Genomic DNA, 72,089 nt, shown 5'->3' with positions numbered 1-72,089 from the left:
TGATAGTTACTTGAATATTGAAATAAATGGTTCTTTGAAATATTATTCAGATCATAAAATATGTAGTTATATCTAAAAAATAAAGCTTAAAAATTCAGAGGACAGCCACACCCAGACATAATCCATAATTCTAACTAGCCTACTATCCTTGAATCTCACCACTTCAGCCCTTGCCCTTTTTTAACTTCTTTTATTTCTCTTTATTCTTTTCTTCCTTTGTGAGCTTTTATCTAGAATAATTTCCCTTTTGGACCAATAATGCCCCCTTTTTCCTCCTTATTGCTATTCTGCTGGTGACACATTCTATTAGGGATTTTCTTTTGAAAATGTGTTTATCTCACTCACAGTTACGTGGTTTTATTTTTTTGTTTTTGTTCAACACAGATCCCAGGGAGTCCTAGAAAAGGAATTAATTTCTGCAAAGCTCCATGCAAACTGGCCAGAACCCAGTGTGAGGGCATCAGTCTTTGTCACACTCAGTCTTAGACCCAAGCCTCATTGACATGTGAGGACTGCTAAACCCACCATGAGTGCTAATGTGACTCCTCATGCTCTTAGGTCACCTGGCGCTTCATAAAGCTTGCAAACCGGGGAGCAGCTGACGGTAGCCAGGGAGGGGCTTGGGGTTAGTTCCACAATAACAATGGAGCTGCTAAATCAAAGCTGTAGTCAAGGCTGGGCTATAACTTGCTCCTGTGGAATCCTGACAAGGGAGAGGCCAGCATTTTCTTTACCACACAACCCAAAGCCCCAAGCCCAAGTGTTGGATGACTAAGACTCAGACATCTGCTGTGTTAGCTGTGTCTTTCCCCAAGGGAACAAGGCAACAAGAAACCTGCCATCAGTTCTTCCCTGAATTATTTCTTGGAGAGTGTGCTTTAGTTGTTGTCATGCATGTTTTGTGTGGGTGGTTGCCCTTGTTTTCATGATATTTGTCTTCATTTTAAAGAGTATTTTTTTTTTTTTTCTGCATATAGGATTCTGAGCTCATAGTCACTTTCTTTTTGTAATGTAAAGTATCATTCCATTCCTGGAGTTCCCTTGTGGCTTAGCTGGTTAAGGATCTAGGGTTGTCAATGCTGTGGCTTGGGTTGCTGCTATGGCACAGGTTCGATCTCTGGCCCAGGAACTTCTACAGCTGTGGGCATGGCCAAATAGAATAGAATAGAATAAATAAAGCATGATTCCATTTTTTCATTTTTATTGAAATTGTTAATTTACAATGTGTTAGTTTCAAGTGTACAGCAGAGTGATTTAGATATATTTAACTACATAACTATATATATATATATATATATATATATATATGTTCTTTTTCAGATTCTTTCCATTATAAGTTATCACAAGATATTGAGTATAGTTCTATGTGGTATACAGTAGGTCCTTGTGTTTATACTATTTTATATATAGTAGCATGTCTATGTTAATCCCAATTGCTAATTTATACCCTCCTCTGCTATCTGCTTTGGTAATAGTACGTTTGTTTTCCATGTTTACAGTAACATGGATAGATGTAGAGATAATCATATTAAGTAAAGTCAGACAAAGATACGTATCATATGATATCACTTATATGTGGAATCAAAAAAAATTGATTCAGGAGTTCCTGCCCTGACACAATGGGATTGGCAGCATCTCTGGAACACTGGAGGTTTGATCCCTGGCCTGGCACAGTGGGTTAAGTCTCTGGTGTTACCACAGCTGTGGCATAGGTTGCAACTTTGGCTTGGATCTGATCCCTGGTCTGAGAACTCCATATGCTGCAGGATAGCCAGAAAGGAAAAAAAAAAAAATGATACAAATGAACTTATTCACAAAGTAGAAATAGACTCACAGAAGCTCCATTGTTTCCTGACATCCATTGTTTCTCTTGGCATATGTGCTCAAAGGTACTGTTGCTCCCTTAAAGTTAAATTCTTTTCATCCTTGGCTAGCATTTATGATTTTCTTTTGGTTACTTTGTTTCTTTTAATCAGTTTTCCTGAGATATACTTAATTTTCCTCTTCTTAGTTTGTAGATTTAAGATGGTTTTGTTTTGTTCATAACTTTTGGAAAATAACCGTTTGCTCTTCAGACACTACACTGACTTTGCTTCTGTCATGGCTGGTCTGTTTCAAGTAATCTCTTAACCCTAAGGCTTAACCATTTGGGGTCCTAAATAAAAGTTAGGGTTGCTAGAGAATATTGCTAAATACATAGTGTCATGATATCCAGGTTCTCCTTCATGTTCTGGGTGTGAATTATCCCTGTCACTTCTCATCTTCCCAGCATCTTTTCTTTTTTTTTTTTCCCCTATTTAAAAAGTGCATGCAAAGGCTAGCTTCTCCCTGAGTTTCCTTCCTTTTCAGGTTGTGTACCATTTTATTATTCTCATACTATTATTTTTTTCAGCATTTTATTTGCTTTCATCACTGATATGATTCAAATTAACTAGTATCTTAGTGTGGGAATGATACACTCTCTCGGCTTTAAGAATTTATTGTTTATTTCAAGCCAATCTTATATTCATATAAATTTAATAAAGAGGTTTTTTTTTTAACCACAAATGTATTTTTTCTTTTATTCAACAAAAGCATGACAAACTAGTCTATGTCTAGTACTGTGTGATTATAGTAATTTATCCATAATAGACTATGGAAGTTAATAATCTTTGATATTCAGTATTATACACAATACATGAGCATTCTATTCTTCCCTTTAATGTTTTTTCATTTTTATTCTATAAATTGTTCCATTTGCCTTAGATTCTTGAAATTTTGCAATAATAGGCTGATGAGTATGCCATTTTTTCATTAATCTTCTCCAAATCTTCAGATTCAGGTATTTCTTCAGCAAGGGAAATAGTCTCCCATGATTTATTTAATTTATTTAATTATTAACAGTCTTATATCTGTTCCCTTTTCTCCTTCTGGAATTCCCACTATTTTCACCTTAGGTCTTCTGGATATATCCTTCGCCTCCCTTATCTTTTCCCTGATGGTTTTCTTCTGACATATTTCTTCCATTTTTTCTTCCAAACCACTGATTTCAGTCTCAGCTTTGAACTTATGCTTCATTTATTGACTAAATTATTTATTTAGGAAATCATATTTCATTTAGGTTCTAGAAATAATTTTGTGCTGATCTTGAACTCTTTGTGTTGTTGAATTTCTGTTCATTATTCTCCTTTGCACTTGTTTTGACTGATCAATGATTTTTCCCCTTTTTTGGATGCCAACTGTTTAGATGTGATTTTGTTTTTCTTTCACTGGGACATAGGTCCACTTTTGAAGATACACATATATACAAACACAAACCTTGGGTCACACCATTTCCAAAATACTGTACCTTACTTTTATTCAGGTCTTTGTGATAATAACATCAAGATTATCTTTCATCTCATGTTTCAAATAATCATAATTATATAATAGTCACAATTTATAGTGCTAGTCACTTTGATCAAGTTATCCATTATATTTTAGTTGAAGCTTCTATAGCTAATGACTGGAAATACTGCACATTTGTAAGTATGAGAAAATAGGTGGCATATTGCAGATCACTACTTCAGAAAAGCAGCAGCTTGGAAAGACATTGATGCCAAATGATATTGCCAACATTAAATAATTTGTCATGTTTCACTCTTATCTCAGGTCTAAATCCAAATTTGACTCAAAATTTACATGGCAAACTTGATCCACTGTGGAGTTTCTCCAGTATTCTCTTGTGGGTCCAGTGAATTCTTCAGTAGTTGATTGACTGTAAGTATTCTTAATTTGACTAATAAGGATGGTTGGGATAAATATAATTGGATATTACAAAAACAGAAAATAAATCATGGCAAACATGTATAGAGCATGCCCAATGTTCCAGGCACTGTTTTGTGTTTATAAATATTAACATATGCTACAAATCATTACTCTCTATGCTTTGTACATATGATATCCCTAGATAAAAAAAGTTATTTACTTATTCATAAATACAAGAACTTTTCTATGTCTGTAAAAATTAGCATTACTAAGCATCAATTACTTGCAAAAATTTGCATATAATTTAACTACACTAATCTATCTGGAGGAGTTTTGATTCTAGTTATGAAGATTTTTTTTAAAAATCATGTTTATTAGAATACAGTATAATTCAATGAATACAAAGTTCTAGGTGATCACTTAAGATGATGTTACTGATAGTTTAGGCTTAAACTTTCATAAATCCTTTGTCTACTGAGTCATCAAACCATTCAATGGTACTGTTACTCTGGAAGCATATGCATACTTCAAAATAATCTAGTTCAGTTTAAAACTTTGAGTCCTTAATATAGAAAAAGAACTTATTGCCCCCAGTAAATAAATAGCTCATACATTGTGTGCTTTATGATCTAGTTTTAAAGATAAATTAATGTATGGGGAAGCATTTGAGAAAGAATATAATTAAAACCTGGGAATTTAGAGCAAAAAAAAGAGTTTGCTGGTGTTCAGAACAGAGCAGTGAGAATGACTATAGGGAGAACAGACAAAGGTATTACATCTTAAAACAGTAGAATTAACTTTTTGTAACTTAAGCCCAGTTCATCTAGTCTACTAAAATTTAAAATGGAGAAAGCAATTTAATCATTTTTTAATTTCATTTTCATTAGTGATAATCAAAACCCCATAAGTGATCATGAATTTTATCCTCTAGTAAGTGACCGTTCCTTTAATGTGGTAAATAATAACTGAAATCTCTGAGTTTCCTGATTGTGGGGTATAGCCAATTAGATACTTGAACGCCCCCTTGAAATTTTTATTCCTCATCCCCTTTTACTAAAGTATAAGGGATACAACACAAACATATTTTTATGCTTACAACAGAGCTCATAAAAATGAGAGAAATTCCAAGGATCCAAAAATAGAGAACTAAACCTACAACTTAAACCCTTTGTCACATATGAGTTTGATTTATAATCTTGGTCATGTAGAAGCTGTGAGTCTCCTTGGGGGATTTTTTTGGATGCAAACTGTTATGTTTGGAATGAATGGGCAATGGGGTCCTACTGTACAGCACAGGGAAATGCGTGTTATTGGCTCACTTTGCTGTGCAACGGAACTTGAAAAAACATTGTAAATTAACTATACTTTAATAAAAAAAAAGAAGCTGTGGGTCTAATGCATATATGAGATATGAAGATTGAAGGTAGCACTAGGCTGATTTGAAAATGTGACCCATTTATTAAGAACAGATGGTTATGGATTTAATTGTATCCCCCAGAATTCATATGTTCAGGTCCTTATCTCCAATATCTCCTATGTGACCTTATTCAGAGACCTGGTTTCTATAGAGGCACCAAAATTAAAATCAGGTAATTAGGATTGGACCTAATCTAATCTGACTGGTTTCTTATAAGAAGAGGAAATTTGGACCCAGATACATATATAGGGAGACCCATTAATGTACATATCACACTTAGCTGTAGATACGAATTTGAGAAAATAAAGAGTTAACTTAAAGAAAATATATTGGAATTCACCCATATGCAATGAAGTAAGATTAATAGATGATGTTACGAAAGACAAATTAAAAGATGTGTAGATAAGTGAGAAATCCAGTATATCACACTGGAAATCCCAGAGAAGAAAAAAGAGAGCGAATGGGGAAGTTAATATTAAAAAAAAATAGTAATAAGAGTTTTCAAAATTGATACGAATTTTCAGATTTAGGAAATAGGCAATCTTGAGTATAAAAAATACTTTTTAATCCATAGACTAGGAAAATTTCAGAACACCAGAGACAAAGGTTAGGTCATAAAAAGGACCTTAAAAATACAGATTATATAGGAATAAAAATTATACATTTTAACAGGGACAAAAGTAAATATAAAGCAGTGGAAAAATATCTTTAATGTGATGTGAGAAAACAACAGGGAACTTTGAATTCTCTACTGAAATAAGCTTCTGAAATATCTGACAGTTTTTTACAAAAGACATTTTCAGATAGAAACCATTGCTAACATACTACTGTGTGAAAAACTACTGAATTATATATTCAAAATGGGAGAAATCAAAAGCAACACAGATGGTGAAATGAAAGGGAAACAGTAGCAAAAAACTGTTAAACATCTAAATAAATCTAAAAATGCATTGATTATATAATGCCAGGAAATGAACTATAATGTCTGATTTGGAGGGATATTAAATAAAGTGGAACTAAGATACTAGGCAAAAATAGCATGCAAGTGTAATGCAAGAGGGAAGAAAATCAATTAGATTTTAAAACATTTTCTTCTATTTTTATATTTTATTGCTTGAGGAAGATATTTAATAAAAAATATATGCATATATATTATATATTCTTTCAATAAATGTATATCAATGTATTCTCCCAAATTGATATCGCCTGTGTAACCAGCTCCCCAGGTCAAGAAGTAGAATATTGCCAGCACCAAAAAGGCTTCCTTCATGCTTCTTTGTAGTCATTCTTTCCCCAGGGAAAACCACCATTTAGATTTCTCACAACTTAGATTTTCTATGCTTGTCCTACATTTGAAAGGAATTACATTGTTTTCCTTTTTTGGTTTACGTTGTTCAAAATTATATTTTGTAGCATTCATTTATGCTGTTGTACAGCATTTTAGATTGTTCACATCATGGCTGTTCAGTGTTATTTTGTGTCATTGCATGATATTTTATCCATTCCTCTGTTGAGGACATTTGTATAGTGTCTAGTTTGGAGCCATTACAAATAATGCTGCTAAGAACAGTTTTTGTAATCATATGGACATATTTCTTTTGGATTTGCATCTAGCAATGACATTGCTTGGTAACAGGGTAAGTGTATTTTTTACTTGATGGTGCTGACAAGCAATTTTTAAAAATATCAGTTTATACTCCCACCAGCAATTTATGAGTGTGGTTGCTCAATAACATCCTCCCTGGTACTAGGTATTTTCCGATGCTTTTATTTCAGTAAATCTGATAAATGTATATTGCATTGTGGTTTTAACTTGCATTTTCCTGATGGTCAATGAAGCTGAGGATAACTGAATATAGTTATTAGACATTTCAGTGTTTTTTTTGTTTTTTTGTTTTTTGTGAAATGCTTGTATAAGTCTCACCATTTCAGCGTGGGGTTGAGGTCTTTTTCATTTTTTTCAAAGTTCTTTATATATCATGGAGCCTGGGATAATTTGGTGGGCTTGTGTTTTGCAAACATCTTCCACAGTGTTGATGATGTGGTCTCTTTTAATGCCTAGCAAAGGACACTAAACCTTGAGTTAAAAAAATAAAAATCGTCAGTTTAGGTGGGTGGTCCATCTGGTTTGAGGCAGGCTCCAGTGATCTTGGCTGGGCCCATGCATGTGTCAGTGGTCAGCTTGGGCTCACTGACTATTGGTTTGTTACCTCAGTTCTTCACATGGCCTCTTATTTTCCAGCTGACTCAGCCCCTCCCTATGGCAGTCACAGGGTTCCAAGTAAGTAAATAAGGGCCCCAATTTCAGGAATGGCTGTTCAGTTCTCTCTTGCTTCATGTTTTCTAGTGTCCTATTTGGTCAAATGAAATCACATGGGCAACCCGAATTCAAGGGCAAGGAAACCAGTTGTGCTTATTGATGAGAGAAATCTGCAATGTCACATGAAAAGAGAAAGAATATATCCGATTTTTTTGCAAGCTACCACTGTCTCTGGTTGCAGATATTTACATTACAGACTTGTGCAAAATATGTTCACCTTTATCCATGATGCCAAAATTCTCATCAAATTTTGGCATAGCTCAATTTCCAGAATTTCACAATCTGAGTTAAACTGGACTGCAATTCCTCAGATACGGCTGCTGTTGATCTAAGGAATGTGAACTACTTAACAAGCTATCTGACCCCATCATAACACTATGTAATGGTAATAAAGCAACCAGACGACTCTAATAGATGCTTCCATTCCAAATCAGGAGGAAGAGGAAGTACACAGCAGTGCTGAAATTCCACAGAGTAGAAGTTGGCAAGCAAGGCCCCATCTCTGGGGGCTAGAAACACTTCTTGATTAGACTATCCTTCTTCTGGAAATAGGAGCAGGATACAATAGTAAAATAAGAGCCAAAGTCAAAAACAAACAAACAAACAAAAACAACAAAATAATTTGAATGGAAAAAGTAAGTAGGCTCATATTTGCAGATAAGTGGATTTTTCTGCTTGCTTTCAGCTTCCAGAAATGGGGGTTTGGAGGTCTTTTTGTAAGATAAATTTTGTTCCTTTTTGGTTCAAGTTGGTGGTCCATTTGATTGACAAGTCTTTTTAAGTCATATTTCAGGACTTCAGCTTTTGGGGAAGAAGGAGTTGATATAAATTTATTTTTTCCTCTTTCTACATATAACCCTGGACATCATATGTAAGAAAAAATGAGACTCTAAAAGATGGAGGAAAGCAAACTGGCTATGGACATTGGGACTTCAAGGTGATAGGGCTTATATTTCCCTGGACTTTCTCTTAGTCTTGTACAGTCTGAACAAAGAGCTTAAGAAGTCAGTAACCCTGAAATAGCAAAAGGTTCAGACTCAAAAATCTCCCCAAAGGACTTCTCTTACCATAGAACCAGTAAAGAGGCAGGAAAGATGGTAAACTTTTAAAAAATAACTACTATCTTTAAGCAGTCTTCCGAATACTAAACACTGACCACATCCACTTGAACAAAGGCACAGGGACCACCTAACTTCTACCCTCTCCAGACAGTAGTAAGCTGTGGGAAAACTCCTGCCAAGGGGGTGTCAAAAAAGGCCAAATAAAGAACCACAGCTTACTGAGCTTATGGTCAGCTTTGTTTTATTATTTAGCCTAAATCTTAACATATTCACTATTTAATAAGAAACTAGTCTTCATTAACATTTATTGTGCTTATTATTATGCTAAGTCTTCCTTGTCATCTTCTTATGGTTTATCAGTAGTATATTTTCTTTTTTTTTTAAATTTTAATGTACTTTTCTTCCATTTTGTGGAATGGTTGTTTTATGTTGTTATGTGTTTTATCTCAATGGTATGCATGCAACAGATTATTGTTAATTTACTTTTTGTAAAGGTTTACCAAGATTAATGAAACTTTCCTCTAAATTTTAAGGATCGCATAGAATTCTACATGTATGGACACAATCACAAATGTAGATAGTGTGTTTGTGCATATTTTTGTGTTTATGAGGCGGTGAGAGGGAACTATCATAAGATTGGGAAATAGAAATTCAGTTTGCTCATATTTGCTGATTATAATACTTGCCAAAAAATTTTCTTTAATGAGGGGGATTCATCAATTTTTAGTGCATTTGAACATTAATAACAATATATCCTGATAAATTATGCATGACATGCATGATTGATATCAATGGTTCACAAATATAGAAGATCATCTATATGCAGATTTAGTGGATAATATGAAATCCTGATACAATTTACCAAGAAAAATTCTTTGTAAACATCAGGAATTTATAAATGCATTTTTTGTATTATTTTATTTTTAAAGAGTATACATAACCTAATTCAGTCCTTTAGTCATAGCAATTATACTTAAACTTCTTAATTATAATCAGGAGAGTACAACTCATAAATAAAATTATGCTTGAATTTTAAATAAAATTGAGAAAATATGATTTTATAAAGTATAAGTATGTATCCACTTTAAATAAATAATTTATATTAATGTACTCAGAGAAAATAGTGTTTTAAATGGATTATGGAAAATACATGCTTTACCACACAGTAAAATTATGAACATGTAAGCATAATTAATACCCTCAAGAATACAACCTTGAAGAAAATATAGCATAATAAGATTTCCTAAAGAACATAGGCAATGATAATCTGTTGGTTTCTCCCTGTTATTTCTAAATGTTTTTAAAAGGTCAGTTTTTCAGGGTCTCCATGAAATTTCATGGAACCTGATGTTTCACAGATTTGGTAGCATTTTTTCTTATTGAGTATAGCTGTATGAAATCTAAATTGTCCTTAGGTATTTTGCTTTGAATGAAGTCATTGCAAATACTTTTCTATTTTTTGACATCTCTCTGCCTGACAGAAAAATCCACTCTACAGAAGTAATAGGGAAAAGCATTGCTTCAAGAAAAATAATTATAAGCCGTGGTTTATTTATTTGTTTATTTATTTTGCTTTTTAGGGCTGCACCCACAGCATGTGGAGGTTCCCAGACTAGGGGTCCAATCGGAGCTACTGCTGCTGACCTATGCCACAGCCATAGCAACACCAGATCTGAGCCGCATCTGTGACCTACACCACAGCTCATGGCAATGCTGGATCCTTAACCCACTGAGCGAGGCCAGGGATTGACCTGCAACCTACTGGTTCCTAGTAGGATTCATTCCTGCTGCGCCACCATGGGAACTCCATAAGCCGTGGTTTAAATATTAAGCGCTAGGTTGCATTTAAAAAAAGAAATATATATCTGAAGTTGATCTTTAAGGTGCAAAACTTTCTATTCTAACTAAAGCAGTATAGTACTACAACCTACATTTATTGATAATAGTCATTCCATAAAATAAAAACATCCCTCCAATTTACCCAGTTCCTTTTGGAGTTGAAGAAATTATATATTGATTTTAGAGTGAAAATATTAGTGATAGGCAAAGCAAAACTTTAATGATTAAGTGATAAATTTGGATAATTTACATAAGTAACACTGTCAAACCAAAAAGCATTAAAAAATTACTGTAGTTATAGCTTTTTAACATGTTTCCTCAGTGAATGCAAAACCATGACTTTACATCAAAGTCACATTTAGATTCATATAAGTTCTTGTATTAGGAGTTTAGTCATTCTCTTGAAACTGATGGAAAAGAAGTTTGTAACATTTTTCTATTGTTTTCTTGAGCACCTCTGCCCTTCAAGCTGGGAAGTGCTGCCAGAGCACAATCTCTCTCTTTTTAGCAGGTCATTTGCCTCAATTTTGTGGCTTAGAATAAGAACCCAGTTATTATGTTACTTGAATGTGGTTTATTTCCTCTTGAATCGTCTTTACTTCCCCTTGAAATCAGAACCACAGAAACTCCAGAGCCCTGGGGAGAAAGGGTCAGTGGATGTGGCAAAGATCAACTCATTAAAAAAAAAAAAAAAAAAATGTCCCTTTGTCCTTTAGAAAGGTTTGCTTTAAAGTACTGTGGAAAGTGTTAAGAAGTATATTCTAACTTCTTTTCAATAGAGGACATGGGACAGTGATCAGCATCTTTCTTTCCTTTGTTTCTGCGTTTTCAAGCACTAGCAGAGAGGGTGTTTCTGGGTCACTGGATGCACTGGTTACCCCCCAGTGTATCCATCCTCCAGCCTCATGCATGACTGGACCTGACCCCATCACAGATCTGGCCAGAGCAGGGGAGCGCTCCATTCCTGCCCTCACCACTCCAAAGTGTCCTACAGACCCCTCTCATTCTCCATAGTTACCATAAGGCCTCTTTCACAGAACAGCTTACAAACCTTTCATTATCCTTAACAACACCACCTACCTGTATGTGTGAATGAGGGGAAGGGGAGAAATGGTAATGACCCAGAGATTAAGAAAGGAGTATTAAACTAACTCTGTAGCTCAAGATGATTCAATGCTCTGTTGATAACATGTAGATGCTAGAAACACATTTATCATATTCACCAACATGGCATTAAGAAAAACAGGCATAGGGAAAAAGTTTTAAAAATTCTCTGCATTATGCAACTCAATTTTTTTGATACTTCTGCTTTCATTCTGCAACATCTACTAAATGTTCCATCAATATATTCTATAATCACTGTCTTCCCTCTACACTCCACCTCCAGGGCACCCCACAGACACTTCTGGCTACCAAGACACTTAAGGCTTTCCTGACTTTTCACTTTTCTTCTTTTTTTGCAGGGAGCAGTTAATTGCAATGTACCCAGTCTTACTTGAAAAACATGTTTACTCCATCTGATTTCTTCCACAATTCTGTAATTCCAGTCTCCTTCCTATCAGACTCTTCCTATCAACTCTCTTATTGTGTTGAATTAGTCACCAATTCCTAATTATAAAATTACTTTAAATCTTTATCCTTTGTTATGTATTTTCCTTCAGTTGTTATTCCCTCTCAAAGAACATTAGCACTATGATTTTAAATTTTTCAGCTCTCCCTAAATAAATATGCAAACTATTTCTCTAAAGTACAGTTTTGTTATGATGTTTAGCCACGTTTAAATGGGATCTCCATCAAGGATAGTGTTGTTATTTTTTAATCTAGGTGGTGGCTTGATGAAGAATGTGGTAGAAAAGAACATGTTAGGATCACCTATGAAATTTTGAAGGCAAATTGGAAATGAGTAAAAAGAAGTCACAGGCATTTTTGTGACTCTTCATGACCCCATCACTCAGGTTATCCCAAATATTCAAAGAAGTACAAATGAATTTTTTAGAAGAACAGAGAGATTTAAGGTATCCCTATAGTGAATCTCATTAAATGCATTAACACCACCTGCTAAAAGTACTATTTCTCATTTGAGAACAGTCCTCAAAATGAAACTCTTCTTTTATAGTTTTTCCTTTTTTTCTCAAAAATGCACTTCCTATAAACCTTTAGACTATGATCTATATTGCTAACCAAGAATATGACCCTTCTAAATTATTCACACATTTCCATAAAAGTCTCACATCATTACCTAGCTAACCAACCATTTATTTTTACTGAATAAAGACTTCCCCTTATCACAGGCATTTGATTTCAGTATCGGTCAACTCAAGAATTTTCCCATACATGTCAGAATCTTGGAAATCATGTGTACATATAAATTAAATTTTCATTTGTTTTTCACTTTGTTGTTTTGCTTTTCATTAAGTATGATTATAATTAGACCTCATAAAGCATGTACCTTACATGGAAGCTGTCTCCTTTACTTTTTTCAATGTTTCAAAGTATTTTCATTCTTACTTTTGTAATTACATGGCTTAAAATCCCCCAACACCAGCATTCCTGAAAGCTGTGGACTGATTACTCTTACCTGAAAATGTGAAATCATTTTCCATCCCCTTAGGTGAATATAAATCAAACAGTGCTCCGATTTTAAACTTCTCTTGACTTTTTTCTTTCTCCCTTTTATGCTGCTGCCTCTTTGGAGGTCACCTTCTGAAATCAGATATTTCACTTTCTGGAAATGCATTCCTTGCTATTCAGATACTGACACATTTTTCATTCTTTTAATCTTTCACTCTGATTCTTCCTTACTGAGTATTTCTCTAGGTAACATTGTGATTCTCAACATTAGCTTCTAAACCTGGAAATTAGCTTCCAAACTTGGAATTACCTAGGAATTTTTAAAAATATAGATTCCTGGACCATATCTTAGGATTGGATTGAAACACAACAATCTGTGTGTTTAAAAAGCTCTGCAAGTGACAACAAAGGAGACAGTCATGGTTCCAGGAACTTGGATTTAGAAATTAAAACCAGAGAATAAAGTGAGTTTTTCAGAGTATTATTGATTTGGAAAGAAATACAAAATAAATAAGATGCAATATTCAATAATCACCTATAGTGAAAACTAGTATATTTAGAACAATGCCCTTTCTTATGTCCTCAGCCTCTGCTTCTGTATCAACTATTGCTAGGCCCATAACTGGCATCTCTACATGGTCAGCTCTGTCCCAGGTACAAGACCTGTGCAGGTGTCAGGCAGGTGACAACCACCTCTGGTAACTTCTTCACTCTTCACTCTGACCTTGACTTGGAGGGCTCCTCAGATGCTTGGTAAGTTGCTCTGTTGAATTGCTGTAAGATTCTGAATTCTAGTGCTGACCTGGAGATTTTATGTTAGTTTCCCAATTTTCAGTTCACTCTCCTCAAAATTCTCTTATATTCCAATCATGAAAACCTCACCACCTGAATTTAATCTGGAAAGCCTTAGTTCAAACCCAGGTGTTTCAGTTTGAAAATTTTCTATTTCAGCTCTGGTCTGTATTCAGAGCTTCTTATCAAATATATATCTTTGATTTGCTCTTGCCATTTTCCATCCTCAGTCCTTATTTCCAATGATAGCCTGTCCCTATTATTGGTTACTACATTTTTGTCTGTAAATGGTATCTACCCAGGCTTTGAAACTTTTTTCCTTGAGTTTCCATCATTTTCAGTATTTCTTTGAGACATCATGTGCTTTGTATTGGACCACAATGAGCAGTGCCTAAACTGTTCTTAGTTTAGGTAAACTCTTAGGCATCTACCTTGACTATTCAGGATAACTTCTGTTCTAAGTTAATCTTTGTCAGGAAATCCTGTCCTTGGCCAGAAAGTGAGAGTAATGCTATTTCTCACTGTCTTTCCATGAGAGTAAACTAGGATGAATCCCTGAAAACCATGACTATATTAAAAAAAAATTAATGCAATATATATTATTTACCCTGCCCTTTGTCATGGCCTTATCAAGATTATGTCCCTATGTACTCCAAGTTAAGTAGTTATTTAAATCTAGATTATGAAATCAATTAGGGAATGTAAAATGAGTGATCGGGTCAATGGTAATACAGAGGAATCAGTTATATACCTCCAGGAGACAGAAAAAACACAGTCCAAAAATAGTTTAGTTACAGATGTAAATGGCAACCATTTGTTGCCTCATGAAATTACTGATAAAGATTTTGCTTAGTGATCATGTACACATCCTCATTTTTAGTGGGAAAAGTCTGCAACAGATACATACTATGATAATGGAAGGTTTAAGCTCTGAATATCTTTTTAAGAGGTTGTATGACTGCTCAGTATCTTGATCACAGTGTACTTCACAGGCACACATTCAATTTTTTACTGGAGTTTAAAATGACACTGAGTTTAAGCAATTACATCCCCCTTGAAATAATTTCAAATGCTTTTTTTTTTTTTTTTTTGTAAAGTCATGAAGGCAAATTGGCTTGCTGCTCAGCAACAAAGATTTAATACTTAATGAAATAACAGATGGCAGGCGATCATCTCAAAGGGGAAGGTCATGATTAAGAGCATAAAGATGCTCAATTGCATAGATCTGAGGCTCTGACACTGTCATGACAAGCACTGATCATTCTGGAATTTTTATTAAATAGATTTTCTGTTCAGGTTCTATGTTGTGGTATAAAGCTAATGGGTATGGAGCAAGTAAACAAAACATATAGGAGTAAGACACTTCTCAAACCATGGTTCAGATTTACAGTGAAATGTAGAGCAAGGATGTCTGCAACATTAGCTGAGCAAGATTTTCGTATATGAATATAGATAAACATTTGAGCAATTACGTCACTATTCTCAGGTAAGGATGTCCTGACCCCAATGTGATAGGTAATAGTCCTTGATATATGACAGAGAGGAATATGAACAAAGGATGACACTTTTGCTCGGTATCTCCAAGAATCTATACTTTGTACTCCCTACACTGGCCTCTTGGAGAGCTGAAAAAAAGTGACAGGACTGCAAAATGTGCTGTCATCTCCTGCTGTCTTAAATAGAGTGCCACAATGGAGCTCCCTTCCAGTTCTAGCCAGCGCACCTGAACATATAAAAGGTACATACAGCAGGTATATATTTTTGTTAGAGGAAGCCTTTCCTGTATCCAAGTAACTGGAAAAAGTATGGATCAGACAATCATGTATCCTGCTGAACTGCAGAAGCTAAATCACATCCTAAAGGCAGCATACTGATTAGCAAAATATAGGACCCTAGATATTAGAATCAGATATTAAAATACTGAATACCAGGGGTTCAAGAGACGTCTAGGAATCCTAACACAACCTCCAAAGCAACAAACTTAGTGTAATGAAAGGGCTCTAATATATTGAAGATGAAAGAAAAATGATTTTTCAGTACCCTGGCTGAATTTATCAATTGTTTTCTTAATGTCGTGGAATGAAATGTTGGTGCAATTCTAGTTTAAGAGTAAAGCTAGATCTAATTTCTTGCATTAGTACATATCCAAAAAGTTCCTCAAAATGAAACTGGCAGCCAGTTGACTCAGTTTGAAGTGAAAAATATTGCCAAGGAAGCTCAAACCAGGGGCAAATGAAATGAGGTGTTTTAATGGTTATGGCCTTGATTGAGCCCAAGTGTTTGGCCTAATATAAAGTAGGAGGTAATGAAGGTGAAGGATGAAATCTAAATATTGCCTTTAAAGTTTCTGTCAAAAGCAATTAAATAGAAATGCTTTATTGAAATAGGGCTCTTCAGGCTATTTACGCTATTCAGCTCACACAATCCCTGGACTTATTCTCCATGTTAGTATTTTCAGACACCAGTGACCTTCCTTCCAAAACTCCTCTTTTTTCATCTATTGCTCCATACCGATTATTATGCTCGAGTGGGTTTCCCATCCTTTTCATCAAGCAGCTTGATGTTAAAACATTTATGAGGACTTAGGCTAAAAAATTAATTATTCCTTGAAATTGAAAATAGCTTTAAATCACAAAGACCCTTTCATTTCATTAACAGTGACTAAAACAGGAAAATCTTGCTAACCAGGAGTTGTTCTAGTTGGTTCCATTTTGTCAATTCATAACCTCAACCTGTGTTCATTTATAGGGCTATTTGCTCAGTTTCAATGATTAAATTTTAATTGTCCCTTTACAAATAATTGAGAAAGTAAATTTCTATTGTTTTTTTAAATCAATGAATGAGCACAAATATAATGACATTAATCATGAAGAGCATTCAGAAAAGCTTCTCTACAATTTATTCTGTCTGTGCATTTCAGTGTTAATAACCCTGGGTCAGTTTGGATCTTCCCGTTTCATTCCTTTTAGAATTCAATGAGTTTCTTTTCTAAATCTAATTCTAAGTGACAAATGGGTAAGTGTTCAGTGTATTCTTTCGGCATCTTTCTGGCTCTCTTTATGCAGGACACCGTATTTAATGAGAGATCAATATTTCCAGGGTACATTTTCTTTTATTTCCATCGCTAAGGAGTCTGGGTAGCTACCAAGTCATTGACATCATCATTACAATTGCCATCATCACTCAGCCAACTAGAATCTCATGAGAACCTGTTTCATGCTCAGTACTGTGAAAAATACTTAAAAAAACACACAGATAAAAACTGGAAATGCTGTTATATCCTTGGGAAGAGAGTGATTGACATGGCAAATAACATTAGTGTGTAGAGTGATTGGTGATTGATTCAGGGGATTTTTGAATTTTTGATCTGCCTCCAATAAACTGGTTACTCAAACTCTCCAACTATTAGCTTGCTGCTCAGCACTAAAGACTTAAATTCTAGAATGCATTTAGTACATAGGGTAGTGCTTAATATATTTTATGTACTTGCTATGGTCAGACAATAATCAATGTTAATGAAAATGTATAATGTAAAGATCTTTGAATGGAGAGAAAAACATGGCTGCTGCTTCTTTTTTTTTTTTTTTTTTTCCTGTGCCCATGGAATCTGAAGTTCCTGAGCAAGGGATCAAACCAGGACCACAGCAGAAACCCAGGCCACTGCAGTGGCAATGCTGGATCCGTAACCTGTTTTACCACTGAGAACTCAAAAACATTTCTTCTCTTACCACTGATAAGTTTTTTATTGTGATTATGGACTGGTCCACCCAGTTTCTTGGATTCCTAATATTGCCATCTCTAAGTGAATACTCATCTTCCTTCCAGTTTTGTTTTTTTTTAATTAGGGACCACACCTATTTTTTTTTTATTCATAATCATTCATTTTTGACAATGGAAAATGGTGTTTTGATATTCTCTTCCTAAAGTGTTCCTTGGATATATATTCTGGACTCATGTAATGTAAATATCTTTTTTCTTGTTTAATTAGTTGCTTACTTACTACTACTACTAAAACCATTATTAATAATGAGCATTTATTAATGCATACAAAGCTCAAGGGTAAGCATTTTATTTTGTGTTCTCTCATTTAATTTTCACAACATCCCTGTAGGTCATGTACTATTATTATCTCACTTTGTAGTCTTGTTCAATGAGATAGAGAAGGGTTAGACCACCAGAAAAGATCATAAAGTAGCAAGAGCTGAGTCAATATTGAATCCACCTCTGTCTTCCAAAATTCCCTGCTCTTAATTGCCACATACAGTCATATGCAACCAAGAGATTGGGACAGAGCAGCAGAAATTGTAAAACAACATTGTAAATCAACTGTACTTTAATAAAAAAATGAAAAAAAAATTTAAAAAAGTAAAAAATTTGAAAAAAAGAAGAGAGAATGGGATAGAGAATAGCAGAGCAATTGTTTGCATACACTTGAACTCCAGGTGCCATTTTCTTTACTTTTTTATTTTTTGAGCTTTATATTGACTTTATGCAGAAAATAAAAATTTTAAATGACATTTTAACTGACTTTTATACAATTTTAGGGTTTCAGCTAGTAATTTTTTCCCTCTAAATAAAAATCAAATTCCTTTTGGGAAAAACAAAACATAAATCATCAAGAAATGAGCATTAAAATAAAATAGGTTTGATGAAAAGAGATGACTATCCATCAACATATCCAATCTTCATTTGTGTTTATTTCCCTTTTGGTATATGTTCAAGGTTAGATTTCTTTGTTTTCACAATCAAATTTGAATTACACATTTTGCTTAGACTAACCAGTTATTGAGTGTAGGGATGTTTGCAGATCAATTACCAATAGGCTATAGGCTATACAGTAGAAAATAAAAAATGCTCTATTCATCTGATGAGATGTTTCTGGTGATATTTTCCACCAGCTAATCTAAAAGTGTGTCCTGTAAATAGAAATAATTTCTTGTAAACAAACATGTAGACTGAATAGATTCAAAAGAGAAAAACCTAATAAATCTATACAAAATAAATTGATTCAGTGGACTGATAAGCATATCATCAGAGATGCATCTCAGAGTAGTTAATATTCTTCTTTCCTTTAGAACACCAGCTTTATTAGAAATTAATACGAAAACATGAGGCAGGTATTGCTGCCAACAACAATAAAGCTGGTATGACTTTCAGTTAAACATCTATGATTTGCTTCATTAAACATACTTCATTTTACTCTCAGGTTTTTAAATCTGTCTCCAAGCACATCTCATGATTTTGAAAGGTATTACAAACTAATTTCCTTCATAGAAAGCATAATTTCAAGGCATATTAAGAATGATGATGCATTTTCAGTAACTATGTGTACTGATCAAGAGCTTCCTTATAATGGGAATCTCCCTTTCCCCAAATCAGTCTGGCGTATGCTCTAAGGATGAAAATTTGAAGTCAGCTTTCCAACATTCACTTTCAGTGAAAAGCCTCTTAACTGCATAAATAGATGAGCAGTCTTTGGATATTATAAGAACAGCTGTTGAACTTTGTGGGGGAAATTAAAAAAAAAAAAAAACTTCCTACCTCAATGTACCTATAAGAAAAGAACGATTATATGAAATTTGATAATAAAATTTTAAAGATTTTAAAAAATCCTTTAACTGTTAAAAAGAAAAAGTCACACATGTTCTAGAAAGATGAGAGAGAGAAAACATTCCAGATGTCTTACTGAGGATTATATTTGGCTACAATCACACTGTTCATATCAGATTTACTGATTGAATTTATATATTCTTGGGAGGATTCTACCCAAAAATCAGAACATATACTTTTAATTAAACATTTTACTTTCTTATGCATTTCACCCATAGTTCTTCAAGCCAAGTACATTTATAGGAGGAAGGAATAGTAGGATTAAAGACCTGTTCAGGAAATGTTGGTAAGCCAGTCAGAACTGTTGCTAACTACTCCTTCCTGGTTACTATTAGTTAGGAACTTGGAGAGCAATTGTGTTTTTTTATTTTCTCTTCCTAAATCCAGAGGAGGTTTGAGAAAACAAAATTAAACCACTAAAGTCTTTAGAGTCGCAACGGTAATATGGAAAATCAAATAAAGTCAATTTCAATTGTGATTTAAGCACTTTCAAATGATTCCCCTCTCCCTCAACTGGTTTTGTTTGTTTGCCCAACAAATATGATTATTATCTGTCTCATAGTCAGTAATAGTGAATTCACTGATAGAGCCTCGGAGCCATCATCTAGTGAGAGTGTGAAAAAGTCATCTGAGGAAAGAGTAAGACTGTGCGACCCTAGCTCCAGAACCATAGTGAGTGAACCGAATTAGACCACTCATTCATCCAGCATCTACCTTTTGCAACATAATCTCTGAGTTTTGTAATAAAATATAAGTAAATGAGCCATTCTCACACTATTACAAAGCAAAACAGACATGCAAACAAAGAAACAAAAATTGAAGTCACTCTGAAATCTCGAAAACATTTTTTATGACATTTTTTAGGACAAGATGGAGGCTATTTTGTGAACTTAGGCTATGGAATGAGAGTTGCTTAAAAAATTATTCCTCCATTTTCAATGGGCTTGCTTTAAAATCAATGATTTCTTTTTTGCACTTTGACAAAGGCAATTGCTGTAAAACTCTTTTTAAAAACAAAACAACAATTTTATAATGATAATTAGTTATTTTTACTCAAAAAATTAAGTCAATTTAATTGTTTACGAGACAGTTTTTATGTTTAATTTCAGTCATTTAAATATAATTTTAAAAAGAAAGTAAGCAAAAACATTGAAGTAGTCCTGCTTGGGAAGAAATGAATGGTGATTTTAACTCTGGAAACAAATCCCCAGGAAATCAGTATCCGCATACTGTTATTTTTGACCTATACAATAGTTAGCAGATTTTTGTTTTCTTATTGTTATATGTACAGGTTTCTAAAGTAGCTTTTCACATTTCAAATATGTAGGTAATACAATTCATTATTTACCATAGATTTTTATAGAGCAACAGATTTTATTCCTAGATTTCCCTAAGGGCTAGTCCAATAAGCTCTGAGCTCATTTGTTAAATTATGCAGGGAACTGGCAGGTAAAAATCTTAAAATTGTCATGGCAATGGCTGTCCTCAGTCTTTGAAGGTTCATGTTTCCTAAAGGAAGCAAATACCAAGAATGACATGAATGTGGCTTTCAGATCTCTTCACTTAGTGAAGAAGACTGGTTTACATTGTTTGATCAGATCATATTTATGTTCACCAGGATAAAGGCTTGAAAAGGGGGTAGGTATTCTAGAACACCATAAAACTGGGTTTGAATGAATGCTATCCTTCAATAGATTTACTTCAGGAAGTAAGCACACACCCACCATGCAGAGGGCTTTCAAAATGCCCCCAGCTCTGCTCTGCGGAAGGATTAGGAAGTCCAGGTTCTAGCCATGGTTGTGAGTGACCATGGGCCAGCACAGTCTCCATGTGCTTTAGTTTCTCATTAGTAAAAGCAGCAGAGAGAAAGATATCTTTAAGTCACTCAGGTTCATTTAGAGACTTTAGCTGGAAAAGTTTGAAAATCAGAAAAGTCTTTGTTATTCACAAGTTTGTGTTGAGTTGAATGGGATAAAGAAAACCATGAAGGTTTTATGTCAAAGAGGGGTACAGTGCCATCTCCTTTGCTGTGATGTTGTTGGTTGGCTGTTAGGGAAGCAATAGCACCTCAGGGTTATAACCACCAATTGATCCTTGATTCCTTGATGACTATCTCTGTGAGTCGATGCCCACAGAGTTGATGCAAAAATTAGTCATGGTGTAATATTCAGAGGCAAATACGGATGTTAGAAGGTATAAATACACTGAGCATTGGTAGAGGGATATATACATAACATTCTATTACCTGTATACATTCAAATTAATTCATTTGTAGTAGTTGAGAGAAATAAAAAAGAAGAAGGATTTAGGCCTGGGGTAAAAATGTATTTCATTTTACAATAAGCCCCTAAATTCAAGATGAATCTTTCATGTAATTATTTACATGTGATAGCAATCAAACTGAACAAAAGTCTTTGTAATTTCCAAAATTCATTTTGGAGAAGTCTAAACTCTACCTATGAGTATTAATATGTCTAAATTTTAAAGTGAAATATGTGGAGGAAGAAAATGCATTACTATTTTACTTGCAGACAGAAAAGCAGGCTAAAAAGTCCAGGGTGACTCTGAAGGCAGGAATAAGAGAAAGATGAATGTGTTCAGACACTGAAAGAGTGAAAGAAATGGGAAGGAGAGACAGGAGGGTGAGAAGTAATGAATGTTAGTAAATTACAAAAAGTGCTAAAGGCAAAGTAAATAATCGAGCTATGACCTACTCATAAGAACCTATTAGTTAAATATTTCCTTCCTCTCTGAAGTGAATTTCCTGCAGGGTCAATTTATTATGTATTTTATTTTCTCAGTTTTTAATCTAGTCATTAGTTGTTCTAATTATGAATGAAGTTTTAGGTCTCTCCTCACCACTTCAATAAACATTCAAGGAATAAAGGCATTACATCCTCAACCAAATGTTGTTCAGCTATTTCACTGATTAATCTAAATACAAATTTAGAATATATATTATGGTTGTCAATTTTACATTCTACAAAAAGAAAAATGTATGAAACCATGAAACTCAGTAAACATGCAATAAATGTTTGAGTGAATGATTTGATGAATAAAGAATATCTGCATGACATCAGTAAATATAACAAAATGAACAATAAGTATCTTCAGATTAACTGTTCACACTTTACTATGATTTTGTATAAACATATTATTAAGGAATGATAAATAAAATACCAGTATTTATCACCTGTTCATGATTCTTTGGTCTAACTCAGGGTTTGGCAAACAGCTTGTTGGCTAAATATAGCCTCCTATCTATTTTTATAAATAAAGTTTTATTGGAATATAGCCATGCTTACTTGTTTACTCATTGTCTGTGTGCCCTTCCACATTACTCTAGCAGGATTCAGTGGTTGAGACTACATTTATCCCCTGCAAAGCCAAACAGATTTAGAGACATATATCTGAGATATTGTGGTTTGGTTGCAGACAATGGCGGTAAAGGGAATATTGCAATAAATCGAGTCACGCAAATTTTCAGGTTTCCCAGAGCTTATACAAGTTATGTGTATACTATAAAACATGCAATAGCACTATGCCTAAAGAAACTATGTTCACACATTATATCTAAAAAACATTTTTGCTAAAAATGTTAACCATCATCAGAACCTTCAGGGAATCACAGTAGTAATATCAAAGATCACTGACCACACATCTCCGTAATGATAACAATAATAATAATAAAAGTTTGATGTGTTGTGAGAATTATCAAAATGTGATACAGAGACATGATGTATGCCAATGCTGTTGGAAAAGTGGAGCTGAAAGACTCGCTTGAGGCAAGGTTACCACATGCCTTCAATTTGAAGCCACAGGCAATCTAAGAAATACAATAAAGTGAAGCAAAATTAAATGAGGTATGACTGTCCTATCTGGTCCTTCCCAGAAAAGGTTTGCTGATCACTGACAGCTATTAAGGGCCAGGAGTGACGTCTCTGTCCTGTTGGCTGCTCTGACTGGTCATCATGTTCAGGGTTCATTCAGGCCAGAAAATATGTCAAGGAGTTTGGCAGAGGCATTTTTACTAATTAACAACAACAACATTTATTGATAGTTTATTGCGGGCCAGAGTCATCTAAGCAGTGTACATACACGATAACATTTAATCCTTGTAATAATGAGATAAATATTATCACAAGGACCAGATTATGGATGGGGCAACTGAAGAGAGTTTGTTGCTTACCTCTGATTACATCAGTGTGTTGAAGCCAGTAATTAACCCTAAGTAACTGGAAGCTGAACTTCTAAAAATTAACAGATATTTGAACAAAAGATGTTTCCTCTAGTCTTCCTTATTTTGCTATCTTATGAAACTTCCAGCTTGAATTAGGCAACACAGAGAATACAGACCAGGGTCTTCGTGCACAAGGAGTACATAGCAGAAGACTAGGCAACCAAGCAAGAGGTTCATGACTTTCCTTCTAATGGTCCCAAGGAGAGTGGGACAGGGTGGTATATGGCTCTTCTCCAAATGGAGAAGAGAAAGAATCCAAACTCCTCCCATCCTTCACTTCGCCATATCCTGAGCTGAATGTCAGGCCTGCCCCTTTTTCAGTTTGCAAATTTTGAAGAGGAGCACACAATCTGCTGTCCCAGGGCTTGTGTCTAAAAGTGGTGCATGTGACTTCTGTGCACAGACACTCAGGGGAACTTAGTGACTTGGTGTCAACCTATCTGCAAAGAAGTTTGGAATATTTAGGCTTCAGCTGAACAGCCAAGTGACCAGCTCTAACACTATTTCTAAGGGAGACAAATGGAATTTTGGTTGACAACTGGAGATCTTCATCAGAGCAAGAAGTAAAAATTTTATCCTTTTTTTTGGCTGTGGCCATGGCACGCAGAAGTTCCAGGGTGTGGAATCACACCCACACCATAGCAGCAACACGAGCCACAGCAGTAATGACGCCTGATCATTAATGTGCTAGGCTACTACAGAACTCCAAAAATAGTATCCTTTTAATAAAAGGTTTTTTCAGTGGGATAACTGGTACATCTGACGTTTGATTCAGTTCTTTTTTTTTTTTTTTTTTTTTTTTTTTTTTGTCTTTTTGCTATTTCTTGGGCCACTCCAGCGGCATATGGAGATTCCTAGGCTAGGGGTCTAATCGGCGCTGTAGCCACCAGCCTACACCAGAGCCACAGCAAAGCGGGATCCGAGCCGCATCTGCAACCTACACCACAGCTCACCGCAATGCCAGATCGTTAACCCACTGAGCAAGGGCAGGGACCGAACCCACAACCTCATGGTTCCTAGTCGAATTCGTTAACCACTGCGCCATGACGGGAACTCCTGATTCAGTTCTTGAGCAGGAAAACAGCTATGATAGTTAATAAAGGGGAGAAAAGCAAATGGACTTCCTGAGTTTTAGCTGAAAGAGGATCAAAATGTGGAGATGTTCCCTGAGTCATCTCCATAAGATCAGCCTTGGATTATCCATCCACTGTTCCACTTTGATTTTCGAAGCTCTATGATTCTAACCTTTTTTTCCATGTCATCATGATCTTGATTTTTTTCTAAAATACTTAATATTTATTAGATGATAGTAATATGAAATATACAAATATGTATTTTAGCTAGTATCTAGCAATGTATTTATAGCCCTCCTAATTTGTTTATAGTATCATATTAAATGATATTTATAACAAATTTGTAACATGTCAGGCATTTTTAGGACAATGAATGGTGACTTTTCTTCATATTTTGGATCTAATTCTTACCATTGTACAGTATTTTAATTCTTTCTCTCTTTTTTTTTTTTTGTCTTTTTGCCATTTCTTGGGCCGCTCCCGAGGCATATGGAGGTTCCCAGACTAGGGGTTTAATCAGAGCTCTAGCCACCAGCCTACGCCAGAGCCACAGCAACGCGGGATCAGAGCCACGTCTGTGACCTACACCACAGCTCACGGCAACGCCGGATCGTTAACCCACTGAGCAAGGCCAGGGATTGAACTCACAAGCTTCTGGTTCCTAGTCGGATTCGTTAACCACTGTGCCATGATGGGAACTCCCAAGTATTCTAATTCTTACTGAGTTAGCAAAATAGGTTATTAGAACTCTAGGTATTGGAGGATGGAAAAGTGTGAAAAATCTTATAGAGATCAAAACAGAAATGAGTTGAATCTTGAGGGGAAAAGAAAACCAGCAACTAAATATATTTGCAATATACACAAACACACACATTTTCTAAAGGAAATTAAAAAGTTCTATAGTAATGAATATTACAGAGTACAAGTCTTTGCATCTGAATTTCATTTTCTTCTGATTAAAGTGACATTTTCCTTTGCCTAAATATGCCTAATCTGAAACCGTCTACATGAAATCATCTAACTATAGATCTCTCCTTCAAAACAGTTGAAGCTGCTTGATTAGTTTCGTTCTTCAAACACTGCACCTCTCCCATTCACTTCTGTAGCTCTTGGAGGATTCAATGAAAATTCATGTGTGTGAGTTGATACCCTTTCTTTCCTCCTTTGATGTGTATAGAGAGATACTCACACTGCAGCAACCCCCAGTTTTTTGAAAGAAAGACGTGCAGTGGAAAAACTCCAATGTATGATCCTTGCAAAGCAAGCTTTGCTTTTGTTTCTTTCTTTGTTTTCTAACAGTTGAAAGGCAGCTGAACATTTGTGGAGTGTTTGGATCTCTATGATGTCTGGGAATGATTTCCTGAGCCAGGGTCAGACATAGCAAAGTCCTGCAACAGCGAAAGAGTCTTGCAGGTGCACAGCAAAGAAGCTGCTAGCCCAGGGATGCTGGGAGCACCAATGAGGGGAATCGGTGGAGTTCAGCTCCTCATTCCTGGATTCCTCCCTGGTCAGGTGGGAGGCAAGCAGCCTGGGCAAGCAGCTTCTTGGCTGTGCACCTGCAAGACTGCAGGGTACAAAATCATAGAATTATCCTAAGGATTCAGTGAAATGAACCATGCAAAGTGCTGAGTGTTTGGCCCTGATTAAGCACTGTGTATATTCGTCATTATAGAATTCAGTTGTTTTTCCTGCTCCAGGTCTTAACACTTGGAGTCAATTTCTAACTTATATTTTCGTAAAACAACAACAATCATACATATGTCATAGGTCACTTATAAGGCTTAAAGGTTTTTTTTTTGTTTGTTTGTTTGTTTTTTGGCTATACCTGTGGTGTATGGAAGTTTCCTGGACAGGGATCAAATCCGAGCTGCAGCTGCAACCTACACCACAGCAGCAGCAAAACACCAGATCCTTAACCCAGAGTGTCATGGCGGGAACTCCAAGTATTATTATAAATACAAAGTGTCTCACCCTTGACAGATTACAAGCACTCTTATTCTCACCAGTCCCCACTGGTTTTTTAACTCAATGAATTTTATTACATTTATAGTTGTACAATGATCATCAAAACCCAGTTTTATAGCATTTCCATCCCAAACCCCAAGCCCATCCCACCCACCCACCAACATGTCTCCTTTGGTAACCATAAGTTTTTTAAAATCTATGAGCCAGTTTCTACTCTGCAAAGAAGTTCACTGTATCCTTTTCTTAGATTTCCACATATAAAAATGATAGCATATGACATTGGTATCTCACTATCTGACTAACTTCACTTAGCATGATAATTTCTAGGTCCATCCATGTTGCTGCAAATGCAGTTATTTCTTTCCTGTTAATGGCTGAATAGTACTCCACTGTGTATATGTGCTGCATCTTCTTTATCCACTCTTCTATTGATGGACATTTAGGTTGCTTCCATATCTTGGCTATTGCATATAGTGCTGCACTGAACATTGGAGTACATGTATCTTTTCAAGTCATGCTTTTTTTGAGTTATGGATAGATGCCCAGGAGTGGGATTTCTGGATCAAATGATAATTCCATTTTTAGTTTTTTGAGAAATATCCATACTGTTTTCCATAGTAGTCGCACCAATTTATATTCCCACCGACAGTGTAATAGGGTCCCCTTTTCTTCACACCCTCTCCAGCACTGATTGTTTGTAGACTTTTTGATGATGGCCATTCTGGCTGGTGTAACCTCATAGTGGTTTTGATTTGCATTTCCCTCATAATGAGTGATGTTGAACATCTTTTCCTGTGTTTTTCGGCTATCTGTATGTATTCTTTGGAGAATTGTCTGTTGAGATCTTCTGCCCATTTTTTGATGGGTTGTTTGTTTTTTAGTATTGAGCTGCAGAAGGTGTTTATAAATTTTGGAGATTAATCCCTTGTCAGTGGATTCACTTGCAAAGATTTTCTCCCATTCTGTGGGTTGTCTTTTCATTTTGTTTAGGGTTTCCTTTGCTGTGCAGAATCTTTTAAGTTTAATTAAGTCCCATTTGTTAATTTTTGTTTTATTATTATTACTCTAGGAGGTGGGTCTGAGAAGATACTGCTGTGGTTTATTTTAGAGAGTTTTTGACCTATGTTTTCTTCTAAGAGTTTTATAGTATCTGGTCTTATTTAGGTCTTTAATCCATTTTGAGTTTATTTTGTGTATAGTGTTAGAAAGTGTTCTAATTTCATTCTTTTACATGTAGCTGTCCAGTTTTTCCAACATTACTTATTGAAGGGACTGTCTTTTCTCCATTGTATATTCTTGCCTCCTTTGTCATAGATTAGTTGACTGTAGGTGTGTCAGTTTAGTTCTGGGCTTTCTATCCTGTTCCACTGATCTATATTTCGGTCTTTGTGCCAGTACCATATGGTCTTGATGACTATAGCTTTGTAGTTAGTCTGCAGTTAGGGAGCCTGATTCCTCCAGCTCCATTTTTCTTTCTCAGGACGTCTTTGGCTAGTCTGGGTCTTTTGTGCTTCCAAACAAACTTTAAAATATTTTGTTCTAGTTCTGTGAAAAATGTCCTTGGTAATTTGATAGGGATTGCATTGAATATGTAGATTGCCTTGGGTAGTATAGTCATTTTGATAATATTGATTTTCCAATCCACGAGCATGGTATGTTTTTCCATCTGTTTGTGTTATCTTTGATTCCTTACATCAGCGTCTTATAGTTTTTAGAGTACAGGTCTTTTGTCTCTTTAGATAAGTTTATTCCTAAGTATTTTATTCTTTTTGATGTGATGGTAAATAGGATTGTTTCCCTAATTTCTCTTTCTGCTCTTTCATTGTTAGTATATAGAAATGTAGTTGATTTCTGTGTATTAATTTTGTATCCTGCAACTGCCATATTCATTGATGAGCTCTAATAGTTTTCCGGTAGCATCTTTAGGATTTTCAAGGGATAGTGTCATGTCATCTGCAAACAGTGATAGTTTTACTTTTCCACCATTTTAGTATTTTGTTCTAGATTTTTTTCAGGTGCCTTTGATTTCTATAAAAATCACATGTTTCTGGTTTTGCATTCCTGACTTCTGGTTAATATTTCTATTAGTGTGTCCTTCTCATCATCTGTGGGAATATTTCAACCCATCAGAATCTTTGTTGTAGTTTTTTCCCTGCCACCTAGTAATGCTGGGTTGGAATATGTGATATTACTTATTAAATATCCACTCTCTTACTCTCCTAAAAAAATCCTTTAGATTTTTTTTTAGTATGTCCTCTTTTTAGATAATGTATCATAGAGTCTCTTGGGAAAGTTTCCTTTTACTAACTCAGAATTTGTGACATTACTCATGAAAGATTTTGTCATTTCACTCTCAAAAATGAATTTTAACTCAGATTTCTGACTCCCAAATTTTCAATTGCTTTATTTTGAAAATATTTTTTTGTATCTTAATAGAAAAGATACAAGAGGTAATTTTCAAAATGTATTATTTGGATTCTCAAGTCTTACATTCTTAGATTAAACCCATTATTCTAGAGTTTCCTGAAATGTTCATACAAGTTCTTTGAAGAACTCACCTCTATGATTTTGTGAAATAGTTTTCATTGCCTTTTTTTTTTGGTCTTTTGTTTTTTTAGGGCCGCACCTGTGGCACATGGAGATTCACAGGCTAGGGGGTCTAATCAGAGCTACAGCTGCTGGCCTACACCACAGCCACAGCAATGCCCAATATGAGCCACGTCTGCGAACTACACCACAGCTCACAGCAACGCCAGATCCTTAACCCACTGAGTGAGGCCAGGGATCAAACCTGCAACCTCATGGTTCCTGGTTGGATTCGTTTCCACTGTGCCATGACAGGAACTCCTTCACTGCTTTTTGATGCCTGTTGCTTTAGAAATTACTTAAACATAATACGAGATTTTACATTTATTATAATATACAATTCAACTGAATGTTTGAATAAATACTTCCCATGCAATTTATTTAGAACTGTAAAAATATACTATAGCCAAGGTCCTCCCTCATTAATCACTTTTTTTTTTACAGCCTCACTTGAGGCATATGCAGGTTCCCAGGCAGCAGTTGAATCAGAGCCATAGCTGCAACCTACACAGCAGTTTGTGGCAACTCTGGATTCTTAACCCACTGAGCAAGGTCAAGGATTGAACATGCATCCTCACAGAGAAAATGTCAGGTCCTTAACCTGCTGAGTCACAATGGGAACTCCTCATTAATCACAATTGATTGTGATATTTTTCAAGGAAGTAATTTTGTAATACAATGATGTGTAATATCTTTGATGTAGTACTGGTTTTAAGTAGTGATTATTTAAACTACTTTTAATATCCTTACTTTCTAAGTATCCCAAGTGTTTTACTACATGTATAAAATATTGAAGTATTTTTTGATATTTAATTATTTTTTCTTTCCTTTCCACTTGATTAACTATCTTTACCTCTCAACCAAAGTCAAAACTTGGCCCATGTTTCTTCCCTTTATCTTAACTGCTTGTCTATTAATGGTAACAATAATAATATAAATCTCAAATGTTTATTTCAGTATTAAAACTAATGCATATAAATTGCATAGCAGAGTGACTTGTATAACCAGGCAGTTTGCAATGATTTTGGTGTAGAAAGTACACTCAATTCTATCTTAGTTCATTCAGATTACTATGACAAAATATTACAGACTGTGTGGCTTATAAATAGCAGAAATTTATTTCTCATAGTTATGGAGGCTAGAAAGTCCAAGATTGAGGAGGAAGAAGGCCTTCTTCCTGGTTCATAGTTAATGCTTAATTGCTTTTCCTCACATAGTGGAAGTGGCAAGTGAACTCATGGCATCTCTTTTATAAGAGCATGATTTTCATCCATGAGGGGTATAGAGTCATGACATAAGCAAAGTTCTCATTTTCTAAATACCATCATGGGGGGGGGGCATAGGATTCCAACATATAAATTTGAGAGGATGCAAACATTCAGACCATAGCAAATTCTTTACTCTATTGTTGGAAATATGAAGTCATAGTTGTATCAATGTGCTGAAAAACACTTAAATCAATTCTTTTCTAAATATCTATGCTTTATAGGTTTTGACCTTTGCTTCCTTGATGTTTGTGGTTTTGGTCATTTATAAAGTGTAGAGTTACTACCTGAAGTTTTATTTTGCTTTGTACTTTTTTTCATAGAAAATAGCAAAGAACTATTGGAATGCAACACAAATTTAATAATAAACTTTTTCTAGATATTCTCAAACTAGTGAAGTAAGTCAGAGAAAGACACATATCGTATGATATCGCTTATTTGTGGAATCTAATTTTAAAATGATACAAATGAACTTATTTACAGAACAGAAACTAACTCAGATCTGGAAGTCAAACTTAGAGTTGCCAAAGGGGAAACATGGGGGAAGGGATAAATTGGGAGTTTGGGATTGACATACACACTGCTGTATATTGAATAGATAACTAACAAGGACCTACTGTATAGCACAAGGAACCCTGCTCAATATTCTGTAATAATCCAGACAGGAAAATAATTTGAAAAAGTATGGAAATGTAAGGTGATTCACTTTGATGTACACCTGAAACTAATACAACATTATAAATCAACTATACTCCAATAAAATTTTTAAAAAATGTTCCTAAAAGTTAAATGGAGAAAACTATCAGCATGTAGGCCTTGAGAGTAGTTGGGTATTTCAAATATATATATTTATTTATTTTATTTTTGGCCAGGGGAAGCAGTAATGTTAACAGAGAATCCATATGGTTAATGATAAAACACATAGAAAATGGAATCACCTTGAAGGATTCAAACCTCTGCTCTACCACTACTTACATATTTTTTTTTTTTTGTCTTTTGTTTCTTCAATCATAAAATAGTGCTTGCAATATTATCTTTCAAAAATTCTTGTGCAAATTAAATAAATTGATATAAAAAAGGTGTTTTGCATCTAGCACATAATAAGCATTCAGCAATGTTACATACTTTATATCATACTGGAAATAAACTATAATATAAAATTTGATAATTCTACTTGGACCTTTTTTTAAAAGGAAAATTAACCATTATCTGAAAGTAATCTATAAAATGACAGAAATAAAATATGATATTTATTGGAATTATTTTGCTTTTATAAACACAGCATTTTATGTCTCTCATTCCTTGCTTGAATAAGAAAATCAGTTAATTTTCAGCTTAGTTCTCTTCTCTCCATAAATAAGTATATTTGTTACTCTTAATTTAGGTGAAATTAAGTTATGAAAAAATAAATAAAATTCCAGTGGAGACTGATATTGAACTTGTTTCTCTAAACAAACAAACAAACAAACAAAAAAAAAACAAAGAAATACATACAGGTAATTACTCTCTAGGTAAATATTGAAACACTCTGCTCTGGTTATTAAAATTGGGAAGTAAAAATTCTACCTTGGTTCAATACACAGCATTTTGTTAGCACTATTTTGTCTTCAGAACACATAAGTGAACTATCCAACTCTACAGAATGAAAAAGAGAAATACATACTGTGAGCAGAAATATGGCATAAAAGGTTAAACTGGTTGATCATGTGTTAGTACTGAGAACAAGTGAGTTGTAACAGCCTCCAGTCTTGGAGTGTGAGCACTTAAGGGAAATTAGAGTGGAACTTGGAGTATGAGCACTTAAGGGAAATTAGAGTGGAACATGCAGGAAGGCAAAGGACAAAGGTTAAGGGTTCCCATTACTAGGTGACAATAGGAGGGATTCTAAAAGACGCTTACAATTCTGTTCAATTTGGTTTTGTTTTCTTCCATTATGTATTCATTTTGGATACACAAGATGTTTATTCTGAGAGAATATGGAAAACCAAAAATATAAATGAATATCTGTGTCCATTACGTAAAAAAAACTTGATCATTTGCCAAGGCGATAGTTCTTTCTTTGTGAAAGAACTAAAAAATACACTAAACTATTAATAAAAATCATTTTTCTTTGGCTTAAGTTCTCAGCTTTTTACCTAGAAAATACCAAATTGATATTGAAAGATTTAACATAATAAAACACATCATTTGAATGAACCTCTAGCTTATTGCTACATAGCATTTAAAAAAATAAGAAAGCTTAATGCTAAGATATAGTCACTCCAGTGAAATGAAAGAAAAATACATTTTGTATGTATGATGAACTACATTTACTTAATAAAATTCTAGAATGGAATAGATATGAAAACATAAGAAAGGCCATTGAAGAGAATAAGTTTTGAATACAGAAAGTATATTGAATATAGACCTATTCAGCATATATGTAGATTTTCTTGAAAGATTGACACATAAAACTGTATGCATGTGTGTATGTTAACTATATCACTGATTTACAGTTTTTTTAATAACTAGGAAAAAATCACATTTCCCCTCATTTCCTAAATTTGTCTCATGTCTTTTCTGCTCCATCTTTTTTATGTATCAGATAATACAAACTGTACTGCATTGTTGTAGATGAGAGAAATAAAATGGGAATAATAAAAACTTAATCTCAGTAAGTATCACTAAAACACATTTTAGCACTTTTCTGACAATCCTAAAAGAATCTCTTCCTCATTTGAAGCATTTACCATAATTACCTACTAATTTAATACTAAATGAATTTAGTAGCTATTTTTCAGAGCAGAGCACCTTTGCACAGTATCATGTAAGAATTGGATTCCTTTAAAATGAATAACAAAATAGTATTTTAAAGGTAGACGGTGGATGCAAATATCTATTAAAACAAAGAAATAAGTATATAAGGCAGTTATATTGCCTTATCCTTATACTCCTAATGGGTTGAATCATGACCAGAGTGAAGTTGGTCACAAGAGGAGAGGGAAGAAGGCTGTTGGTGCTCAGAGGACAGGAAATGTGAGCAAGAGGGAGTTGGAATAGGAAGGAGCTAGAGCACAGAAGGAGGTAATTCTTCCTCAGCACTAAAGGCTCAGGCCCTGGATGGCTGTGAATTTTCTTCTGAAGCCAGACACAAAGCCACAGAACAATGACAAAAGACAGTCAAAGTAACTACTGCCCTGAATTCATTTTGCTCAAAATTATGCAAATGTTGAAAACATGAGACTACTTGATATTGAAAACTCTGTATTTTATAACAACTTTCCCCAATTTTTATCGACTCTTTTAAATATACAGAAAAATAGGATGATAAGATGAATGCCCTATTACTTCTATTTGATAGTTGTAAACATGTTACCGTATTTATCTTTTCTTCTTGGGTGATTTCATCTGAAATCAAAACAGCCTTACTTTTCAACTTTTCCTTCTCTATGTATTTAATACATGTTCATTGCTCACTTATCACACAATCATTGACTAATAACTTTAACACAGGTTTTATGACTCAAAAGCCAAAAGGAGCTGTAAATATAACCATAAAAGCTTTGGGATTTTTAGAGTGATTTTCCAGTGAAAATGTTAGTATCATATAAATAGAATCTCCATCTACTGCGGTATTTGCCTCTCTTTGAATGTTTTATGACCTTGGACTTTTTATTTTCTTCTTCCAAAAATGTTCATTCACAGGAAGAATTAGATCTTCATGGATTGCTATATCTCAGCACACCATCATTTGCCTATTTATTTCAACTATATGCACTTATTTGGCCTGTTAGACTCAATTTTTTCACAAGCTTTTTCCTCTCTCTTAAAAGATATCCTGACCCCCTTGCTGTACAGTGGGAAAAAAAAAAAAAAAAAGATATTTGTGTTGTTTTCAATATTTTTCTACTACAGATAGGGCTGCAATTGTTAATCTTGTTCATGTATAATTTTATTCTTATTCAAGTATCTCTTTGTAATTGATTTGCAAAAATGTGTTGACTGAGTCCAAAGCTAAATGTACTATAATTTGTAAGGTATTGACAAAATTTCCTCCTGAGAGTTGTACCATTTGCCTGTTTCCTCAAACCTTGCCAACAGAAAGAGAAATGTTATCTAAAATAAATACTAGCTTTAATTAGCATTTTATTCTCATTTATTTTTTCATGAGAGGAGTTTGGGAAGAGTTTTGGTCCAAAGATGTCAATAATACCATGGTATTAGGAGGTGAAATGTCTACTCACAAATTATTTCCATAATAGACCAACACTAGAAAGATCTCCAGGAGCATCCTCTGCTATCAGAAGAGCTGTGTTTTACTATTGTTACATTTAGGATTTATATTTATTGTTTATTAAATGATTATGATTTTTGGTAGACACTTTATCAAATTATTTTTCTAAATTATTTTTCTAATCTATTTCTAATTATTTTATAATAATAATTAAATTATTAAATTAAAATTTTCTCATTAAGGTGGTTTCATGACTTGACAGTCATGTAATAGGCACTCTTCAATATTCCCTCATGGATCTTGTCATTTTCAAAGTCATTCACCATATAAAGTTTTGTTATAACTTTCTGTCTGAAATCATTGTTAGCCCATCTTTTCATTGAAAATTCCCAGGTTAGGAGTTGAATTGGAGCTTCCATTGCTGCCTACACCAAAGTCACAGCAACACAGGATCTGAGCCGTGAACTATACCACAGCTCACCACACCAGATACTTAACCCACTGAGTGAGGCCCACATCCTCATGGGAACTAGTCAGGTTCATTACCAATGAGCCACAATGGGAACGCCTGTTAGTCCATTTTTGGAAACATTATAGCAAAAGATTTCTCACCTTTCATCCTGGAGTTTCTCAGGCATTAAAAAAAAAAAATCAAGCATGTTCTTTATGCTAAAGTCACTTATCCTTTCATGTATTTCAAGTCACTATCATTTGCCCCAATTTCTACTCCTAATACAAACGCTTTTCTAGGCTTGTGAGACTCACATTTTCTTCACAAGCTCTTTCATAGATGAGATTTTCACTGAGTATTGTAGGGAAATGATGGTGATTATGCATAACGGTTTCAAGAATGCAATGCAGTTCAGAGTACAGCTGATTTTCTATTTGGATGATGAATTCTTAGTAAAATTGATGTTGCCGTTGTAACAAATAATAACTATAAAATTCAGAGAGTAAAGAAAATCTTTTTCATCTCATTAATACTGACTAAAATTTCATTGTTTTAAATTAAGTTTTTAACACTTTATTTGATTTTGAAATTGCCTAGAATATATTTACTGCATGACAAACTACCCCACAACTTAGCAGCTTAAAAAATAATTTTATTTTATTAATGTTTTTGTGTATTAGGTATTTGAAAATTACTAGCTGGGCAAGTCTGCTTAGGGTGTCTTATACAGGTGTAATCAGCTGTCTTGGACAGCAGTGATCTGAAAGTTTGGTTTGGTTAGTTGTTCAAGAATCATCATTCAAATGCTGGCAGTCAATGCCGGCTGTCTCCTGGAAGCCCAGATGCACTGTTGACTAGATCACTTGCTCATCTGCACCTGGCCTGTCCAACAGGGCAGTAGGTGAAGATATTGTTTCAACCATCTTTGGAAAGGATAGTCTGCCATGCTAAGTTTCTATTGGTATGTATTTAATATTATCACATTAAACCAATTCCTAATTGTTTAACATTGAAAGATATACACACACAGAAACACACACACACACACACACACACACACACACACACACATATATATATATGCTGCCTCTCCTGACAGCTGAAGTTATTAGTTTACTTTTAACATGACTAAGTTTTTTTTTTTTTTTTTTTTTTTTCCGGTTACACCCAGTGGCATGTGGAAGTTCTCTGGCCAGGGATCTAATCCAAACCACAGCAGTCACAATCCTAGACCCTTAACCCACTGAGCCACCAGGGAACTCCAATATGACTGACTTTTTCCCCACATATCTGATGACTTGGACTGCTATTCTATCTTCCTATCCCTTCCTGGAGCTTGAATCTAACAGGTAGGTAAATATATGTAACTGTTGATATAAATGTAGATGAGTTTTCCTTTAAAATAATGGCTTACTCTCAATTTTGCAAGGATATCAATTTTGCAATTAATTCAGATAAGTGATTGCATCTAGAGTAGTTTTAGGATAAGAGTGGATAGGGCAAGATATTATCCAATCTCTTTGTATTGTATATTGTTTTTATTTAAAAAGAATACAAATTATGACAAAATATCAACCATTGGAAATTCTGGGTTATGAGAACACATTTTAGTTTAGTTACTCTGTCTATATGTATTTTCAAAAATTCTCAGTATAACATGGAATATGCACTTATAATAGTTTTAACTGTGTAACATGTTTTTTTTTAACATGCACAATTTCACTTTTAAAAACAATGTATAACAAAATATATCTTATTTTCATTTTGCTTTTTAAATAAATGTATTATGTATTTTTTTATATTAACATGTCCATGTATTAGAAATATAATTATCAAAAATTTAAATAAAGTAATTGGTATTATATTTTAATTCTGTTAAAATATCATACATATATTTTTCAGGTCATTTCTATCAAAATAACTGCAGGTAAAATGATATTATTTTTCTACTTTTACCATTTCAACCTTAGCAGTCATGGCTTCTTGTGTTTGAGTACATTTCTCCCCTCTAATCTGTAAGACTTCCAGAGTCAGAAGATAGGCTGACTAATGACAATGATGAGACTAGTGTCTGGAAAGCGCTGATAATGCTCCATGCGTATTAATGACATCTGTGTAAGGGAACACTGCAAGACTTAAATGGATCTTGGAACCATAAAACTGTAGCAAGATATTTCCCATTTTTTCTGCTGTGTGGAATGGTGCTTCTTAGCGGTGTTTACCTCCTATGAGCTTCTGGAATCAATATGCATGGAAAAGCAGATCATTTTTAATAGGGTCACTTTATTAGTTTAAGAGCTAAAATGTTATCCTAACGGAATACTGATTTGTTCTCAAATATATAAATACAAATAACTTCCTCTAGAGGGGCCATTTTGATCAATACTGAGTCTGCCATGGGCTCTTTTTGTTAGAGGTAATGGAATAATGGTGAAAAGTGCTATGAGCCAAGAATTTTAACTGTGTTAATGGTAGTTGGTTCTCCAGAACCTAGAGGCAAACAGAAAATGACATAGAAAGGCAAGGCAAAGTAAAGTTTAATTCCACGAATGGTTATAATTTATTAAATAGTTTGTAGCATTACTTAGGATAAGTGTCCAAATATATTTTAGCTTTAATTTAATTTATTTGTTTTGGCTGCACCTGCAGCATGCTGAAGTTCCAGGGCCAGGGACTGATCCCATGCCACGGCAATGACCAGAGCTACAGCAGTGACAATGCTAGATCCTTAACCCACCATGCCACTAGAAAACTCCTATTTTAGCTCTTAAACATGAATGTTCAGCCAATTTTATTTTGCATTCTTTGTACAATTTTCCAAATGAGTTATTTTGGTAATATGATCTTTTCATCTATAAGCCACTGTCTATTTTAGACCAAGTATTAAGAGTAATGCTTAATTAGAGAAGAGGGCTAATTTTTGACATTGCACCATCCAGGTCTTTATAGGAAGGTTTACTATGTCCCATATGTGATCTATAGTTTAATGCATTTTATACACACTCTTATCCACCCATTTAAAAAAAAAATTAGGGAATTTCAATATTTGGCAAGGTACACAGCTGTCAATATTTGCTATACAAATTCAAACTGAAGTCCAAGTCTGAACACTATAAACTTAAATATTGCTACCTATAGATTCTTTATAGTTTTTCTGGGTCCCAAGACCCAGAATTATATATTTATTTTTTCCTCATCTGCCACTTCCATATCCCTAAACATGTAATTTGACATGATCTGACCTATAGAATCTATGATAGATTTCTATTATTTTAAGGGAAGAATGTATGTTTTCTTTCAATGTCCCTGACACACAATGAACTGTGTGCTCAGGACCATAGGTTGCCTTTCCTAAGTCGTGTGGCTGCCATGACACAGATATTTTTCACTTCTTAATATATACTAGACTTATTCCCTCTTGGCCCCAGAACTGACCCAGGCCTCTACTATTATGGAAGGCTTCTCTTTCCTCTGCTCACTTGCCTCTTCTTTCTTTAGTGAAGGGATATTCATCCATCAGGTTGAAGCTTATACATTTTTGATATATTTTGATTTTCTCTGCCAAATCTTAGTTATACTCCCTTATTATACCTTGAGTTTTCTTTGATAGTAATCATTTCTATAATTTATAATTATGCATTTATGTGTGTATTTGTGTTTAAAGTCTATTTTCTCCATCCAGGGTATTACTGAGCACCACGAGAAAATAATCTGTGTCTGTTTTATTACCAGTGTGCAGCACATACCAGGGACTTAATAATAGACAAAGAAGTTTGAGAGAGGCATATTTTATGATCCCTTCATGCATAACGTGCTTATTCATATTTCTATGAGTTAGATTGTATGAATCTTTTTGTTAGAAATATCCTCTCTTGTCCCTTTACCTATTTTATATTTTATTGATTTTTTAAAAATTAAAACCAAGATTAGAGGCTTTATATATCTAATAAGATGTCTCAAACACATTTTCTTTCTATCAACTTCTGTGGCACATGCAGTTAATATCATATAACTAAATAAATATCCATACATTGTTCTCCAATTGTTTCCTTGCCAAAACTATGAGCATGTGGTTGATGTTCTATGCATTTTACATATTTTTCTATATCTCTCAATACCTATAGAACTTCTTTGGATAAATGGTGCTTTACAATAATATTTATTTTCTTTTTTACCTCCCATGATGTGATGTTTAAGATATAAATAAAGAATAGAACTGAAGAGGCTCAATGATTGTGTCAATTAGGTCTCTACAAGAAAATTCACATACTCCATAGAGTAATTGAAGGAAGTGTAATGAGGGACAAATTACAAATGAAATCAACAAGGGTGATGAAATATAACCCAAGACCAGCCAGAGAGGCAAGGAGAAGAAAATAGTTACCAATCTCTGGAGTGAGAGCTCTTGCTTCAGCAGTGGGAGAGGGCCACCTGACTGCACCTGTCATATTCAGGAAAGGAATGGAGCCACTGTTAACCCTTAGTCCAGCAAGCAAGACACCAACAGAGTCAAGACGCCATTCTCACTCTCCTTTCTCCCTCAATTTCCAGCTAGTCTTTCTCAGTGGCTGAACTCAAACTGAAACCAAAGAGTAAAACAAACATTGTTGTCCATCATGGTAACCACCCAGGGAATGGAGCAAAGTGGAGATGAACAGAAGGAAAGAGGAAGACATCCAGGACACTGACATCCATGTTTGGTACAGTCTACCTGCTCTAACACAGAGACCACAATATATCACAGTATACACTGTCTGAAGCAAGACAGAACTTTGTTTCCCTCCTATATAACTTGCCAAAAGTAAGTGAGCCAACACTGGTAGTGCCCCTTTGCCCTTCTAATGTCAAAGCATCTACCTCTATGTCCAAAGTGGTTGCTCTAGATACTGCCAGCACTCTTTATCCAAGGAAGTTGGATGAAAAAAGGGCAGGGAAGCCCACTGCTTTGAAGGGCTTGGTGTGAAAGAGGCACCCATCACTTCTCACATTTCATTGTCTCTCACAAAGTCATTACTGCAAAAATGGCCCAGCTAAGTCTTGGGGAGTTTACTCTTTAGGGAAGAAAGCTAATGCTGGTGGAAAACTCTCCAGGATGATCCAGGCAGAAGAAATATCATGTATAAGGGCACTAAAACAGAAAGAAACTTATTTGAACACACTGATATGAAGAGAATAAATGATTAACAGCATTTGTATATGAGGATGTACATAACCCTTTACTGAAGTTTATACATCCTTTCGTATATTGTGCACAATAATTTTCCTAAAGTGCCTTGTTTTGAATAACTTTGCTACATGACCAATAAAATGTGTATACTAAACATATATATTGAGTTTATTGCTGCAATCAAATAAAACCCAGACCAAAGTTAATTGGATATATACATAATGACATGCATAATTGTCTTTGTGCTACATGCTAATGATGTAGATATAAGTGAAATACCATTTCAAATAATACTAATTACAGTCATTTAGATGGAAAACCAAATCACATATTTAATTCTCTGATGTCTCCAATAGCCATTTTCACTGAATCATTAATTCTCCTCAGCATCCTTGTGAGGCAAAGCAGACATTGACACCAACAGTTGGATTTTACCATTTTGAGGGGAAGATTTATGTTAAAAAATCTTCTCTATGTTCATTTCATGTTAGTTTTGTCTCCTGAATCTGTCATATCTCTAAAGGATCATGACATCATCCTGCCCTCCTATCAGAGTAAAGTGTAAAGTTATGTTGGAGAAAAATGCAGACTAGAAAGAAGCAATAACTGGGTAGAACTTCAGTCCTCACATCTTGCTCTCTTACATTTGACCTTCCTTCATTGTCATCTTTAGAGAGTATCTGCCTTAGGCACAGGATAATTGAAGGACACTTTCTTAAAATCATCTGAACTACTTGTACTTGGCTTGAAATTTCAAATGGTACACTAAATCGCTCCCTGATTAGAGATAAAACTCATAACATGCAGATTTCTCAAAAGTTAATAAATTATAAAATAAACTTAATATATTATGAAATTAACAGAATCAGATGCTTTCTTGCTAAGGGGAGAGCATTAGGAAGTGGTAAATCACCATGCTTGAAGGATGGGGATTTTGCCATTGGCGAATAAAAGGAGAAAAAAGAGACCTAAATAAAAATCACCTATTTTATAATGAGTTCCTAAACTCATTATTTTAAAAAAGCTTTTTTTTTTTTTTTTTTTGTCCTAATACGGATATAGGTGCCTAGTTGTACACACACAAAGACATTTAAAAATATTTCTTGGCCATATAAAATTTTAAATACTAGGATTGAAATATTCTTCACAGGTTCCAAATCTTTGAAATTTTGATTGTATTGCAAAGTTGATTGAATTAACAGCCAACAAGGGCCAGGTTCTATGCACTTATGTGCTTTATCACATACCTCTTGTATGTGGTTATCGATTTTGTTCATGGCTACAATTACAATTATATTACAATTACATTTCAGTTTTCTAGGTAATCCTGATTTTTCCATGTTGATATTTATGTTAGGAAAATGTGACTGACTGCTGAGTCATGTAGTATACTGTGTTTGCATTTACCATCTTGAACAACTTTTTGATTGTCCCTGAAATAATAACTACCTCATTTTTCTTGTCATTTCCTGTGCACCTTTCAGTATTTCATTCCTCCAAATGCCTGACAGAGTTGCAAGCATCTAATTTGAGAAAATCAAGATCTACATCACTCCCAGCTTTAAAATTACTCTCTTTCTTGTGCTTTTCTCTAGACTTATTGCACTATTGTCATCCTGGCATTTCCTTTCTCTCTCATCTATGGATGCCTTTCATAGGAGGTATCCATTTTGTCCTGAATCCTAAGTCTTTCTTTATTGTAGATGACAATCTTTTAAAAATATCCTTCTCTGTTAGAATGAGAAAGGCTATATGTGAAGTAATTATTTTTAAAATTTATTTCTGAAACTGCTGGTATTCTATCTTTCCTTCAACACATGAAGACATACTTCATTTTATAAATGGACTGGAGAGCCTACAATGCTAAGGATAATTCCCTATACACCCAAACATTCCCCAGGTTTCAAAAAGACATATCAATATGTTCTATGTGACATAAACACCTGTATAATTATTAAGACCAGAAGTTCCAAATAACTTACATGTATTATATGTAGTTAGGTTGTATTCTAAATGTAAGGTGATAAATTGTTAGAATATCTTTGGAATCTCAATTATATGTCCCAACTCATTATTTTTGAAGAAAGGAAGCATTCTAATGTAATATTTTGAGTAATAACAGGGTGTATCCATGTGGAACATAATCCTGATGTTCAATATTTAGTATACAATGCTTAGGATAAAAACTTCTTTCTGAAGATATATATTTTAAAACATGCATTTTAAGCCAACTTGGACTGAACTGCACTCAGCTTTTAAAGAATATTTACCATAGAAGTTAGAATTTTTAAAAAAATATAAGTACCAAACTTATGTAGAATTTTAAACTTTCTAGAACTGACATCAAATTCTTCCAAGATCTTCAGATTTTCAAATCCTAAAGGAGATAAATATATGCTATTGTATCTTATGAATACAAATGGAAAATATCTTTTGCTAATAAATCACCATTCATTAATGTTATGCATTAATAATATGCACCTATTCATAATTTAAATTTGAGATATCCAGCCTCAGGCAACTTTTTTTCTCTTTTCATGATAGAACTCAGTATTTTTATCTTTTTAATTAAATTTTTTTTTTGTCTTTTTAGAGCCACACCTGCTGCATATGGAAGTTCACAGGCTAGTGGTCAAATTGGAGCTGTAGCTGCTGGCCTATGCCACAGCCACAGCAATACAGGATCCTGGCTGCATCTGCAACCTATACCATATCTCAAGGCAACACTGGATCCTTAACCCACTGAGTGAAGCCAAGGATAAATCCACACCCTCATGGATACTAGTTGGGTTTGTAACCACTGAGCCATGATGCAAACTCCAGAACTCAGTATATTTAATTTGGTATTTCTAGCTTGATTTTAGAATATCTCATACAATTGTTTATGTATCTATACTTATACACCTATGTAAGAGAGAAGAAACACATTCTATTCCTGCAAGAGGCACTGGTGTCTAGCACAATATCTAGGCCAGAATAGTTATTTAGGAAAATGCAGTTGAGAGACCAGGTCCATAAGATTCTATGCTTCAGGAACACAAAGCAATAGAATCATCAGGTCACTGAAATTTCCCTTCATTAATCTGTAAGGAGATCTGTGTGATAACTCTTGCTTAGATGAGTACATCACTAATGTTTCTGCATGTTTTCCTAGATACTGTCTGCTCTCCCAAGAATTAGGGTTTTTTTAAATGTCTGGTCACAACTGGGAGATCGTAGAACACAATAACTTCAAATGTAACTCTTCAACCTCAGAGGAATATAAAAGGCCACTTCTCAGGCAAGACTGGAGTTTCCCCATACCAATATATTTCACCATATATTGAAGGTTCACAGAGAGAAATCATGTTCTTTGTGAGTTTGAAAGGATATTGGAAGCTTCGCTGAAATACCTCTGACTGCCCTCATGTTTGTCAATGCTTTTATTCTTCTTCTATGTCAACTCCTTTGCCTTTATTAGAGCCTGCATGAGTATATGGGAATAATTGTTGCAACTAGTATTGTTGGCAGGAGTATTGACACAACTCCAATTTTAATTTAAATATGGCAAAGTCTTTGAGAGTTAAAAAAAAAAAAAAAAGGCAAAAAGAGGATGAATCAACTTAATGCCATGTTGGCCCTTGAGTCATCCCTGATTTTAGGTTGCCTAACACATGATGATCAATTGGGGAAATGGGATGGGAAAGTAATAAATTCAGTGTTGAGGGAAATAGCAAAGCATATAAAGAAAAGCTACAAAATAAGGGCAAATCATCAAATAATTTGGTTCCTTGGCTGCTTTTAGCTATATTACTGAATGTCAAAATGGAGCCACTTTTCTGAAGAGTTAGAATATGTCTAGTTGAGGCTAAATTATAACCCTGTTTAGGAATTAAAATATTATTCTGATTGGAGATTGCAAAAGTATTGGGTACAATCCATGTGACTGATTTCACCCCTCATTATACAGAATTCCATGAAGATAAGAGATTCTGAACGGATGACTCCTCAAATTAGGGGTTATATTGTCAAGGAATTGACCCCCATTCTGTGGACACATATAAACAGCTCCCAGAAGACTCCTGTTACAATGAATTTTACATATTTTTAGTAGGGAAAATTTCACTGGTTCTGCTCACAACTGAAAGGAGGGGAAAGTTTGTGTTAACAGAGGAATCTCTGTAGGCAACTACATTCATCACTATGTGTGTGATGGATGAATCCTTTTATTTTAGCCTTACTTTATTAATCTGTACTGAAGGAGTTAGAATAAAGTATATGGGGAAGAAAAACTGCTTCCCAAATATGTAAATATGCTGAGAATATAAGCAATATAAGCCAGTTTGAATTGGTTATGTCCATGATTCCCATATAGGGCAGATTTTGTTCCCCGGGGACCTATGGCAAAATCTGGAGATTGATATAAGTGTTTTTTTTCTTTGAGCTGTTAGAGAAAATCTTTGTTAAAAAAGGAAATGCATCAGGAAAATTAAGCCCAGTGGAAATCTTTATAAGAATGATTGAACATGGAATGAAAATGGAAAACGTGAATGGCATGGCTATTATTTAACATGCTGGTAGCCCACTGTAGGAAATTAGGCACCCAAACAGTAAAATCTCTTCTACCAATTCTTTAGACTCTGCAGGAGACTCAGCTGATCTGTTCTATATTCAAGAGCCTTGATAAGGTTAAAAATCTGAGAAAAATACATATCAAAAATCTAGATTTTTGAGGAAAACCAGTGAAAAATGGTATGGGGTGATAAAGAGGGCTGCCATTTTGAGTAATGGGGTGGTCAAGGTTTCTTGCTACAACACCCATATATGGACCCAAGGTCATTCAAAATATTGTGGAAAAATGATATAGGTGTGTAAAGAATCCTTACTGGCATTACTGGCCATAAGAGCACAATGTACAGTCTCTACTTAAAGGGGAATGTGATGAAATTTGAGGGTTATGATGATTTGATTAGTAATACTGAGGCCAAAAAGGGAAGATATACCTGAAAATAGGAATTTGTGAAAGAAAATTATGCACAATTGTTTTGAGACCTTTCCCTGACCTCCTCAGAGGAAATATGTGATATCTGATTGGGGGTCTCATCCCTTTACTAGTCATGGGGAAAAGCATTGTCCTGTACACCAGGACAATATGCTCATATGTATTTAGTTGGAGATTTCTGATAGGAACATTTCCAATTACCAAGGAGCACTTAATTAGATAACTTGAAGGACTATTGGTTACCTGAGTAGAGTGGGAAGGTTAAGGGGTTTTCTGCTGTTACTCAAGACTTGTTAGAGCAGGTATACTTAATTACTTTACTTCCTAGTCCAACAGAGCTGATAAAAACAGGTGATAAATATTGGAGATTAATAGTGGACTGAAGATGATGTTTCCAAAGAGGTCAATATGTAGACGCGGTGTTAACGAATCAAGCTTTACAAACTGAAGAATATTGGTATTCTGTTGAGATCCATTTGGCTAATGCTGTCTCTAGACTCTTACTTTGGAAGAAAGCCAAACAAATTTACATTTATGTGACATGGCCAAGAGTACATTTTCAATGTGTGCCCACAGGGATATTTGTATTCTCTTACTTACCTGTTAACTTCTTTTTTCCTTTTTTGTTTTTTTTAGGGCCATGCCCATGGCATAAGGAAGTCGCCAGGCCAGGAGTCAAATCAGAGATGCAGCCACCGGCCCACGTCACAGCCGCAGCAAGGTGGGATCCAAGCCACATCTGTGACCTACACCACAGCTCATAGCAACGCCAGATCCTTTAACCCACTGAGCAAGGCCAGGGATCGAACCTGAGTCCTCATGGATGCTAGTTGGGTTCGTTACCATTGAGCCACAATGGGAACTCCTTGTCATGGTAACTTGGCAAAAGAAAAGCACTAGGATTATTTTCATGATATAACGATGATATTGCAACTTGAAATCAAGCTAAGGCTGAATTACAAATATTGATAATCATACAACTACCTGGGGATGATGACTCAACCTTGCTAAAATACAAGGTATAACACAGATGGTGACATTCATAGGGAGAACCTGGACTCAGACACTATTGGTCATTCACAAAAATAAATTGCTATTTCTGCCAGCATGATAATCTTAAAAAGAGGTACAGACATACATTGGGTTCCTTTATTTTTGAAGAATAACATACCAAGTTAGAGTTTCTACTACCTCCAATCAAAAAAATTACATCAAAGAATGTGGAATTTGACTTGTGGGTTGAATTGTGTCTCAAAGAAAGAGGCATTGAAGTGCTAACCCCTAGTTCCTCTGAGTGTGACCTTACTTGGAAATAGTCATTGCAGATGTAACTAGTTAAGATTGGTGATACTGAAGTAAGACAGGCGCCTAATCCAATGTGACTGGTATCTTCTTACAGATAGTTGTATAAAGGCAGAGACATATGAGAGAGAACACCATGTGATGACAGAGGCAGAGATTGGAATTTTGCAACCTGCAAGCCAAGCGATGCCAATGATTGCTGGCAAACCACAAGAAGCTAGGAAGAGGAAAGCAGGTTGCAGAGAGAGGGTGGTCCTGAAGACAACTTGGTTTCAGAATTCTAGCCTCTAAAACTGTAAGACCACATATTTATGTTGTTTTAAGTCATGTAGTATGTGGTATTTTGTTACAGAGGCTATGAAACTAGAACAGGCTCTGAACAATAACAGGCTATATTGGAACTCAGTTGCTCAACCGATCCCTGTGGTTTCTCACAATCACAATGGGTAGGTGGGATTATTAGAAATGTTATCAATCCTCCCCACATTGACTGTGTCTTTGGCAGAAGACCCTGCTTGTTATGTAGCCAGTGCCACTGGAATTTTGGACCAGGAAGTCCCCTGAGACTGATACTAAATGTACTACCTTTGATTGGCAATAATTTTTCTATTATTGGGCACTGACTCAAACCAAGCAGTATTCTAAGAGAGAAAGATACAAAGAAGATGCCTCATCAAATGTAGATGGTATATGTAAGAGCATGAGAAGTGGAATGATAATAAATAATCATCACATAAATGAATAAGTGGTTTCCATGCCATTAGACAATATTTAAAACCTCCTGAGGATCTAATTCCATAACTAAATGGGCATTCCCTTTTGATCAATTATAGACAGATGCTTAAAAGACATATTTTACTTTTCACAGCCTATATGTTGCTGGATGACATTTAAGCAATACAGTTGATTTTCTTATCATTTTCCTTCCCCAGTGGATATAGTTTTACTATTCCTTCAGAATCTTCTGCATTTTCTGGAGCCATAGCAACGACTGCTATGCTTTTGGATTAACTTCAGTATCCCTGAAAGAGCACTTAGTTAATTAAAGTGTTTATAGGGAAATACTGATATCAACCTTGTGACACAAGATAGGAAATGAACAGAAATTCTATTGCCCAAAATAGTGGTAACGTGGCTTGAGAAGTTATAACTTTCATTCAGGTTTGAATAAAATATTTGTCGTCACCAAATAAAAGATAGGAAATATTTTAGGTTCTCAGAGCAACAACAAAAGCAGACAACATCCTCAGCCATCACTAACTTTACATTCTACTGAGTGTAGAAAAATATTAGGCCATCAGGTTAAGTGGCATTTTGTGGATCTGACTGAGGATTTTAAGAATCTAGGGCTCAACAGTGGCTCAACAATTCCTTCAATGATAGGCAGAATGGTTGTTAAAGCCTTCAAAGAAAGGGAGGTGTATCTTGACCTTAGATTTAAAATTAGGACACACAAAAGTGTGAAGAAGAAAAGGAAAGGGTAATGAACTTTCTATCTATTTTATATCCTTTCCCAAACACTCTTATTTTAGGAGAATAGCCTCATCTAATTCTTTGTGAACCCTGAAGATTCTCCTATTTTACAATCCCCTGGAGTACTATGAGGTTAAATAAATTTCCTAATATCGCACAACTTTTAAACCAATGTCTCAATATGGGGATGTCGATAGTGACCATAGGTATGCTGAATAGAAAAATACATATGTTCACACACACACAGTTTTTACAGTTTCAGAGGATTCATGAATTGCCTAAAATCAATATTAATAATCAGATTAGGAATTTATGTCATGTAAAAGGACTAACAGATGTTTCTGACTTTGGAGCTCAAATTTTAAAGCATACTACAGGGAAGTAGAGAGCAGCTTTTCTCTGATACCACCTGTTTAATTAAGATGAATTTGCTCACTGGCTATCTGGCAAGTAAGAATGATTGCCTATTTGTACCTACTTTAACCATTAAGAAAATGTGACTTGTTTGTATATGTGACTATATACAGTTTATATATAGTATATAGCTTATGACAATTTTATGAATAAGATTTTATTTTCAAAAACTTAATCTTTTAAAAAAACTAATAGCCCATAAAGTTTTAAATTGTTTCCTGTTATTGTATTCAATTCATAAAAGGTCACTTATTTAGATTATGAATCAACTGAAATTCATCTTTAGCCTATGCCGAAAGCAGGATGTTGGGAAATGCTTCTGTTCCTTGCCATGTTTTTTTGTAACTAAACAGTTACAGCTGTGTAGTGGCTCATGCTTCAGCAATTTTTTAGAATGGTACAGTTGTCTGGGCTCAAATAACTCTGCCATAAATAACTAGGACAGAAGGCAATATGCTATAGAGTTCTGAGTGCAAAAGTGGATACAATTTAGTCCATTAGTGGGAAAGAGAACTCTTGTTCCAGCTACATTGGGAAACTAAGTAGAAATACTGAACAAGTGTTCCAGAGAAACAAAAGAAAGTACTTCTGTGTGGTAGACATTGCTGATTTCCACAGATATCCACTCTCTTCTTCACTGCTTGCAATAGGACTCCAGTTTTATTGGGATCAATGAACCAGCTAAACACAGAATTACTATATGACTCAGCAATTTCACTCCTGGATACATACCCATTACAACTGAAAACATGTTCAAACAAATACTTGTACATGAATGCTAACAGATGCATAATTTGCAGTAACCAAATGGTAGAAATAATCCAAATATTCATCACCAGATGAATGGATAACAGAATGCAGTACATACATACAATTCAATTTTATTCATCTATAAAAAAGTGAAATAACGATATATAGATGAATCTTGAAAACATTATGTTATATAAAGGAATCCATAAATAAAAGGCCACATACTGTATGGTTTTACTTATGTGAAATATCCAGGAGAGGTGGATCTACAGAGACAGAAAACAGATTAATGATTTACAGGTATTGGTTGGGGAAGAGGGTTAAGAGAAAACTAGTTAATAGGTATGGTGATGAAAATATTCTGGAACTACATACATAAAAAATCCAGAGTTACAGCACATCACTGAGAATGTACTGAATGCCACTGAATTGTACAGTTTTAGAAGTTTATTTTTATGTCTCGTGAACTCAACATCAATTAAAAAAATACACTCTTGAAAATAAAGATTGTCCCAAGGGTCGGGGGAAAAAAAGAATGATTCAACCAAAATACCACATTTCCAGTTTTTTTGCAACTATATGTAGCCACATGATTAAGTTCTAGACATTAAAATGTCAGTAGAAATGTTACAGGGGCTTTCAAAGAAATACTTTGTTATACAGGCATTTTTCAAGTATCATAGTATATAAAATTACATAAGACTTTAGAAATATGTGGTTTTTTTCCTCTCTTATATTTTACATAAAAATGTACTTAAACCTTTCAAATATATCTTCAAGATCATGGGAGTTCCCGTTGTGGCGCAGTGGTTAACGAATCCGACTAGGAACCATGAGGTTGCGGGTTCGGTCCCTGCCCTTGCTCAGTGGGTTAAGGATCCAGCGTTGCCGTGAGCTGTGGTGTAGGTTGCAGACGCGGCTCGGATCCCGCATTGCTGTGGCTCTGGCATAGGCCGGTGGCTACAGCTCCGATTCAACCCCTAGCCTGGGAACCTCCATATGCCGCGGGAGCGGCCCAAGAAATAGCAACAAAGACAAAAAAAAAAAAAAAAAAAAAAGATCAGTGTCGTTGTCACCGCCAGAGGCATTTTTTATGGCAGCTAACTCGCTTTCTCATAGTAGAATATACCTTCTTTCTAAATTGTTTAAAATAATGAACACTTTCAATCCATGTGTGATGATCTTCCAGCATCCACTCATGAGCTAATTTACTATGTGGTATGTATTGATGGTCTACCAGACTTCTATCACACTGTTGTATGTGCAGGTGTGATTTTCAAAAGATGGATACAATGATTCACCTGGGAATAAATTTGGGACATAAATTTGGTTAATGTCTTTTTCTCCTTGTTTATCTCTTCTACCATGTAACTTTCACAAGCACCCTGAATAGCTTTTTTTAAAATTTCTGCTTTTGTCCATATTTGTGTGTTCTGTTGTAAATTGTAGAAATATACACATAATATAAAATTTACCATTTTAACCATTTTTATGTGTACAGTTCTGTGGCTTTAAGAACATTCACATTCTTGTGCAGCCATCACAGCTATCCATCTCCAGAACTTCTTCATCTTCCTCAGCTGAGACTCTACACCTACTGAATACTAACTCCCCATTACCTCCCCATCCTCCCCTCCCTCCAGTCTCTGGTAACCACCACGTTCTTTTTTGTCTCTCTGACTTCAGCTACTCTAAGAAACTCACAGAAGAAGAATCATGCAGTATTTATCCTTTAGAGACTGGCTTATTCACTAACATTGTCAAGGTTTATCCATGTGAACCTTATGTTATAGTATGTATCATAATTTCCTTCTTTTTTAAGGCTGAAGAACATTCCATTGTGTGTATAAATCACATTTTGCTTATCCATTTATTTATTGATGTACAGTTGGGTTGCTTTTACATTTTGGCTATTGTGAATAATGCTGCTGTAAATGTGGAGCTACCAATATCTGTGCCAGTCCCTACTTTCCCTTGTTAGGGGTATATAACAGAAATGAAACTGCTGAGTCATACAGTAATTCTATATTCAGGTTTTTGAGAAATTGCATATCATTTCAAACTGGTTTTGATTGAGGTATGATGAATTGTTATGCCCAAATTCTGCTTTATTATTCAAAATATTGCAGGTGAAAGAGTGATATAAAACTTGTAATAACTAATTGATAATATCAGATGTACAGGTAGATATTTTCTAGGAAAATGGAAAAATATATTTTATATACAGTTCTATACAACATTAACCTTGTTTTAAGTTGGGGGCAAAAGAATTTGCACTTGGAATTGATTTGTTTGATATTTTTCATTGTATATCATTCTATGTTATATACTTCTACTTTGTTGTTCTCTTATTAGAATACACACCTTTTATTAGAGCAGGTTTTAAAAATGCTTTCAGGAACTGGCAAATAAGTAACCAGCAGAAGCATAATCACTGTTTGTGCCCTTGGATATGTGTACCTCATTAAATAAGTATGAAGTATATTTTATTTCAAGAATATGAAATTGTTTTGCTTATCGAGATATGTCAATACTAATGGGTTTTGCCATTTGATTGCTTTGAAAAAGTACCTATTTTGCATCGTACAACTTTGTAATAAACATTGCTTGAGGTAGTGTGTAGTCTTCTATTTCATTATAAAGGACAAATTTGCTCCTTTATAGTAGACTTTGATTAACTTTATTTTTCTATGAAATTTTTTAACTGAAAGTTAAATTAGTTTTATTCTGGAAAGGTCATAGTCTGAGCTATGCAAGAAGTGTAAAAGGTGGAGTTCCCGTCGTGGCTCAGTGGTTAACGAATCCGACTAGGAACCAGGAGGTTGCAGTGTTCCATCCCTGACCTTGCTCAGCGGGTTAAGGATCCAGCATTGCCGTGAGTAGGTTGCAGACGCAGCTCGGATCCCACATTGCTATGGCTCTGGCATAGGCCAGCGGCTACAGCTCCGATTCAACCCCTAGCCTGGGAACCTCCATATGCCGCAGGAGCGGCCCAAAAGCCAAAAAAAAAAAAAAAAGTGTAGAAGGTGAAATAACTTTTTTTGATGACTTTCAATTGCTTCTATGATTATTGAATTTACATTTCAAATTCTTCACATTTTGAATTCTCCACCCATAAATTTGTCAATTTTCCCTGTCAACAAATTTCAATTTTACTGGGATTTTCTAATTTATTAGTTTAGAGAGTTTCAAGCTGTTGTCTCTTTACATCTCTGCATTTGTTGGTATATTTACTTTTCCTTTTTTAAATTGTAGGTGTATTCTTCTTCTTGTTTAAATATATGTGTTGTAGATCTGTTGAGTATTTTTCCTTTAATCTAACTCAATTTATTATAATTTATATTACTTTCGTCTCTTTACAAATATTTTTGATTTTATGCTAATTATAACCTGCATGTTTTCCATGAAGTTTCTTTTATCACTTTTTATAGAATTATATAATCTTTCTTCAACTTAAATTATGAGAACAAAACACCTGCGTGACAGGTTTTTATCACTGTTCAGAGTACCATTTTTTTTTTCCTACTATGACTATATTATTCTGGCACTTATAGTCAGGCTTGGCTATGTGGTTTCCATTAACCAGTGAAATGTAAGATGTGACACATGTAACCTCTAGGCAATTGATTTAAGAGACTGATCGTGATTTCCCCTGCACTCTTTTCCCTCTGTTTTTGATACCAGAAATATGACTTCATCAGCCTAATCCCACTGTGGAGACATACATAATGTGGGAGGAAAGCCCTAGACACAGAATGGCACACATACAGTACATTGACAGGGAATTATTACTGCCTAATTTACTAAACTGTGGTGTTGTTTGTTACTGCAAAATAAACTAGCGTCTCTTGACTGAACAGGCTCTTACATCATTCATGGACTAAAGAAAAAATCATTCTTTTTTTTAATGTTAATAAAGATAGGAATATTCCATTTCAAAATTCATGGGACACAGTCTATAAGCCAAGGCTATCACCCTAGTCTAGACATGAGAAAAACATCAGACAAGTTCCAATACAGGGTCATCTTCTAGCTAACTAGTACTCCTCAGCACTGCCACAGTCATCAAAGGCAAAGAAAGTCTGAGAAAATTTTACAGTCAATAGGAGCCTATGGAGACATAACTAAATGTAGTGTCGTATCCTGGGTGGAAACCTTGGGCAGGAAAAACCATAAGATTAAAACTAAGAAATTATTAACAAATTATAAACAATAGTTTAATGATATATATTTTAATAACAAAAATATCTAGGCAACTTCAGTAATATTTTCTAAGAGTCAAGTGTGTATAATTTCTGAGTATCTGCCTACACCAAATGCATTTTAGCAAATTGGCTGGACAGAATTCTCTAATATCCCTGAGGACATGCCTCCCTTATCTCTCTGTCCAGAATTGCAAAGAAAACATAAGAGAAGAACCTGACTTTACTCTTTTAAAAATTAATCTGACTTTTCTATTTAAAAGTTGTGTGGATTTCTCAGAATTATAAGTATGTCCTATGTTGTCAGGAATTTCCTCTATGTATATGACTTTTTTTCATGTTTTTCTTTCTTTCTTTCTTTTTTTTCAAAATGTGGTTAGGCTGCTTATCTCCAGATCATTGTTACTTTTTTGCTTTCAGTGTTTGCCTTTTATCTTTTAGGTATATGAGCAAGTATGGCAGGCAGACTTGAACAAGGATATATTTTGAGTCTGTCCTGTGGTATGATATTTAGCGTGATAATATTTGTCTCTGAACAGAATATCTTAAGTACTGGACTTAAGGAATCGATTTACAATAACTTCTAGATTTTTTTTTTTGCCAATTTCTCAATTTTAACTGTATTTATTTTCCCCCATATTATTTGTCTTTGCACTGGTCATGGTTTTTGTTATATGGGTGACATTCTTGGGTAATATTGTCGAATAAAGTGACCTAAAGGTACTCAATAAAATCATCTAAGATAATATACCATATATATTAGGCAATAATGTTAGATGAGTATAGCAAAGGATTAGGCAGAAACCATTAACTCTCCTTCCTTTAAAGAAATCAAAATAATAGTATTCTTAGGCAGAACATAAAAGCAAAAAAATATTAATTTTCTTAAAATATATATTGTAATTTAATTCTCATAACAACCACTTGATCTAGATATTATTACAATCCTACTTCTTTAAGGTAAAGAGATTCCAGCAGAGACTAAATTTAATTATATATGTGGGATGTATTAATTTTCATCTTTTAAATTTTTTTTTTCTCTTTCCTTATTTTCCCTGTTACAAAATATGGTCATTCCCTAGAGATTGTGGGATGGTTTAGAATGGGAGAAATAGATAAATAAACATGTCAGGAGTGTATCATGTCTAGACTGATTCTATGGAGGTCATATTAGGGAGATAGATGGAAATTCATAATTCACAGGAGTTTTGCCCCCTTTTGAATCTGAAATCCTCGGAATCCATTCCTAATTTGGAAGAGCCTGTTCCAATATTGAGAGTATGGATGTAACTTAGCAGTGGCAAGGGGTGTGTGCAGGAATCTAAATAAGTCTGTTAACTATGCCAGATGCCTAAGAGTTCTTCTATATGCTTGTAAGAGATGCAGATGTGCCAAGAGATGCAGTGAACCAAGAGAGAACTTGGTACAAGGATGATCAGCATGGACACCTGCCTTGTCCATGATGGTGCCAGAAGGAACCATCTCTATTTGCGAAGTTATTATTCAAGGATGTGTATGGGCAATCCTGTGGTGATTCTACTAAACTCAGATTCCACTACATGATGTCAAAACCCTCATCCTCCTAAGATAGTATAAGCTCCATGATATAGAAATGTACCATCTTAGAGAGGAGTAGGTGATGGAAAGAAAATATGAGGCTGGGATATTTTCCCAGGAGTAACCTATAATCTAAAAGAAGCAGAGAGATATTGAAATCCACTTAATAGATGATGATAATATCTGTATTTCTCTCCTTCCCTAATTCCCAGTAGATTAAGGGGATAGTCCATGAGGATGTGTGGATCAAGGATGCAAAAAAGAAACAAACAAACCCACAATAGCTTACATATAATCCAATATCTTATAAGTGACACAACTCCATCCTCTGCCAACAAATTATACATGTTTCAAGCTATTTCTTATTATGTGTGATAGGAAATATTATTCTTCACATTCACTAACTGACATTGGGTTAATAATGACAGTTACTTTTTACTTTTTTCCCACTGCTTTATCCCCATGTCCCGCAATAGTACCTGGCACACAGTAAACAATGGATTCCTGAAATTAAGGAATGAACTAAGCCAGACATTATAGAAAGGTGACATCAAGCCCTTCTGCATTTGGACTTTTCCCTTTAAAAATAACAAGATTAACAATGAAGTCAGAGTAAGAATGGGAATGATTATTGCAATTTATTTGTTCCTGAGCAATTAAACCTTAAGGCTTACTTCACAGTGATACTTCAATGGATAAACTAGAGTTGTTTCCTTTATACGCCTACTTACTGTACACAATGACCACATGGCTTGTCCTTGACCATATTTTCTCTACTTTCTATTTTACTTGACTCAGTGCATTTTCAAAGCAATGTCTATGCTTCATATCAATCTTAACAATCCATCTACTGAGGATTATGCTTGTGAAGTTTACCTGGATATAATATATAATTCTAGAGTGAACTAGTTTTGAAACATTTGTAAACAACCGGACTATTGAAATTCAGATGTTCTTATTTAAAAATGAATAAACAAAATATGCTATCTACATTAAGCGCAGCTGCCAAAAAATGGCGTTGAAAATACTATGCCATATACATGAGATAAACATGAGATAACAATGTAAAATAGACAAATGTTTAATTCATTGTGACTCTAATTTTCTGAAAACAGAAGGCCAAGTATAGAATGACCTTTATCTCTTCCCTAGTTTGGAGACACAATACTGGTACCATCCAGATTTCCACATTCATTTTAGCATATGGAAGCTGTACCTTAGGAATCCATTATTGAATCTTTCAGGAAGTGGGTTTCATATTCCAATATGTTTCAATGCATATCTTTACACTGTATTTAGGAGTAATAAAATTCATATTGTCACTTATTGTCACCTAATTTAAGGTGACAGATGCTGATAATCAAATGACATGTTTTATACAAAATTACGTTCAATTTTTAAAGACTTTATTATTGGAAGTAATTGCCACTAAATACTTAAAATAGATATTGATTTGTAGATTTGCAGATCAACACAGCTACAGTTGGAGCTCCCATTTGTGTCCAGCTTTCTACACAATTGTTAGAATCACATAAGGAGATCATGTAAACATCCAGAGCAGCAGAGTAGTACTGCACTCAAGTTATTCTATTTAACTTTCCTTACCAGCAAGGATTGCTTTTCTTAGGATGGCATTCAGCTACAGAGTTTACATTTTGGGGTCAGACATGTCTGGTTCCAAATTCTTTCCCTGCTATTTGGACTTAGACTTGTTATTTAATCTCTATAGAGACTGCCCTTCCTTATGCAATAATGTGTGAAATAACAATGGTAAGACTTTGTTCCACAGTGTCTTTTTCATGGAACAGTGATAAAGTTGGTAACATAGACAAAGCATTTAGCAGAGTGAGTATTGCTTTATAAGCCCTCGCAAATCATGGCTTCATCATCATTGGTATCAGTGTTTTTCAAACAAAAATACCGAAGTGTGGCAGTTCGCATGGTGTCTCAGTGGAAACGAATATGACTGGTATCCATGAGTACGCAGGTTCAATCCCTGGCCTTGCTCAGTGGGTTAAGGATTTGGCACTGCCGTGAGCTATGGTGTAGGTCCCAGACGCGGCTTGGATCCTGCATTGCTGTGGCTATGGTACAGGCCACCAGCTAGAGCTCCAATTTGACCCCTAGCCCGGGAACTTCCATATGCCACAGGTGTGGCCCTAAAAAAACAACAAACAAACAAACAAAAACAAACAAACAAAAATAAACCCCAAGTAATTCAAGAATTGGCATGTGAAAGTACCCACAAGCACATGTTTTCTTGTAAAGGAGACTCCTGAATTCATTTTGTAGCCAGTGAGATTGGCTATGGGGACATTCCAAGGCAGCAGGAAGGATTGGTTGTGCAGAACTTCCCAGCAAGTCTGACTCAAATGTTAGGGGGGCACCACAATGGGCTTTCAGTTGTGCTGAGATAGAGATCCTCAAGGCCCTGCCAGCTCAGCCTAACTCTGCAGCACAGTACTATTTGGGAAGAACAAATGGCTTGAAGTGAGAGGACAGCCCTAAGTCCCAGTTTGTGGACTTTTCTTATCACAGCCCTAGAAAACTAAGACAATGAAATGAAAGACTCAACCATAAAAAAGTGACAAAATTTTCATACAGGCTACAATATACAAGAACTGTGAAAGCATTATGCTAAGTGAAATAAGCCAGACACAAAAGGAAAAATACTGTATGATTCCACTTACATGAAAAATTTAGAACAGGGAAACAGAGAAAGAGCAAATGCGATAAAAATTACCATGGGCCATGGTGAGGAAAAATGAGTAAAGTGGTCTCAGGGTCTCTGTTTGGAGTGATGAAACATTTTGGAAATAATGATGATACTTGCAACTAATGTCACTGAATTCTACATTTAGCAATGGTTCCAATGCAAATTTTATGTTATGTACATTTCACTGCAAACATTCAAATATATGAAAAAAGAAGTACAGGGGGTTAGAAAGCTTCAGAGTTCATAGTCCAAATGAGGGAGTTTAAAAAGAGCTTGGAGTCTTTGGATTTAAGTACAAAAGGAGCCTTTCATTGAGTAGAAGAGCTGCTTTGGATTGTAACTGAAGGACTGGGCACAGACTGTTGACAGCAAGGGTGGAGGGTAAGAATCAGGGAGGGAGCAAGGTCAGCAAGGACAAACATTCCATTCTGAAAAGTCATAAAACTACTAAATCTTAATGTGGCAGTTTGTGTGAATGGAATATTCACTCGATATCTATTTATAACCTCTTGAGTTTCCTTTTTCAGTTCCCTTCATTATTCCCATATTTCATACCCCTACTTCTTAAAAATAATAAAACTAAATTTTAAAAAATGTAGTTGAGAAAGACTGACATAATCATAATACATTATGACCAAATGACAAATGTCAATAATTTTTTTTAATGCAATGTCAACCCATTTAAAGTTCCTATTAGCAATTTAATTTTTATATCAACCTCGAGGAGCAGACATTGTGCTGTCAGTTACAAGAAAGAAAAAAATTTGAGGCTGAGAATATGCAAATATGCAGACCAAAAAGAGGTGGAAATGGAACTAAGACCAAGTCTGTCAGACTCTGACATTCATGGTTATTTCATTGTATTCTGCTGTGGCATCCTGTTCAAGGAAAAGTACAATAATGGGAGGGAGGGCTAAATCTGTATTCAGAGTTTGTGGTAGGGTATAAGAATGGTTACCCTTCCCATTCCCTGGGGAATTGTTCTGCAGCTAAAATTTTCCATCGTTGCCTTTGAAAAGAACAATCACCTGATAATGATTAATTATGAAGATTATCAAAAGCCCCAAAGGGTATAAATCATTGTCTTTTGGGTAAAGCAAAAACAACACCAGTTTTTTTAAAGATGTTAATTAATTAATATTAAAATTAAGTAAAATAAAGACAACCATATACTTAAATTCTAGTAACGTAAAATAATTTCAATTGATGATGTCATGGAAAGACTGGAAAATCAGAAATTTCCACATTGAAGAGTAGAGTGGGGCCAACAGAATGGGAGAGGTGAGATAAAGAGGCATGAAGATCTGTGTTCAAATATCAGTTGTGAGGAAAAGAATGTATAAGTGTCATATGATTGGTTCTTGACATCTGAGTGACCCCCTTCCTTCCTTCCTCCTTTTCTTCCTTCTTTTCATCTTTCCTTCCTTCTTTTCTTGTTTTTTTCCTCTAATGCCAGAAAAGTACTAAAACTAAGTTGATCGTTCATAAATCACAAAATAAAACATGGAATGTTCTGCAAGCAGCATCTGGTATTCTGGTGTGGAGCTGTCAGGTGCCTTTTGAATATTCAGTCAGCAGGGTATCTGCAATTTAAATACCTTGTTATAGTTAATAAGAGTTGTCAAAGAACTGCATTAACATGCCTTAGGGATTAATTCTGGGCTTTACAGACTTCATGTGTGTGAATAAGACAGCCTGTAACATGAGCAGCACAATCTCAAAAGGCTATACTTACATCTTTTATGCAGTTATAGTTTGAACAATCAAATATTATATCTCAGGTTGTATTTTAATAGAACTAATTATTCAAATAACACTATTGAAGATGTTAAAAAGTTCATTCTGCACTCATTTCAACTAATAGTAATGTGTTCATATGTCTATGACAACCTTTTTAAAGGTAAAAACTAGTTTAGCATACAATCAACAATGGATCAAATACATCACTATTAGGTTAACTTAGAAAAAATTATGATTGCCTGGTATAATTAAGCTTTGCCTCTCATTGCTACTTTTGAGAAAAACTTTAGTTTAATTTTTACATCTTATGAAACTCTGCCCCTACTAACAACAACTGGGGATTTCTGAATATGAACATCTGAAATCAACCCTTAAAAGAGAGAAGACTAGGTGGAAAAGAGGTAACATACATACCTGGAAACTGTATTTTCTCCTCAGCACTTTTGGTAAGTCTTAAAGTAAGATAATCACATTGCTTTTCCAATATTACCTCTTTTGATATTTCTTTTTCTACTTTGTAGTCACTGAATGTAGGATTTCTTCTATAGTTAACACATATGTCTGTTTGAATGAAGTCATGACCATCCCTAGTTTAATAGATGACTAGTTCACCACATTCATCATCTGCCTGCATGCATGACTGTATTCTCTGCCTTGAGGAGAAATCAACATATCTTAAAAATGAAAACTATTGATATTATTATGTTTTCTTCACTTCTCTGTTTTGCATTCCATAGTTGCAACATTATTGCATATAAGTTTTGCTTCCATAAAGGCAAATAATTTTGATAAGCATAATTTTCACAGAACACAACATTCTATTTGCTTGAAAACTTATTAGTACTCCAAATGATTTTTTTACATTTTTATGTAGTTTATCATTGACTTCATATTATTTAAACTGTACAAATAACAAAAAATATTGCCTCACTCTTCAATTAATAATTTCCCCTGTAGGTTCCTTATACTTGAGAATGAATTAGTATAAATGATTGGATATTCTCCTAAAGGTAGTTTTTAAACTATGTGCCTAGAGTAAAGCTTAATTTAAGAGAATTAATGTTTCTCATCAAAACACAAGTTCATACTCTTTTGAAAATGACAAAGGATACACAGAATTATATGTAACCATTTGGGGACACAATTTATCAATAAATGTTAGTGATCTGGTATTGAATCTCTATTATATTTTATACACATGCATTCTTATTACAGTATTTTTGAAAATGTTAATAAGAGATCATGTCCATTCAACTTTGGTATTCACCTACATCTAGCCATAGGCTGCTCACTGACACTCTAGCTTATGAACTTGCCTTAGAGGCAGTCATGCATAGATTGCTGTTGACAGAGGTCAGGGGTCAGTCTATGACCATGGGTCAAATTGTCTCACTGAGTAGAGATAGCAGCCTGTTTGCATTATAGTCATAATGCACAAAAGGGAATATCATTGTTAAAATTGCTAACTGCAGTTCATTGAATATTGATGTAGAGTTCCTTAAACACATATGGCAGTTGTACAGTGGTCTGGTGGTTTTGAAGGTAAAATGTCTTCTCGTGCCTAAAGAATAAAAGTGATAAATATTACAGATATCTTTGTCTTCTGCTTTTACACACACACACACACATATACACACATATACTTATTTTGGATGTCATTTTATGTAATAATTAAAGGATATAGCTTTATAAAGCTGAAGTACAGCTGTAACTTTCCAATCTTGGACCTCTTGCCCCCGACCCTCCGCTTTTTAGGGCCACGTGCATGGCATATGGAAGTCCCCAGGCTAGGGGTCGAATTGGAGCTGCAGCTGCCGGCTCACACCATAGCCACAGCAACGTGGGATCTAAGCTGAGTGTGTGCCCTACACCAGAGCTCACAGCAATGCTGGATCCTTGACCTGTTGAGCGAGGTCAGGGGTCAAACCCGCATCCTCATGAATACTGTTCAGATTTGTTTCCGCTGTGCCACAATGGGAACTCCCTTGGACCTCTTGTTCTGGTAACAAAAGTACTATTTTTTTTTTTTTTTTTTTTTGGTAATGACATGACTCTTCCTCCTTCTCAGTCTATGTGATGTGAATCCAACCCTACTCACACGTCTATGAATAATAATAATTGCATACATAATATATATATTTTAAATATACACATTGTGAAAAGATTCCCCCACATAAACGCAACCATCACCTAACATATATATGTATCTATCTATCTATATATATATATACACATATATATTTTTTTTAGTGAGAACATTTAAGTTCTGCCCTCTTAGCAAATTTTAAATATACAATACAGTGTTGACCATTATGGCAACTATGGCCACCATGTTGTATATTAGAGCCTCATACCTTATTCATCTTATAACTGGAAGTGTGTACTCTTTCACCAATCACACTTTATTTCCCCTACTTCTCAGTCAGCCCTTGTCAATTACTTCTATATTCTGTTGCTATGGCTCTATGATGTTGGTTTTTCTTTCAACTGTTCTTGTTCAAATTCCACATGTAGGTGACACCATGCAGTATTATCTCTGTCTTAATTATCTCTCTTAGAGTATACCCTCAATCCCATCCATGTTGTCACAAATGGTGGGATTTTTCTTCTCATTGCTGAGACCCTTGAACAACATGGGTTTGAATTGCAAAGTCTACATCTATGCAGACTTTTTTTTTCAATAAATAAACAACTGGCCCCCTTATCTGTGAGTTCCATATCTGAGTTGTGTACAGTGTTGATGACATTCAGCTGGTTGACTCTGCAAATGCAGAACCTGCAGATTCAGAAGGCCAACTGAAACTTGAACATTTGTGGATTTTTGTATTCAAGATGCGTTCTGGAACCAATCCCTCTTGGATTCTAAGGGATGGCTTTTTAGACATATGCCAAATCTTTTTTATCATTCATCAACTGATAGATGCAAGTTGTTTACATATCTTGCTGACTGTGAATAGTACTGCAGTATACAAGGGACTGTAGATATATGTTTGATATTCTATCTTTTCCTTTGGCTATATACCAAGAAATGGGATTGCTGGATCATATGGGAGTTTTTTTTTTTTTCTTTTTGAGTAAAATATTCTATTTTTTCTGTCATTTTAGGGGAAACCTCCATACTGTTTTCCACAACGATGCATCAATTTATCAATAATATTTAAAACTAAAATACTATCTGCTAGGTACATGCTAAGCCAACTATTTCATTCCATTTCAACACTTTAGATATGGTTACAGGATCAGTGCTAGTCCATTTAGAATCAACTCCAGAATCTTCTCTGGAGTTACACAGAAAGAGGCTTTCCTGTGTGTTCTAAGATTTTTAACCATAAAATTATGTAAGACTAAAGTTTCTGGTAACCACTTTGAGGAGAGAACTGTCAAAGAACAGAGCCAGTTTAGGAAAATAAGTGGCAAATGATCAGAGTCTGTGTTCATACTAGGCCTTGGGTCCCTGACCTGATAGCAACCAGTTACATGAACCAAAATTATTTTTCCTCAAAGTTAATTTGAATTAATTTTGTATCAATTAATATCTGAGAAAACTTGTTTGAAGTTGTTTTGAATTTTTTCACTTAATCTGATTAAAAAATTCAAAAGAAATATTTGCATAATAAACCAAATCATCCATCTAGTTTATACCAGCTGTCTTAGATTTGTATGAAAACTGTGGAGAAAACACAATATGTATTTGGAATTAATGCCCATAAAGAAATAATATTAATTCAAATCTTCCTCTTCTTGCCTTTTTGTTTATTTCTTTCAGAATCAAATAGTCATTATTTATTCCTACATAGTCATTTTAGGTAGTCTTTCTAAATGGGCATCAAGAAGTTGTTAAAGTACAATTTTATCCTAAAATAGAAAAACCCAAAACATATTTTTAATGATTACCATGAATTAAAATGCAAATTTTATTCACTTGAAAAATAGCACATTATGGAATTAGCAATGACTTTTGAAATGTAAGCATTTTGCTTTGTTAAAGCGTCTCATCAGAATCAGATTCAAAGAATAAATTAAACAAGAGAGTTTCATAAAATCACACAATCTCTATTGGAATGAAGCCTCCAAATAATGGGGGAAGACATAACCATTATATTATGGAATGACATAATATAGGATTTATGCTTTAATATGTGTTTATATATATGTTTAAATATATATATATATGTTTAAATATAGGATTTATGTTTTAAAAAATCAGTGATTAAATAGTCTTTCATTTCCATGAGCAAAAAGAAGAGGAAAGCTAAAAAGAAGCAAGATAAATAAAAAAGTTTTAGTAAATGATGTGATAGAATTTCTCATGTGAGGTCATGAACCAAATGCAATTTTCATTGTTTAGATGAATGTTATTAATTTACAGTAGAATTAGGAAGAAATTATTCTTTCAACAGAAATAAAATTATAGAACCACAGAAATAGTTTTAGAATCAAACATTATGTATTTTAACTATGCACTGCTAGACACTTATTTCTTATAGTATTTGAGGAAACTTTATAAAAATAACCATATGCTTAAAATAGGAACCATACATCAGAGTGAGATAGGAAAACACATTCTGCCTACCAGCCTTCCCGTTTCCAGCTCCACTCTACCACAACAGGTTTCTGAGTGCAAATGGCATTTGCTGTTGAGCTGTATCTCTGAACTTTGGTTATTGGTCATTTGTATACATGTTTTTCTTTCTGATACAGGTAATTCAATATATGAGGGCCAATAAAACGGAGGCTGCCCTAGTTGTCCAGCTCATGTCACAAATCAACACAAATCAGTCTGTCAAAGAGACTTCACATATCCCAGTGACAATCCTTAAACTCAGCTGGCCCACCTTACCCTGGAAAACAGGACCTGCTACCTACAGGAAAATCCCCAACTTATCCAATCATATACTGTTTCCCTTGAATTTTCTTTCTTTCTTTCCACCCCTTTTTTGTTCTTGGTCTTCTTAGGGCCGCACTCAAGGCATATGGAAGTTCCCAGGCTAGGGGTCAAATCAGACCTTCCACTGCCAGCCTACACCATAGCCACAGCAATGCAGGATTCGAGCCACATCTGTGACTTACACACACCACAGCTCACGGCAATGCCAGATCCTTAGTCCACTGAGTGAGGCCAGGGATCGAACGCATGTACTCACAGATACTAGCTGGGTTTGTTACAGATGAGCCTTGATGGGAACTCCTCCCTTGCATTTTCTAACGCTTTCTAAAACTCGGTCTTGTCTTAAAACCCCTGGAAGCATGCTCCACTTCTTGTGAGGCACTATACTTCCTCCAGTCCATGAATCATTTTCTCTTTAATAAAAGACATCAAAGTGATCACCAAATTGTTTTAATTTTGTCATTTGACATTTCCTGCTATCTCGTATGTCTTTTATGGTAAGCATCCAGTGTTCCTGGATCACGGCACTGAACCTAGTTATTTAATTTTTTAAATGAATATATTGAAATAATTTAGTTTTTCTTTTGCTATAAAATGCATTTTTGATTTAAATGTTAAATCTCTGTTAACTATCTTTTAATTTTTCTGTTATTATCTGGGAATGGATTATATCCTTAGACTCAGGACACTGCCAGTTTTGTGGATTAGAGCTAAGTGGTTTGGGATCTCCAGGATGTGAAATATCTGCAGAAGTGTCACCAGGCACTTAGATTTGCAAACCCTTTCTAACATTTCAGTAACAATTATCAAACCTAATTTAGCGGTCCTCTTCCTAATGTAAATTGTTTCTCTGAAAGCAGTGGTTTAGAAGAGTTTTGCAAATCAATCTATTTTGCTATTTCAATGGGAACTAATCACAAGCAGCTTTTATCTCACTGTCTCAGATCAACACTGAATTCCTGTTACTGGAATTAACTTTCTAAAACATAGACCTGAGAAAATTAAACAGAATATACACATTTTAGCATGGGATAATGACACTTCACAATTTGGACTGTTTACTTTTCTACACTCAACTCAAGCCTCAAACAATTTCCAGCCTTAGTCTGAGACAGTCCTTGTCTAACCATCAAGAACAACACCTTTATAACAAAGAACTTAGGCTTCTCTTGTGTTAACACTTGCTCATTCTTTTCTTCTTGCCTTGCCTGATGTCTTTTTGCCTCTTTCCCATAGTTTAACTGCAACATTAAGTACCATTACTCCTATCCCACTACTTTCCATTAACCTTTAAGACAACATAATTTGCTTCTTTTTTTTTTTATTATAGTTTTTTTTTGTTTGTTTTGTTTTGTTTATTTGTTGTTGTTGTTGTTGTTGCTATTTCTTGGGCCGCTCCCGCAGCATATGGAGGTTCCCAGGCCAGGGGTCAAGTCGGAGCTGTAGCCACCGGCCTACGCCAGAGCCACAGCAACGCGGGATCCGAGCCGCGTCTGCGACCTACACCACAGCTCATGGCAATGCCGGATCTCAACCCACTGAGCAAGGGCAGGGACCGAACCCGCAACCTCATGGTTCCTAGTCGGATTCGTTAACCACTGCGCCACGACGGGAACTCCATAATTTGCTTCTTTAACGTGCTAAAGAGGATTTACAAACTTGGAGTTTCCCTTAAGTGAATTGGAATGTAGTATGGGATTAATGCAGCTTATAGGAAGAATTGTGTAATTAGTATGTATCCAATTTTGAATATTCTCCCTTATCTCTCCCTGGAAAAACAGCATTATATATTTCAATCTTTATTTATTCAATTAATTAAAAGATACCAAAATTATAGCAAATTTCAAACTGTTAATACATACAATTATGACTTTTTCACTTCATAGGGAAAGTTCCCATGATGAATAAAAATTTCTTTAAAGTCTTTCATTCCCATGTCTACGGTTACTTCCACCTAATGACATAATACTTTTCCCCATCCTCTTTTAATTTAACTTTAATGGAAGAATTATGCAGAAATATATGTGCCATTGAATTATTTCAACATGAATGGGTCTTAGTAACCACCCACAAGGTCAAGGACTGAGATGTTACTGACACCCCAAGTCTTGTGTTTGTTTGTCCCATTTACTCTCCTATTACATCCTTCTAAGCAGGACTATTTTCTTGACTTCTAATTCAAGAGTTAGCTCCTCCTGTTTGGACTTTATCTATATGAGAGCCTTGGTAGGCATTTTTAGTAGTGTATGGCTTCTTTCAATTAGCACTATGATTAAGAAGTTTAGTTATATGTTTGTATTTAGTTGTAGGTTTTTCCTTGTACAGTGTCCCATTATATCAATGTACCACACTTTCAAGTATGTATTTCATTATTGAAAAAATTTAAGTTGCGATTAATTTTAACACTTCTAAATTGCTATAAATATTCTTATCTAAGTCATTAGGTGAACATATCTGTTCACTTACTTTGAGTATTTGTAACTGTGGTAGAACTGCAGGGTCACAGAGATAAATTCCCTTTTGCTTTTTCTTAGAACATTTTTTGTACAAACTTCTCTTGAGGTTAAAGCACAATTTATGCAGAGCTAATATCCTCCTACTATTTGTCTTGAGAATTTATGCAATTTTTATATTTACCTTAGTACTATATGAAGCCATGGCCAATGATGGGTTTGACTTGTGTGGAAACAGAGGTACATCCTAGGAGTCAGTCATCTGGGATAGAGACCTGACACCTTTTAATGCCAACTAGAAGGTATACTCAATCATAAAATGACAACAGTCCAGAAGAGGATTAAAAAAAAATCACTGGATTTTATAACCAAAATTTCTCTGTTTCTGCTTTTTTTTAAAGAAATAAACTTTTACATTTACAAAAGTTTTAATCTATAGAAAGATAGCACAGGTTTCCCATATGTTCCACACCCATTTTCCCTCATTATTAACATATTTACATCATATGGTCATTTTTTACAATTAATGAATTGCCTTTGGCAAAATATTATCTGACAAAATATTATAGCATGTAATTAAATTGATTATGTGTGTGTCTATTGTTACCTCCATATAGTACTGAGTAGTATAGAAATGTAGGCTTTCATTACAATAAGTAGCTAGAGAGCTTGATTCAAAGAATAGAACACTAAAGATGAATGTAAATGAAGAGGGCAGAGCAAGAAGGCAGAGGAGTAAGAGGTCATGCTCTGCTTGCCTCCCACAAACACATAAAAAAAAACACATTTCCATGTAAAACGACTCGCACAGAACATCAACCGAATGCCGGTAGAAGAACTTACACCTCCAAAAAGGGCAAGAAACTCTTGACATAACTGGGTAGAAAAAAAAAAAAAAAAAAAAAGAGAGAGAGAAAGAAAAGGAATCAGGATGGGACTAGCATTCCTGAGAGGGAGCTAGAAGAAGAAAAGGAACTCACATTCTGGGAAGCCACTTAACTGACAGAAAGATCAGCCGAGTTGGAGGGACCTCAAAGTCACCAAGAAAAGTGTTAGCAGCTGGACTGAGAATGGCAAAGCAGAGGGAGAACTGCACAGATCATCTGAACCACAGACCTGGACACCACAGCCTGAGATGCTTAGGCTGGGGCTGGGAACTGAGACTTAGGCTCCAAAGGTCAGTCCAGGGGAGAGGACTGGGGCTGGCTGTGTGGGAACAGCCTGAGGGGCTAAGGAGCAGTGAGCCATGGATGGGGGAGTGTATGCCCTGGTCTGAGGAGGGGAACTCCACAGCAGAGGGAACCTAGGAGAAGGTCCGGACCCGCAGGAGAAGCAAGGCTCCATTGTTGGGGAGGGGAGAGAAGGAGGGGCGGATGCCACAGGAAATGTCCTGCACCAGAGCACGCACATGCCTGAGGGCTCTCAGAGGGCAGGGGGGCTCTGATGCAGGCTACGGTTGGCAAGAAGCTACTTGTTTGTTTAGGGGAGACTGGGCACATCTTGTGCAGGCTACCAGTGGCCAATAACACCAAGTGCTGGTTCTTTGAAAAGGTAAACAAAATTGACAAACCTATGGCTAGACTCACCAAGAAGAGGAGAGAAAAAAAACAGTAAATAAAATAACAAATGAAAAAGGAGAAGTCACAACGGATATTACAGAAATACAAAAAACCATGAGAGAATACTATGAGCAATTGTATGCCAACAAATTTGACAACCTAGAAGAAATGGACAACTTTCTAGAGACTTACAGCCTGCCAAAACTGAATCAAGAAGAAATAGATCAACTGAACAGACTTGTCACTAAAAATGAAATTGAATATGTCATAAAAACAGTCCCTACAAATAAAAGTCCAGGACCAGAAGTTTTCACAGGTGAATTCTACCAAACATACAAAGGGGAACTTATACCCATCTTCCTTAAACTTTTTCAAAAGGTTTAAGAAGAAGGAACACTCCCAAAGACATTCCAGGATGACATCATCACCCTAATTCCAAAAGCAGACAAAGATACCACCAAAAAAGAAAACTATAGGCCAATATCTTTGATGAATATAGATGCAAAAATACTCAACAAAATTTTAGCAAACCGAATCCAACTATGTATAAAAAAGATCATACACCACGACCAGGTGGGATTCATCCCAGGTTCAAGGATGGTTCAACACATGCAAATCAATCAACGTCATACACCACATTAACAAAGAAAAGTCAAAAACAACATAATCATCTCAATAGATGCAGAAAAAGCATTTGACAAAGTTTAACAACCATTCATGATCAAAACTCTTACTAAAGTGGGTATAGAGGGAACATTCCTTAACATAATTAAAGCCATTTATGACAAACCCACAGCAAATATAACACTCAATGGAAAAAAGCTGAAAGCCTTCCCACTAAAATTTGGAACAAGACAAGGATGCCCACTCTCACCACTGTTATTCAACATAATATTGAAAGTCCTAGAGACAGCAACCAGACAAATGAAAGAAATAAAAGGCATTCAAATAGGAAGAAAAGTGGTAAAATTGTCACAGTATGCAGATGACATGATACCATACATAGAAAACCCTAAGGACTCAACCCAAAAACTACTCAAACTGATCAACAAATTTAGCAAAGTAGCAGGATATAAGATTAACATTCATAAATCAGTCATATTTCTGTATACTAACAATGAAAAATTAGAACAGGAATACAAAAATATCTTTTAAAATTGCACCCCCAAAAATCTGGGAATACACCTGACCATGAAGGTAAAAGACTTAAATGCCAAGAACTATGAAACATATATCAAGGAAATTAAAGAGGATTCAAAGAAATAGAAAGCTATACCATGTTCCTGGGTTGGAAAAATTAATATTGTAAAAATGGCCATACTTTCCAAAGCAATCTACAGATTCAATGCAATCCCTATCCAATTACCCATGACATTTTTCACAGAACTAGAACAAACAATCCAAAAATTTATTTGGAATCACAAAGGACCCAGAATTGCCAAAGCAATCCTGAGAAACAAAACCAAGCAGGAAGCATAACTCTCCCAGACTTCAGGCAATATTACAAAAGCCACAGTCATCAAGATAGTGTGGTACTGGTACCAAAACAGACAGACAGACCAATGGAACAGAATAGAGAATCCAGAAATAAACCCAGACACCTATGGTCAATTAATCTTTGACAAAGGAGGCAAGAACATAAAATGGAAAAAAGACAGTCTTTTCAGCAAGTATTACTGGGAAACGTGGACAGCTACATGAAATCAATGAAACTAGAACACACCATGCACGAAAATAAACCCAAAATGGCTTAAAGACTTAAACCTAAGACAAGACACCATCAAAGTCCTGGAAGAGAACATAGGCAAAACATTCTCTGACATCAACCTACAAATATTTTCTCAGGTCAGTCTCCCAAGACAACAGAAATAAAAGCAAAAATAAACCAATGGTACCTAATCAAACTGACAAGCTTTTGTATAGCAAAGGAAGCCAAAAAAGAAAACAAAAAGACAACTTACAGAATGGGAGAAAGTAGTTTCAAATGATGCAACTGACAAGGGCTTAATCTCTAGAATATACAAACAACTTGTACAACTCAACAGCAAAAAAGCCAACAACTGCATGGAAAAATGGGCAAAAGACCCGAATAGACATTTCTCCAAGGAAGATATACAGATGGCTAACAAGCACATGAAAAAATGCTCAACATCTCTGATTATTAGAGAAATGCAAATCAAAACTACTATGAAATATCACCTCACACCAGTAAGAATGGCCATCATGAGTAAGTCCACAAATAACAAATGCTGGAGGGGGTGTACAGAAAAGGGAACCCTCCTACAGTCTTGGTTGGAATGTAAGCTGGTACAACCTCTATGGAGAACAGTATGGAGCCACCTTAGAAAACTATATATAGAACTACCATATGACCCAGCAATCCCACTCTTGAGCTTATATCTGAACAAAACTTTCCTTGAAAAAGACACATGCCCCCACATGTTCAATGCAGCACCATTCACAATAGCCAAGACTTGCAAACAACCCACATGTCTGTTGACAGATGACTGGGTTAGGAAGAAGTGGTATATATATACAATGGAATACTACTCAGTCATAAAAAAGAACAAAGTAATGCCACTTGCAGCAGCATGGATGGAATTAGAGACTCTCATACTGAGTGAAGTCTGTCAGAAAGAGAAAGACAAATACCATATGTTATCACATATCTGGAATCTAATATTTGACACAAATGAACTTTCCACAGAAAAGAAACTCATGGACTTCGAGAATAAACTTGTGGTTGCCAAGGGGGAGGGGAGGGAGTGGGATGGATTGGGAGCTGGGGGTTAATAGATGAAGACTATTGCCTTTGGAATGGATTAGCAATGAGATCCTGCTGTATCACTGGAAACTATGTCTAGTCACTTATGATGGAGCATGGTAATGTGAGAAAAAAGAATGTATACATGTATGTGTAACTGGGTCACCATGCTGCACAGTAGTAAAAATAATAATGTATTGGGGAAATAAAAATTTTTTAAAATGTAAATGAAGATAGTGAATGAATATAAATCATAGGAAAAATTAAAGAATCTCAAAAATAAGCAAACTGAAGTCAAAATAGCTATAGCAGTATTCACAAAGCTGTCCAAAATATTTCACTGATGGAATGTTTAATTTGTTTCATATGTTTTGAAGTTTTTCATGTGTGTTTGAATAGATCAGAGCCACACAATAGAACATTCTAAGGAAGTGCTTCTCTGAACACTTGTACTGTGTCTAATGCAACACATTTTAATCAATTAAATTTTGAATTTAAATAACCACATATGGCCAATAGTTACCACATTAGACAGCACAGGAAGAAATATCTCCAAAAATACTTTTATTTACTTTTCTTTGTTGTACATCTTAAGAACACATTGCTATTTATGAAAAATAGTTGTATGTATCACTGTTTTTGTTGAATGTAATTTATAGTGTCACTTTTGCCTCTTTATGAATGTTAGTCATGCTTTATATAATAATATTGATTTTTGCTTTGCAGACATTTTCATACTGATGCATACTGATTATGCATCTATTCCATGATATCTATGAAATCCCTATTGTCTACTAAATGTGTAGAATTCATGTTATTCATTTAAAGATATTAGTTTTACTCTCAAACTCATCTAAATTACCTATTTACCTTTTCTTATCTTTCATAATATGTTTTTGAACAATTTTGTTTTGCTCTGTTTATATAATTCAATGACATCAAGGGCATATATGTTTTATTTGCTGTTGTATCCTTAGCACAGGCATGCTGCCTA

Source organism: Sus scrofa, chromosome 1, assembly GCF_054392235.1.
Source record: "Sus scrofa isolate SSC_HxYL_T2T_F1_AM1 chromosome 1, Sscrofa_HxYL_maternal_Yorkshire_Landrace_v2.0, whole genome shotgun sequence".
In the NCBI taxonomy this organism is placed as follows: domain Eukaryota; kingdom Metazoa; phylum Chordata; class Mammalia; order Artiodactyla; family Suidae; genus Sus; species Sus scrofa.
This window is presented reverse-complemented; position numbering follows the sequence as displayed.